This window comes from Lacerta agilis, chromosome 4, assembly GCF_009819535.1.
Source record: "Lacerta agilis isolate rLacAgi1 chromosome 4, rLacAgi1.pri, whole genome shotgun sequence".
Taxonomy (NCBI): domain Eukaryota; kingdom Metazoa; phylum Chordata; class Lepidosauria; order Squamata; family Lacertidae; genus Lacerta; species Lacerta agilis.
The window spans coordinates 35,742,565-35,814,653 of NC_046315.1; the positions used below are offsets into that span (position 1 = coordinate 35,742,565).

At 42.5% G+C, this 72,089-nt stretch overlaps 2 protein-coding genes across 2 annotated transcripts in view; both read left to right on the plus strand.

Annotated features, from left to right (window-relative positions):
* The window catches only part of CD96 (CD96 molecule), a 15,067-nt gene extending 1,231 nt beyond the window's left edge, over window positions 1-13,836 (plus strand). The window contains exons 3-8 of the mRNA XM_033146704.1: window positions 631-705; window positions 4,166-4,240; window positions 6,894-6,983; window positions 8,095-8,184; window positions 11,518-11,641; window positions 13,357-13,836. Coding sequence (XP_033002595.1) covers window positions 631-705; window positions 4,166-4,240; window positions 6,894-6,983; window positions 8,095-8,184; window positions 11,518-11,641; window positions 13,357-13,528 — 626 coding nt within the window. The 3' untranslated portion in view covers window positions 13,529-13,836. The remainder of the gene's footprint in view (window positions 1-630; window positions 706-4,165; window positions 4,241-6,893; window positions 6,984-8,094; window positions 8,185-11,517; window positions 11,642-13,356) is intronic.
* A 14,117-nt stretch (window positions 13,837-27,953) lies between these two features.
* On the plus strand, window positions 27,954-50,496 carry PLCXD2 (phosphatidylinositol specific phospholipase C X domain containing 2). Its single transcript, XM_033146705.1, has 4 exons — window positions 27,954-28,071; window positions 43,070-43,530; window positions 45,537-45,778; window positions 49,774-50,496. The coding sequence occupies exons 1-4, from the start codon at window positions 27,981-27,983 to the stop codon at window positions 49,922-49,924; spliced, it is 945 nt and encodes a 314-aa protein (XP_033002596.1). The 5' UTR covers window positions 27,954-27,980; the 3' UTR covers window positions 49,925-50,496.
* Window positions 50,497-72,089: the final 21,593 nt, after the last annotated feature.

Here is a 72,089-nt window from a genome sequence, read left to right on the forward strand (position 1 = left end):
AAACCACCCTTCATTATGACAGAATCCACAATGGTGTACAACAACAGTAAAAATGATAATACACCACATCAACACCACACATCTTTTATAGGGGGAAAAACCCTGATAGGCAGCAATACTATGAAGCAGGCTCAGGCAGTAAAACAAATTTAAAATGCCTGGGCAAATAAAAATGTCTTCTTTTGTTGGGGAAAGGTCTGTAATGTGAGTGCAAACATTGTTTTGCAAAAAATGCATATGGCAGGCAAAATTGCATACAAAAGGTAAGTGTACCAGGAGGAATTCACACTCAGATGCTGTTGGATTTTTGTGGCCTCAAAATTCTATCCACTTTCTCTACAATATTTTCATAATCTAGAAATTATTTAGAATAGACATGATAATTCACTCCTTACTATGTTGCCCAGCACCACAGAGTACTTAGAAATTTGTATTCTCATCTTAAAACATTGGCCTTAAGGGGTTAGCCTGCGTTGTCATTTTAAGGTCACTGCAATATTGATGAAAAGTCATGTTTTGTGTTATTGTGCTGGTACATCAAGAATCCAATCAAACTCTCAGTTGTTGTGATGTTGTCCTTAAACTATTATTGGATTGTTCACTCTTGACTGCAATGGTTATTTTCAACAGGGTTTCACACTACATCTTTGCCACTCTCAGAATCTGTTACTCAAGTTACTCCAGTCTCGGATTCCCCCACACAAAGTAAGTGAAGTCTATATTTTTGTGCTTTTCTTAAAACCTGCACACACAAAATTCACATAAATACTGAGAGTAAATGTGGCAATGGTAGAGCATTTTCTCAGCTGGCATGGTGTTGTTTCCCCCACCTAAACACAGAACCATAAAGTTTCTGGGAGGTTACTAAAGCTCCATGCTGTAGTAACTCTATTGTAGGAAGAATGAATTTAACAAGCAAAGATATTCAGGTGCAAAACTAATGTAATTCTTTTATCCCAATGTATTTTGGACATCTTCACCACCACTGCCAAATCTTCTCAACCACCATCTCCCTTCTCCTTATATTTCCCCATCTGCTCCCCATTACCCTCCTTATAGGAGTGCGACCTTTCAAGGTGGAGAAAGGGAAAGGGGAACATGAAGCAGCATATAATCTATGTGTGTGTTTCTCCAAGTTCTGCCACTTCATGCACACTTATAGGGTGGTTTTGTGTCCTCTCCTTTGTTTTTCCTCTTCATTTTGCTTTTCCTGGCCAAGTCACAGACTTGGCAAAAGACTAACCCGCTTCTTCTGTTCATCTGCAGCATTTTTATTTTTATTTGCCAAATCTCTAATATACATATTTAAGTCCACATCGTAAAATAAGCAGACAAAGCACCGGCAGTGAAGTGACTTCATCATAGCCAAGTGATGCGCCCAAAAGGGAATGCAATCTGAGAGATTCTTAAAATATTCTCTGAATCCACCTCTCCTGGGAGCCATTGTGCACATGTGAAATTACATTAGGAGCTGCCGAGGTCCAGATGGAGCACAAAGTCAGCTGTTTGCTGAACATTTGTCTTGAGCTGGCTCAGATTTCCTTGTAGGACAGGCACAGCATAGCATCATGATGGGATTTCATACATCTGACAAAGGGCAGCAATCGGCTGTTTCTCCTTTTCTTTTTTTAGTTCAGGTTCACCTACTGCTGAGCTTGTTTTCTTGCGGCCGCATTTGTCGCCAAGCTAACCTTTTCTAAAATATTTCTTAAGTTCTTTCATGAATGTCTGTGAGAAAGTGATCATTGGTGCCACAGTTTGGGATGTAGCTCAGTGGTAGAGCATCTGCTTTGCATAGAGAAGGTCCCAGGTTTGATACCTGACATCTCAAGATGTCTGAAACCCAAGAATATATTGCGGCCTTTGAGTGTAGACAATACTGAGCTAGATGGATTGACATGGGCTGGATGGATGTGGAGGAGTGATGGGAGGCACTGGCTAGTGAACCCCCAAGGGCACCCCCAGGGAAGAAGGCTCAGTGGTGGTGGAATGACCATGAGTGGTCAGAGGGAGAAGAAGGAGCAGACTGGGAGGAGGAGGTGTCAGAAGCAGAAGCGGTAACAAGACTTCGTGAGCAGTTCAGACTCTGAGGCAGAAGCAGAAGCTGGAGAGGAGTGAGGCCGGGAGACAGAGAGGCAGGCTGCTGAAGAAGCCAGGTAGTTTCCCTCTCCTGTTGCGACCAGCTCTGTCTCCCCTGCCCTGGTTTCCTAGAACACAGAGAAATGAAGGAGGCAGAATGGAGAAGGGTTGTGTGCAGGCACAGTTTATGACTGCTTGGAAAAGACCCCGGAGAAGAGGAGCCTTAGGAAGTGATGGGAAGGTGGGGACCTTCAGTCCTCGCAACTGCCTTGTTGGAGCAAGACCTACTGGGATCACTAGCCCTGCGCTGTTTTGGTTTCTTGAATAAGGAATTGATTGCACTGACACCTTGTTGTGCTTTGATCGCTTGGCTCCAGCTCCTGAGATGGCCCAATGCACTTATATATTTAAACTCCACCTTTTCTCCTTGGTGGGACTCAGAATGGATTGCAAGAAAAATAAGAAGCACTAAAAATATAGAAAAAGCAATAATTTAAAAACGTGTGTGTGTGTGTGTGTGTGTGTGTGTGTGTGTGTGTGAAAAATGCTAAAAACATACCAATAATTCCAATAAAAACAGCATGGCACCAGCTCTTTCATTAAAAGCAGCCAGTTCCCAAAAGTCTGTTGGAACAAGAAAGTCTTCACCTGCCAGTGGAAGGACAACAAGGAGGGATCCTTATCCAGTATAAAACAGATTCCTACGCTCCTTTGAAATGTCAACATGTACTTGCTTTTTAAAAACATGAACCTGAATACAAACTCAATTGCTTTCAAGTATGCTCTCTCATCTAGTTGATGTGTGGTGCCCTGATACAGCCTCCTCTGTATGCAGCAGTGTTACATGAGAAAACACTTGCGGAAGTCCTTCTTTATTCACTTCATTGATTGGCACTGCTCAACATGACTATCTGTACTGCGTGCGTGGAATATCTCCTCTGCCGAATTGAACAGGGCACTCAGCTTCCTTAGACGCCCCATGTCATGGTTCATAAATGTCATGTTGGTTGCAAAGTGCTTTTGTTGCTCTTGCTGTCTGACAAATCCCCTGCTTGCCTTAATAAAGCTGTAACTTCCCTTTGCCTCCTTCTTTTCACTGTAAAAGTTACCCATTCAACTTTGCTCAGTGAGATAATCCGAATGACAGCTGTTCGGCGCTTAGCTTCCATAGGAACATCCTTTGTGCGCCAGGCACCAAGAGACACTTTGACACGGAGCGTTAATCACTGTACGTCTCTCCTTCTCAAGCTTGCAGCCAGTGTCAAAAGAGCCAGTTTCTTTTCTCCCCAAACCCAGATAGATGTCAAGGATGATTGACCTCTTCCCATAGAAATGTCTGAAATAAGACTTTGAAATGTGTCATCCTTTGAAACATGGACTCTGTAAAATTTGGGCAAGAGGTATTGAGAAAGCTGTAGCCACGGAAAAGGCAGGGAACCTACCCGTGCATTTTTTTTTCAGGGGGTATGCAGGGGTACGCATACCCCTAAACATTTTGTGAATCTAACGGGAGCAGAAACTAAAAAATAATAATTATTTTTTTAAGTTTCTTCTCTAGCACGGTGAATCATAAGTTCCATTGCTACCCCCAATGTCCATTTACTGTATTTATTTTTCCTGATTTCAACTATAAAATGGTGGTTTTCTTGAGTCAAAATGAGAGTCGCCCTAAATATTTTTTAAGGGGGGGGGAACTGGAACCTACAGTAGAAGAGAGGAGGAGGAGGAAGAAATGGGGAAGAAGCCAGAAGAAATGGGAGAGAGGGGCAAAGAGGCTAAAGGGAAGCCCAGGGAAGCTCAGGAAGATTTTAAGTTTGTTCTGCTGTTTATGTGGAAGATTCTAAGTCCATTTTTCAAATGCAGGCACTGGGGGTGGGGTTACTATGCACAGCCATCACCACCCCCTCCCACTCAAGCCACACTTCATGTCCATGCATGTTGTTTAAACGAATGAACAGGACATTTGTATCCCCACAAAATGAAGCTTTCTCACTAGTGTTGCGGCCTGTCCCATGGGGAATCTCTTCAACAAAGCATTGCTGCAACACTTTGAACAAGGACCTTAAAGACAATTTGTTTTCCACAGAACCTGGGCTTTCGACTAAAAACCTGCAAGATAACACCATTACTAAGATCTCCAGTTACTCCGCAGTGCCGCAAAGTAAGTAGCCTGTTGTTGTTCAGTCGTTCAGTCGTGTCCGACTCTTCGTGACCCCATGGACCAGAGCACGCCAGGCACCCCTATTCTCCACTGCCTGCTGCAGTTTGGCCAAACTCATGCCAGTCGCTTCGAGAACACTGTCCAACCATCTCATCCTCTGTCGTCCCCTTCTCCTTGTGCCCTCCATCTTTCCCAACATCAGGGTCTTTTCCAGGGAGTCTAGAGTAGCCTAGAGTAGCTTTTTATGTTAACAGCCAGATGCACTGACCCATTGCCCAACAGAGACCAGTTGTTTTGGTTTGGCGGAGGGGGGGGTTAGCTTCAATGAAAGATCCAGAAGTGAAGAGAAATGCAAAATATCCCTTTGCATGTACAGTCGTACCTTGGTTCTCGAACGGAATCCGTTCCGGAAGTCTGTTCGACTTCTGAAAACATTCAGTAACCAAGGCGTGGCTTCCAATTGCCTGCAGGAGCTTCCTGCACTCAGTCGGAAGCCGTAGAAGCCGCCTCAGACATTCAGCTTCCCAAAAAAGTTCACAAACCAGAACACTCACTTTTTGTGTCATTCGGGAGCCAAAACATTTGAGTCACAAGGCGTTCAAGAGCCAAGGTACAACTGTACTATCAAAGAAAGATGATAGAGCTTGCTCACTATTTGGTCAAAACAAAATAATAATAAAAATCCTTCCAGTAGCACCTTAGAGACCAACTAAGTTTGTTCTTGGTATGAGCTTTCGTGTTCATTCACACATCTTCAGATGACGTTTTGGTTGTGCGTAATACAGGGAATTGGGGATTTTAAAAAATCAAACTAAATGTGGCAATATAGCCCTTAGCCGGGCATGCAAATACAATCAACCCCTTCTTCTGCTTACCTTATCAGGTGGCTTTCTCTTTGAGAAAAGCTCATTTATTTGGCACGCAGAAGGTTATATCCTGCTTCCTGCTGTGGATTAAGTGGCAGGAGTTAATCCATGCCTGTCTCTGTCCCACTACACCTCTGCCTCTGACTCCAGGCTCATCCACACTCTGAGCCCTCTGTTGCCCTTTCCATAGAGACTGAATAGTTCAACCCATGCTAGATTCCCCCACCCCCCAGCTGTACTATATTGCTCCAACTGAAATGTTGCTTGTCTTGCTGCCTGGAAAAAGGCTCCCAGTCATTAATCCGGGAAGACTCTAACCAGTGGCCTAAGGGTTAGTGCTTGCTATTCACAATTACGATTCTCTTAACACAATCATTTCTCATGTCTAACACGCTTAGCAGGCTGCTCCTCTTTCAGGCTGCGGATGCTTGCTTGACTTACAAGCTGCGAAAAGCTATTCCCTGTGGCAAGTCATTCTGCTTAAAAGTTCACATACATAACACGCAATTAGGATCCAACAAACTAATATTGATCGCTCGCTCCCAAACTGTTTCCTCCGCATGTGAGAAGCGCCGGATGAAGTGTGGAGGGCAAGGGCCTGACTAGAATACCCTTTTCCTCCTTCCACCCACCCACCCCAAATACATGGGCTTCAATAGATCACTGGAAAAGAAATTAAATTTCCTCAAATCTCCCTGATGCAGAGGTGCAGATTCTGAGGGAACTCAAAGCCCTCACCACAGGGGGAGAAGCTTTGGATGTTGTAATGGAAATCTGGGGAAAGGATGGACGGTTCTCACAGATTTCCTCCCTCTTCCTGTCCACAATGTCTGAAACTGCCTGGACAATAAAGGTTATTTTCAGATATGGGGCTAAGTGAAGATATGTCCACATATATTTATGACTTGTGCAGAGGAATGCTAGAACATTATTTGCTTTTCTGTTATAACTATATTCAAAAATCTCTGTGTGTATGCAATTTAATTGTAAACATGTACAGTCATACCTTGGGTTACGTACACTCCGGGTTGCATACTTTTCGGGTAATGAACTCCGCTAACCCGGAAGCACAACCCAACGTGTGCACGATTTGCGTATGCGCAGAGCGTTTTTTTGCGGGTTTGGTTTTTTTCAGGTTTTTCGGTCTGCGCATGCGCAGAACAAATTGTTCAGGTTACGTCCTTTTCAGGTTACATACTGTAACCCGGAATGGATTAAGTATGTAACCCAGGATACCACTGTATAATTAAAGCCACCATGTACCATTACTTCTGCTCATAGGGTTGTCATATGTCTGGAATTTCCCAGACTTACTGGAATACTGCAGTAGGAAGTCTGCGTGGTAATTGGCAAAATGTCCGGGGAAATCCGGATGTATGTGAGCTATGTTGTTTTTGCTGATTTTTCCTTTAAAATACCTCAAAATTATTATTATTATTTCCATTTTGCCCAAAAAGCTCAACAACTTTGGCAAAATGAAACAAAAAAACAAAACTCAACAACTTTTGTGCCTGGATTTTCACTCTTCAAAATATGGCAACCCTAAGATACAATACAGTGACTGACATCTTACACACTCACTAGTTCATCATTTAACCAATGTTTTAGCTTTGCTTGATGCTGATGCCAGCAGGAGCCCTTTTTCAAAATCGAAATATCTAGTTGGCTACATTTTTATCATAATAAATAAATAACGGTGCTAAGATTGTTACAATTTCAGAACACGAAAATCAGGCCAGTATAATATATATCATGCTGGGTGTGTTGGTTTGGATTTGTTTTTAAAGGGAATCTATCCACCAGCAGAGAGACAGAAGTACCCACACCGACTACACTTGATCATTCATCCACTGGGAAGGACTGGTTTAATAATATAGGTGAGTTACTGTTTCTCTTTCAGGTGTACCCTGCTGCAAACATTTCTTTTGGATCCCGATCTAGAAATCTTTCCATTGATCTCTTGGGCGGAGGTGTGGGATTAAAGGAAGGTGATTCATGCTTAAATTTTCCCTCCCCAAATCTCCATGATTGTAATGATCGATTATGGCAGTAGGGGTGTTCAAATGACCTTCTCTGCACATACAGCAAATGTGTGTCAAAGGAACCAGTTGTGCCTGGTGTCTCTCCCTCCAGTATCAAAGCAACTGGTCCCTCACTGTCCATATACTCATCACCATGTTTGAAATGGGAGCCCACAAGAGTGCAGATATGTATATATAGGCTCTCCATTGAGAATGGTTCACAAACAGGGCTGTGTATAGGGTTGAGAGCTGATGTGTGTGCAACTTGATATGTGTAGAGTCCCCATCAAATATCACCTGTGGACATTAGAGCCAACAAAATATTAAAATACAATAGTCCTTCAGATAGTAAAAGCTTCCCTAAACAGGGCTGCCTTCAGATGTCTTCTAAAAGTCTGGTAGTTGTTTTTTCCCTGACATCTGATGGGAGGGCATTCCACAGGGCGGGTGCCACTATCGAGAAGGCCCTCTGTCTGGTTCCCTGTAACTTCTCTTCTTGCAGCGAGGGACCTCAGGCTGAACGATGGGAGTTGAGATGCTCCTTCAGGTATACTGGACCGAGGCCGTTTAAGGCTTTAAAGGTCAGCACCAACACTTTGAATTGTGCTCAGAAACATACTGGGAGCCAATGTAGGTCTTTCAAGACCGGTGTTATGTGGTCTCAGCAGCCGCTCCCAGTCACCAGTCTAGCTGTCGCATTCTGGATTAGTTGTAGTTTCTGGGTCACCTTCAAAGGTAGCCCCATGTAGAGTGCATTGCAGTAGTAGTCCAAGCAGGAGATAAGAGCTTTTAAGATTGTTTTATTTATGTTGATGCCAGTTTCAGCCCTTTTCAAAGTGGAAATAATCCAGTTGGCTACAATTTTATCATCAAGATAAATAAGAGGCTAAGATGGTTAACTTTTCATAGTAGGAATTTAAAGTTTGTATAACGTATCATGTGGGGGTCACTGGGTTTGTTTTTAAAGGTGATCTATCCACCAGAAGAGTGACTGAAGAAACCCCACAGACTAGCCATGATAACTCATCCACAATAAAGGACCAGTTTAAAAGCACAGGTGAGTTACTGTTTCTTTTTTAGACCCTTTTCATTGGGGCCCAGATCTAGTAGGTTTTCCAGTGCTGGTTCTGGTAACATGTATCTCTCTCTTAGAGAGAATTATATGAATTATATGTTTAAATCCCACCCTTCAACCCTCCATGATTGTTATCTATCTATCTCTATCTATCTATCTATCTATCACCCATATCTTCCCAGGATCTCTAGGTGGTGTACATGGTTCTTCTCCTCCCCACTGCATCCTCACAACAACCCTGTGAGGTAGGTCAGGCTAGGAGATGGTGACTGGCCTGAGGTCACTCAGTGAACTACATGGCTGAGTGGGGATTTGAACTCTGGTCTCCCAGGTCCCAGTCCAACACTCTAACCATTATTACACCATACTGGCTCTCCACCACAACACCATTAAATCTAACAGTAAGAGCATTCAAATGGCCTTTTCTATGCATACATCCAATGGGTGGAGGGAGGACCAGGTTGAGCCTGGTGTCTCCACCTCCAGTACCATGGGTTCCATATCCCTATCTTCTTTGTCCGGGATGCAGGTGGTGTTGTGGTCTAAACCACAGAGCCTCTTGGGCTTGCCAATCAGGAGGTCGCGGTTCAAATCTCACTGATAGGGTGAGTTCCCTTTGCTCTGTCCCAGCTCCTGCCAACCTAGCAGCTTGAAAGCACACCAGTGCAAGTAGAGGAATAGGTACCACTGTGGCGGGAAGGTAAACAGCATTTCCATGTGCTCTGGTTTCCGTCACGGTGTTCCGTTGCACCAGAAGCAGTTTAGTCATGCTGGCCACATGAGCTGGAAAGCTGTCTGTGGACAAACGCTGGCTCCCTCAGCCTGAAAGAAAGATGAGAGCTGCAACCACATAGTCGCCTTTGACTGGACTTAACCATCCAGGGGTCCTTTACCTTTTTTTCTCTTGTTTGTCCACATGCTCAGCATAGAGTTTGAAATGGGAGCCCACATGAGTATCGCTCATGGGCTCTCCATTCAGTTAGAAACTGTTCACAGGACAGCTGACTGCATGGTGAGCCCATGCTCATACAGTTGTACATATGCTGGCCGGCTTTCCTTCAAATGTCACACATGGACATCAGAGGGTGGTAGTGCCAGCAGAGTGCGCACTATTGAGGGTGCAGCCACATATTAGATGTCTGCATGGAGTGGTCTGTTTGAACACCACCAGTACTAACCATTCATGTGGGACTGTGTACGTGGTACAGGAGCAGTGGGTGATTCTCTTTACTGGGAGACCTAATCTGTGTGTCACAGAGCACATGCAGAAAAATGAATAGCACAGAATCTCATGCAAAAATTGCTCTTTCTAGATATAAATCTGTGCATAAATTTCCCTTTCTTAATCAGGAAACATGTGCTACTCTTGGTCCCTTCTTTTTAATGCATACCGATTATGTATGTGTGTGTACATTGTACAGCTTTTGTGATATTTTTGAATAGTTATACAACAAGGTACTCAGAACAAAAACAAATAAAACAGCCTAACAAAAGTCAGTGAATCCAATCAAACAAGCCCTAAAAGTGGCACAGAGCAACTCTAAGCATATCCGCCAAGAGCAATTTCATAAGGCTGAAACATACATCCGGTGAACCGACAGATAATTTGAGACATGAGCGTGTGCTTGATTTTCTTATTTTGACTCAAATTAAAAATCCTCAGTGACCATTATGCCATGGTACGTGCTCCAGAGAAACATCTTATATTTGCCTCATTTCCTTTTGCTATAAGGAACAGCCACTAGTTTGCATATGTCAGTGTCTCACAATGCCATTTATAACCACCTGAGCAGTCATACGAAACTAAATTAAGCTTCCTGTTCTTTGCTCTTCCCTTTGCACCATTCGCTCCTCTGAGACCAATCTGAGAATTTATGTGTGGGCAGAAAGGGCAGCACCAAAAATATAGGTTGGACCAGAGCAGAGTTAAGCAAAAGCCTCTATTTCCCCCTTGTCAGAACTCAGAGGGCAACAGGCAAAGGAGCACTTGGACAGCTCCTCCCAAATGCTTCTATTGACATAGATGTGACATACATGCAGTTGCCCTGAAAGACTGAAACTGCAGGATGTGGCTACTCACATCCTGAGTGGGAACTAGTTGCTCAGAGCTCAGAGCTACTTTTTATTGCTTGCTAGGCATGCTGCAAGATGCTGGTTTTGACTGTGAAACTGCAAACCATTGGGATGGTTTGCCTGCTTAGAAACAGAACCTTTTGTCTTATCACAAAAGGTGATGGGACGAGAAGGACAAAGCTCAGAGGGAGAGCATCTGTTTTGCACCCATAAGGTTGCAGGTTCAATCCCTTACATCTCCAGGTAGGGCTGGGAGAGACTCATGTCTGAACTCTTGGAAAGCCTGTACCAGTCAGGATGAGGCTTCCTTGATCTTGATAGTACTTCAGACAACCATGCGTCTCCAGCTTCTGTTTCACAGAGCTAACTGGCACTTCTGCCTTTCCAAAGCTGCAAGGATTGAGATGTGTATTAATGTGTCAATTAGTCAAAAACAGATATGGCTGTCGCAGTTTCCAGGGTTGCCTCCAGACTGCCACTGTTTCGTGGGAGGGATTCGTTTGCATACCAAAAATGCAGATTTGTGAAATTAAAAAGGATTAAAGTGCCCTATCACAACAAATCGGCTTTAAAAAAGAAAAAGAAACCCAGACATTTTGCTGTAAGGAAAGTAACAGGGAAATGCACTAGAAATAGATAGTGGTTGGTTGGCGGGAAGTCGTATAGCCTCTGTACAAACACATCAGAAGGAATGCTCATTAAATAGTGGACATTGCATAACCGTCATGCATGCATTGTGCAAGGAAATCAGGATGAATGTTCAATTAACAGCTCCTCTAGAGCAGTGTTTTTCAACCTTTTTTGGGCAAAGGCACACTTGTTTCATGAAAAAAATCACGAGGCACACCACCATTAGAAAATGTTAAGAAATTTAACTCTGTGCCTATATTGACTATATATAAAATAATTCTCTTGAATTTTTCAATTTTCCCCACGGCACACCAGGCAACATCTCGCGGCACACTAGTGTGCCGCGGAACAGTGGTTGAAAAACACTGCTCTAGAGGAACCTCAGAATCATAGCCACTCTGTTACCAGCTGCTGTGAACAAGTGCTGAAGCTTTACTTCCAAACAGAAATTTCACACAATTTGTTTCTCATTGTGACTACCAGGTACAACTTGCATTTTGACAAGAAAAATGTATTGTCTGAATCAGCCCTTGGTTTAGAAATGGGGGAGGAGAAAGCAGCTGTTTGAAGTTGTGTTGTTTTTGCCTATGATAGCTGGGGTTCTTTTTTCAGGTACTGCAACTCATCCAGGAAAGACTTCCTTCCCCTGGCCAGCAGTTGTAGCTGTTCTGCTTCTCTTGTGCACATGCTTATTCATTTTGGGAGTCAGAAAATGGTGTCAGTATCAAAGAGAAATGTAAGTAGTACATGCCCTCCCGGCATTTTGCATGCTAATACAAAATGTGCTGTTGTGAAATAAATCCCCAATGAAAGCACTCAGACAGGGCCATAGCTCAGTGGCTGAACAACTGTTTTGCGTGTAGAAGCTCCCAGGTTCAATCCCCAGCCTCTCCAGGAAGGGCTGAGAAAGACCCCTGTCTCAAAAACCTGGGGTAATGGTGGCAGTCACTGTGGACAATAAGCTAAATGGACCAATGGCCTGACTCAGTATAAAGCAGCTTCATGCCTGCCTGCGATAGGCAATCTGATTAGGATGGTGTGCAATTTAGCATTCTTGAAATTGCAGTTGTTGAGCCCCATTGACCACAGTGGGACTGGAGCATGTTCAGTGCACCTGCACCAGTTTGCATAATGCAGGGTAGGTAGCCAAGATGGTGCCCTTCTTCAGCATTGCTAGACTACAACTCCCATCAACCCCCCAACACTGGCCGTTCAGGCTGAGGCTGATGGGAGTTGGAATCCAGCAACATCTCAAGGCATCACATTGACTTGCCCCAGTTGGGGGCCACATCACAATAAAGAACTGGAATACAGTAAGAGTGGTGCTGTGTAAAACCTTGGCTAATTTCTTCAGACACAGATCAGAATCACAGATACTTATTGAACATGGCAAAAAAGAGACAAAACAACTATTCCTGCTGGCATCCCTATATTTCAGCGTTTTATGTACTCACGTATACATAGAAGTGTGAGGCATCATGCAAGCAATTCCAACTCCTGTCAACTGTAATGAAGGTTAACATTTTGTATAAAAGAGACAGCTGTACTATTTGAAATGGCTGGTTGTGTCTTTTTATATATCCACCCACGACCTCTGTTATTGTTGTACATGACAAGGACAGGTTTGGGGCAAGTCATAATTATAAACCAGACTACTGCAATATGCTCTACACGGGGCTGCTCTAGAAGATGACTTAGAAACCTCAACTGGTCCAAAATGCAGCAGTCAGATTTCAGGTTCCATTTGGAACTAACATAGACCCTGTTTTTAAAGGCAGCTGCATGGGTTATCCAGACCCAGTTCAAGGTACTCACATTAGTGAACCCCAAACAGCTTAATTCACAAATATCTGAAATACCACTTCCTTCCCTACAGACTTTCTCAGATGTTAAGACTGATAGTTCCACTGCCCTCAGAAGGTGTCCAGGAGGGGGTTTCCTCTGTGACGGTCCCTAAGCTGTGTAGTTCCTTCCCCACAAAGGTGTGCCTGGGTAGTTTCTGGGTAGGTGCTGAAGATGCACCTCTTTGCCCTGGCCTGACACTTGAGATTTAACAGATTTTCATATTGCTTGTTCTTGATGGGCTTGCACTCTCTCTGAAGGAGCACACACATAGCTTTGGGGTAGCCTTCAATGCACCTTTTCCATCAGAGACCTAAGTGACCCTTGTGGTTAGGATTATCAGCACTGTCTATGACCATCTCTGGACTGGAGTAGTCTGGCTAATGTGGTGCGTTCATTGGCAACCTCAAAACTGGATTGCTGTAATCTGCTCTATGTGGGGCTGTCCTTGTCTATTGCCCAGAAACTGTAAATGTATGAGGCCGTTTTCTCCTCAGAACGATGACTTCTTAATTTTGTTTACCTTCCCTACCATTTTATTGTGTGTTGCTGTTGTGTTTTGCTGCATATTGTTTTTAAATACGCTGGGTGTTGTTTTTTTCATTTCAGTCTGAACAGACCGCCTTCTTTCAAGCCACCTCCCCCTCCAGTTAAATACACATCTATGCAAGAATTAGAAGGAACGTACTCATCGTGCAATGAACAGGAGAATGGGCCTGAAACCTTCCGAGATAATACGAGCCTTTATCGTATGAACCTTACAGGAATACAGTGGCAGTGAGCCACATGGAAATTTAGACTGCTTAAACCTGCACAGATGCGAAGAGCGCAATATTCCTCAGTACACTTATCCAGCTTATAAAGAAGCTGGACACCCTGCAAGCAAAGCAGAGTGCTGCAAAGACCCCAACCATTACCCATCTTAGTTTCCCAGAGGCAACTGTACATATAAATGAGCATATACACATTGTGTCATGGCTCTGTTGCAGGGAGTAGTGTCAATAAGGGCTAAGCATATCATCCAACCATATCTGCACTCCTTAAATATGTAGCAATGCCCCTGCCCTCTAGCACAGCATTACATACAAAGATGTATCTGTTGCTTTTATCAGGGTTGCTGATCCTGCCCCCCCCTTTGGACTACATTTCCCATCAGCCCCAGCCGGCATGGCTAGGGCAGTGGTTGGCGAAAGCTGCAATATAGCATAACTACGTGGTCAGAAAATAATAGAAATGTCATGCAGCTTGTGGAGGAACCATGTAGCGGTTCCGTTGCATGAAGTAAAGTATAAATCAGAGCTAAGTATATCATCCATATAATATCCATTCTACTTTGTTTGGATTTGGTGCATAGTAATGGCAGCGTCTCTGAAAAGCGCTAACATTAGAATTTGAATGAAATCATTCCCAGGTGATTTCCAGATCTCCTTATCTCTAAGCTTTCCTTGTGATTTTGGGGTGCCATTAAGAAAAGGGGGGGGGGGTTTGAAACAAATGAAGGTTCGGCAGATACATTATTCTTCCTTCTTGTTTGTTCCATGATTTGGAAAATGCCATAATTATGCAATCTGTGAGGCATTTGAGAATCAGATTTTTAGTTTTCGTGCAATTTTAAATTACCCTTGTATTTTAATTGTCCGTACACTGTCTTGTGTATGTTTTTAAAGGCACTCTCGGAAAATAAACGGTTAAAAAAGAATGCTGTAGTAACCAAATAGAACCAGAAGGTGGCTCTGTAGGCTTAAATTTTGCATATAAAATGTTTCCCATAATATGGGGATAACCCAGAATATAAACAGCTGCTAAATCTGCTAATATGCAATATGTTTCAAAATAAGTGATTTGTGGATATAAACAGAGATAAGTAGGCTGAGTAGGTGACTTTTTTCTTTTTTAAAAAATGTATGAATTTAAACCAAAGATGAACAATATCCAGAATTTGCCTCTGTTTCTGTCAACAGTAGCAAGACTTTTATGAACTTCATATCTGAAAAGCTCTTTTACTAGGATGCAAATAAAATATTTGCCAGATGGTTTCCAAATCTCATGATTGCTAAGTTTATTATCATAATTTAAAAATACTATTTAAAATTAAATTAAATGAGTGCTAAATATTAATGGATTTATGGAGTTGGCGATCCTCATCTCACCTACCTGGGAGTAAGGCTCATTGAATTCAATAGGACTTGCTTCTGACACGATTAGGCTTATGCTGTTAGGAAGTCTTGTAGACGGCTAGATTGCCTGATTTCATTTCGGAGGCTTGAGATAAAGTCACCCTGAAATGGTTTAGTGATTTGTCTTTAAGGAAATGTGAAATCAGCTGCCGGTTTAATTTTGATCATATTTTGAGTCTGGATAGCTCAGTCGGTAGAGCATGAAACACTTAATCCCTGGGCTCGAGCCGCACATTGGGTGAAAGATTCTTGCATTACAGGGGCTTGGACAAGATGACCCTTGTGACTCCTTCCAACCATACAATCCCATGACTCTATAAGTGTTTGCATAAAGACATTCAATCAGATCGCTCATATTTTCAAATGACACGTAATACTGAGCCTTCCAGGGTTACTGGTGTTCCAATTCCAGAGGGTCGGAGGGAGGCCGGTCCCTCATATTCTGTGATATCCCATAATTAGTTACTGGTTTTTTTGTTTTTTGTTTAGAAAGTTACAGGAGGTGGGGTCATAATTTGACTAAAACTGGAGTAGGGAGCCAAGAATATATCATTAAGGGCTTAGTCATTTAACCACTAGGAGAACTAATCTGTCTTGTCACAGATGTAACTGTCCTGATAGACTGTGTTCTGTAGTTGCAGGATCTCCTCGCCTCACATATGCCCACTTGACAGCTTTATTCTGTGGAACTGGTACTGTTACAGATGCCGCATAATACGGACTCTGCACTTGCAACATACCCTCCAACATTTCTCTGATGAAAATAGGGACGTCCCATTCCATAATGATAATTTTACTATTTATACCCCCAGACATCTTACTGAGTTGCCCCAGCCACTTGGGGCAGCTTCCAACATATATAAAAACATAATAAAAGATTAAACATTTAAAAACCCTCCCTATACAGGATGGTTTGGGGGTCAGATAACGCCATACCCTCCAACATTTCTTCAATGAAAATAGGGACATCCTAAGGAGAAGTGGGACATTCTAGGATCAAATCAGAAACCGCAATGGCTTCTCTAAATTAGAATTAAATATCAATCTTAACTGTTTTTTAAAAATCAAAATACTTCATATTTCTGTAAGCCACTTGGAGGCTTTCTTGCAATCAAGTGGTATCAAAATTTTGTAAAATAACTGCACGCTGCTCAAGAGCAGCTTTCATCGGTGGAATACTTTTCCGGAGTTCTCCTTTGCAGGCAGCTTGTAGCTCACATCAAGTGTTTTGTTCAGTCATTAAGCCGTCTAATGAACCTCTCAATGGTATGCATAGGTACTTATGGAATGCTAGCATGGGGCACGTGGCAATCTTAGCAGTGCATCAGTAAAGCAGTCTAGCAGAGATCTGTGATGTGATCTTCCCATGCCCAGCAAATGATGATCGTCACATCCTGTAAATGCAACAGAACGTTGGAACAGCATGTGATTTCCAAGGCTCAAGGCAAGCCGTTTTGCCTTCCAGATTCATTAATAAAGCACACTATGTTTTAAAAACAGACAGGTGACATAGATAATAGGTCAGTTTTGAAGGTTTAGGGTGTGGGTAGTTGGCAGAGCTGTGTGAACTGGGTGGGTAATGGAAGATTTCAAAAAGCAGCTGAGGGTTTAGATTTGACATTAATCATATTTTATGTTAATTGCATGAATACAATGGATGTCCAAACAGCTGTTCCACTGGCATCAGTTGAGGCTTACCTTGAAATGAAAATGGCTTCAGAAAGCCCCCCCTTTTTTTTACAGGACCTTGCCTGGGATAGAAAGGATTAAACTCTCCCTTCCCACCTCCAATCCGAAGGCTGCTCAGCTGCTTCCCACAAAGGCTGTTTGCATAACAAACCACACACACACACACACACACACACACACACACAGGGCAGGCGCGTCCATTTAGGAAAACTAGGCAATTGCCTAGGGCGCCAAAATGGAGGGGGCGCTGGCCAGGCTTGGGCGGGACGGGCTAGCAGCAGCTTCTCCGCTTTAGCGGAGAGGTGCTGCTTGCCCCCTATACCACCACCACCCCGCTCCCGCTAAAGCAGGCTTTGGCGGGGGGCAGGGTGGGCAAGCAGCAGCTCTCCACTACAGCGGAGAAACTGCTGCTTGCCTCTCCAACCCCCCCGGCTCCCGCTAAAACAGGCTTTGGCAGGGGCGGGGGGCGGGACGGGCGAGCAGCAGCTCTCCACTACAGCGGAGAAACTGCTGCTTACCTCTCCACCTCCCACCTCCTGCTAAAGCAGGCTTTGGCGGGGGGCGGGGGGTGCCAGAAGGTGGTTCTCCTAGGGCGCAAGAAGCCCTAGCACCGGTCCTACACACACACACACACACACAAACTTGCATTCCTGGATGCAATTAATGCCACTTCTAGTTTGGTTAGCTGGGAGGGGTGCCCCAGGTTAGCTAGGACAAGTGTTGAGAAACTGCTCTTTCAAAAGCATTCGGGGCTGAGGTTTTAAAACTACCCTTTCCTCACTACCCTTTTCTCACTATACCTTTAATTTCTAGGTCTTGTAACTGGAACAAGAGACGGCTAATGGGAAAGACTCATTTACGTCAAAAAGTTGTCTGCTGATTTTGCCCTGTTTGACTCAGTGCTACTTTGTGGTTTCGAAACCAAAGTAAGATTGCCTGACTGCTGAGATTGGGAAATACTAGGCTGTTTTCCCCTACAAGTCTTCTTACGCTTTAGAAAATAATGCTTAATTAGTAAGTGCTCAAATCTATATTTTAGATGGCAGTGAGTTGGTGAAGCCATCGGTCCAAATTTCCCTTCTCTCTTCCTGTCTTTTCTTAGTAGTGTGCTGTTTGTAAAGAGAATCTACCATTTTCAAAAGCTCCTCTGGTGTAAGGAGCCAAGCATGGTGATTGTTCAGAAGAAGAGTTTATGCCCCCTCCAAAAATATTAAAGTCATTTTAAATTTACCATCACTTCCAAATGTACCTGTGAGGTTAAAACATTAAAAAAGAAAACAAACGAGATTTCTAGACTGGTTTGACTAGTTTGGAAATCTCTCCCCCCCCCCACAGTCAAACATGTGCAATCCATCCATAATAGAAACTCCCTGAAGAGGGAGCGTGAAATTAAAATATCACATTGATCTTCATCTGAGATATGATCCCTGGTGAATATGAGCTGATTACTCTTCCCCTTGCATAGTTCCCAAGAGCTTTATTGGCAGGAAGTCAAGAGGTTTGCTAATAAGCTCTACTAATCATGTAAAAATACATTCAAAATAAGGCAGCAACACTGTGTTGCAATTTAGTTCTATAGGAGGTGATCTCAAAAGAAATGGAACAAGACTGTTGCAATAGTTACTAAAATCTTCTTCTCTGTTCTGTTTGCTTTGTTTCCTTGTTTTGTTGTTTACTTTCAAGTTAGAAGAGTACAATCACACTCCAATTCAATGGGAAATAATTGTTTTAATTATCTTTGGGTGACAGCCATACAAAGTTGTAGAGCAGATTCCTTGAAATCAAGACTTAAGTCTATTGATTTCAAGGGGGTCTACTTTGAGTATCACTTCAACGGATAACACCCAATATAATTAGAGGATCCAGAAAACATTGGTGGTTGCAGTTGAAGAATTGCCCTAATCATTATAGGTCACTGAAGTAGTAAAGTTGTGTGTGAACCTAACCACTCCAGTGGCAGTTGTGGACTCATATGAGAATAGCTGTCAACTTTCCCCTTTTTTTAAAGGGAAATTCCCTTATTCCGAATAGGATTCCTCGCAAGAAAAGGGAAAAGTTGACAGCTATGCATATGAGTAGTGCTATTTTTTTCTAGAAAAAGAGGTTTCGGAATTCTCCATGAACACTTTCCTTGTTCTCTTATAATAGCAATGGAGCCCACCTGAGAGGTGCCAACATTGAGTTCTGGTGAGCTCTGGCTGAAAAAAAAGCCCTGCATATGAGGTAAACACCTCCAAATAAACACACAAGCACACACATGCCACCGTGGTTTGTTGGCAGAAGGGTGTCACTGCAAAACTGAGAAAGTGGAAGAGGGACCTCATGAAACTAAGGCTTCCTCAGGCTCAATTACAGCAGGAAACAATAGTTTGACATACATACATACATTCATTCATTCATTCATTCATTCTACCGTTATAACCTGTAATTCCTCCTGAAGGAGCCTCATTGACTACAGCCAGTGTATTAGCTACACCTAGGGTGAAGTCATTATTAAGCTTCATCTGTGTGAAGATTTCAATCCTTCATTCAAGCCTAGCTTCCTGATCATTGCAGTGCATTTTCCCTCCAGCATGCTTGAGAAGAGAGTTAGGGAGGGACAGACTTGGTTAAAAAATAAAACCAATCAGAGAATGAGATATGCTGAGGGATGGTTAGAACAATGTGCAAGATGAGGGAAAAGTGACTGTTTATATATGGTAAAGGGCATGTTTTACCTTCAAAGGGTTCCAGGTACCATCCCTGACATCTTGGGATAGGGCTGGGAGAGACCCTAGAAAACTCCTAGCTGTCAGTACAGACCATACTGAGCTAAATGGATCAACAAACTGAGTCAGTAAACAGCAGGTTCCCATGTTCCTACAAAGTGCAACTTCTCTTCTTGCGGTTTGGCGGCATTGTGTGTGTAGGCGATAGAAGTACCTACCTGAAAAATAAAGGAACACTTGGGAGGTGAAAACAATTTGTTACACTTTTATCACAGATGACACATCTCACCAGATGCTTTCCTGGTCCACATCTCTTGTAAAGCAGCATTTCTGTTCCTGAAAAATTCTGATTTTCAGAGCTGCAGAGTTATGGATTTGCTTTGGGTTAATGGGGCCTTGCACTCGTTCCTGCTCCAGGCACCTGAGCTGTCCTCTGATTGACCTCAGTGGCTTTAAAAGCAAAGTGAAACATTGCCTATAAATGGGATTGACGTGAACTCCATAGATTCTTATGACAGAAGCAGTGTGTGAGCATTCATTGGATTTTGTGCTATGGAGTATATAGAGTTCTCTCCCCACCCCCACCCCCTGTGTTTGAAGCATAAAAAGTACATCTGTTACTTGCAAGGGGTATTATAATGCTGGGAGAATTTTTTTACTATTTGTACAAACCAAAGGTTCAACAGGGCAATACCCAACATGCCTAGTCAATACAGAGTTCAATGGGGTGAGTGGGGTCAGGATTGCAGCCTAAAGCCCAAATCACATGCATGCAATGATGATCTACCAGCCTTTCTGAAGCAAGCAAAGCCTGCAGAGGCCATCAAAAGCTCAGGGGTTTTGTAAAATATTCAGCAGTTTATAAATTCTTTTAAATAAATGACTATGTACCAGGCAAAAGAGGCATTTAGTCCTCTCGCTCATGCTTGCCCTCCAGGTGGTGTTTTTTTTTAATGTCCTAAGGCTGCAATAGGGATGGGGGTGGCGCTGTGAGTTAAACCACAGAGCCTAGGGCTTGCCGATCAGAAGGTCGGCGGTTTGAATTCCCGCAATGGGATGAGCTCCCGTTACTCAGTCCCAGCTCCTACCCACCTAGCAGTTCGAAAGCACGTCAAAGTGCAAGTAGATAAATAGGCACGGCTCCAGCGGGGAAGGTAAATGGCATTTCTGTGCGCTGCTCTGGTTCGCCAGAAGCGGCTTTGTCATGCTGGCCACATGACCCGGAAGCTGTACGCTGGCTCCCTTGGCCAATAAAGCAAGATGAGCGCTGCAACCCCAGAGTCGGACATGACTGGACCTAATGGTCAGGAGTCCCTTTATGTTTACCTTTAAGGCTGCAATACTAAGCACACTTACAAGAGGGTCCTACTCCCGATCCCAGCAGCTTTGCTTGCCCTTCCCTGCCACCTATCAGCATAATTTGTCCTACAAACCAAAGTCCAGGCAAAGGGGGAGGACAGGGCTAAGCAGCTCTCATGCAACTGTCTGCTTTGCTTCCACTTCCTTCCTCCTCGGCCTCCAATGCTGATGAGTACCAAATGGCGCTGTCAGTGCGAGGCTGTTGAGGAGCTGCCTTGCCCTGCCCTGACTGTTCCTCTTGTTTGTCTGTGCCACCTGCCACCTGGGCCATTTGTGTGCTCGCTTATTTGCCGCTTCCTCCTCTGTCATCACACTACAGTTGACCTGGATGCCTATTGGCAATGTGACAACATTTTTTCTTACACATTATATACCCAAATACACATTTATATTGTATACAAAACAAAATTAAAAACAAAAACAAATAAAATTCCTTCCAGTAGCACCTTAGAGACCAACTAAGTTTGTTCTTGGTATGAGCTTTCGTGTGCATGGCAGACCAACACGGCTACCTACCTGTAACTTGATATATTGTAGAAGAAGAAGAGTTTGGATTTGATATCCCGCTTTTCACTACCCAAAGGAGTCTCAAAGCGGCTAACATTCTCCTTTCCCTTCCTTCCCCACAACAAACACTCTGTGAGGTGAGTGGGGCTGAGAGACTTCAGAGAAGTGTGACTAGCCCAAGGTCACCCAGCAGCTGCATGTGGAGGAGTGGAGACACGAACCCGGTTCCCCAGATTACAAGTCTACCACTCTTAACCACTATACCACACTGGCTCTCTGTATACCTATATGGTATGTTATTACACATTATGTATAGTCAGACAACTCCCCCCCCATACATCTCCTGCATTTCTTCCAATGTGACCAGCCCCAGACTTGCTTAATTTCAGCAAGATATTGGCCTCATTCACCTTCAGACTATACATTCATACTTCTTTCCTTGTGGTGTCAAGGGAAGCGAGACCCAAACTACACGTTAAATGAAAATATGTATAGTAAATCCCCATGATTGCTGTCCATAGCTTTAGTTACACAGTAATATAGCAGTACAGCATTTTTTGTAGTTATAATTGCTACTTTCTAGACTTTGCCATACAGCAGGCTTCAGTTAGAGGATTTGGAAGATAATAGTTTGTCAACCTATTTAATGACAATTTAATACAGCCTATTGTATAAATGACATGTGCTATCCTACTTAATCCTTACCTCTGACTCTTTCTCGTTTTACATTTTATGACGGTATATAGAAACCGGCATATGCATAGAGATTGAGGATGGATGCATTAAGAATGAAAGGCAATCACTTTATTCCACTGCTGGGTGGACAGCTGGTGCAGGAGGAGGAAGTTGCATGGAATTGTGGAAAACACAAGCAGGCTGAGTCAGGAGAACATAAAGAGCAGGCCACTAGAAGCCAGGGATTCTTTTTTGATGCCTGGAGGAGAGGGTGAGATTTCATCCGGACAACAGCTGATATCCTACTGCATTCTTAGCTTTGTCTCCACGACAGAGAGAGAGAGAGAGAGAGAGCACATTCCAGTTTTTGTATTCTCATAGAAAGTGGATCCAATTTCTTCCAAGATGCCCTATCTAATTGAGTGCATGTTTATTTGGAACTAACTCATTCCACATCAAAGCCCTTCCTCTCCTTTGACTATTGACTTGCATTCACAGCATTGAGAAGAACAGATAAAACAAGCCTTACATGACTCAGTCTATCACAGCTGTGCAGCCAGTGCTGACATGTCATATTGACCATTAAAAAAGAGCCTGAAAACAACATTATTGTACATACAGTATTAGAACATGTCTGTCTCAGGAGTCAATGGAGAAGTGTGCCTTTGGGGATGAAGTCAAACTATTGGAAGGTTGCAGCACCTGCTGTGGCTGTAGAGACCAATGCAGGAGAGACATGTTTTGTTGCAGCCGAGGTAAATGAAGACACCCAGTTTTGCTGCTATTGGTACACCATGGTGCTTCTTCTCTCTGTGCTCCTCCAAGCAGTCATTCCTCCTCTGCTTACAGGTGGGTAGCCGTGTTGGTCTGCCATAGTCAAAACAAAATCGAAAATTCTTTCTAGTAGCACCTTAGAGACCAACTGAGTTTGTTCCTGGTATGAGCTTTCGTGTGCATGCACACTTCTTCAGATACCTCCATTTCATGCGGCTCAATGTGGTGCCTTCCTCCTCTGGTCACTGCTGCAAATACACAACATATCTGTCTCCAGACACTGTTGTCATCTGCAAGGGATTCCTACAGGGTGGGGTTCGCGTAGCCAGCCTTCATGTCACATTTGCAAACATCTTTGTAATGCAGAGTTAGTCTGCCAACAGGCCTGGTACCTGAAGGCAGCACCTGTAGAGCACATCCTTTGAGATCCTGCCATCTTCCATTCTGTAGTTGTGTCCAAGCCAGCGTAGACATCACTGAGGCAGAAGTGTGAACTTGGGCTTGGGCGAGTACATCTTTGAGAATCTGTGCTGCCATGTGATGCCCAAAATCTTCCTGCTTCGCTGTATATGGAAGACATTGAGGTGTCGCTCCTGGCGAGTGTAAGTTGCCCACAGCTGACTTCTAAAAAGCTGTGTGCTCGACATGCAAGCCAGGTAGACCTTCATCTTGGTATTGATTGTTAGCATCACATTCTCCCACACCCTTTTGGAGAGGCAAGCCATTGCTGTAGCTGTCTTATCCAGGTTGCTGGTTATGGTGGAGCCCAGGTAGACAAAACTGTCAACCACATCAAGCATGTGGTTACCAGCCCAGGTTGTTGGTCTTTGTCAGGCTGATGGTGAGGCCAAACTCCATGGTTCTTGCTTGCCTGGGTGGAGGATTGTATGTAACAACAACTCTGATATTTGCTTGCCTGGAATGCAGCCTACTGTATAAGGGTCACAGTCCTCCGTTGCACCAGTAGCAATTTAGTCATGTAGACCACATGACCCAGAAAGCTGTCTGGGTACAAATGCTAGCTCCCTTGGCCTGAAAAGCAGGATGAGTGTTGCACCTCATAGTCTGGACTTAACCTTCCAGGGGTCTTTTGCCTTTTACCTTTACTGTATATAGGTATCATATCCATTGCCCCATTGGCATGTGCCCACAAGAGAATGTGACCCTCAGGTTTCCCATCCCTACCTTAAAATTACACCTCAAATTTATTATCTGTAGGGAAGACTGGCCCCTGTAATGTTGTACCACAGGAGGTGACCATATTTGGCACTTCCAATTGACGTACGGCTGCCAACACGCACGTCCTTTTGGACATGGAAGAAGGCAGAACGTGGGTGGGGAGGAACGGGGCAGGGCACACTCTGCCCAATGCATGCGGGGGCCAGGAATGGAACCCCCGTGCAAAATAGTTACAGCCTGTATATCACTTACATCTTTTGTGTGTTTTAACACATGCTGTGAGAGTGGCAGGTATGTGCTCATGGGCATGTGTTTTTGGCATCAAATCTGTAATGTTGTGAAACAGTCTTAAGAGTTAATTTGGAAGTTCATCTCCCCCCTCCTTCTGTATGTGCTTTTTTGCCATCATAAAGGGTAGGGAGCCAAAAAAAAAACCAGTACTGCATACAAGTGTGGCAAAAAGAAGAGCTCCACTGTAATTCAGTTTTAAGTTGATCCCACAGTCTGGGATGAAATTCATCCTGTGAATTCATTCTCAACCTCGCAATGTGACAGATATCATTGCAGCAGGATCCAGCTCTGAAACCGGCACTATCACTTGTCAGTATAGTGGACATAGCAGTCATGTGTGCCTCGGTGAAAATAAAACCCTGAAATGTTTTGGCAAAGTACACGTGGCGTTCGGTCTGCAGAGACTGGGCTCTTTTCCAAAGTGTCGCGTTTAACACATATTTAAAATGAGCCTCTGGGATCAGGTTACTGAATTAGGAACATGAAGTATTTTCTGGAAGTGACAACGAAACCACGTAATACATTTGATGGTGAAAAACTGTAATCTCTCAAAGGTAAAGCCACTTGAGAATTTCCCAGGCATCTCAGAATGCAATCCAGATTCTGTATAAAGGCTTTGCATTTTCCAGTTGCTTCCATAAGTTTAATAAAGCAATGACTTCATTGCAACAGCCAAGAGGTTTGCTCCAGATCACACCAAAAATTCATGTGCTCAGCTTCAACACTGACACCCCCCCCCCCCCAAATCCAACACTCCTAAATTAAGGTGAACGAGCAACACATTAGTCATTATGTGTCTCAGAGACATAGGGCTTTAGTTAAGATAGGGATCACTGGTGCCTATTATTTTCTAAGCTCAAGAGGTAACAGATGAAAGATAGAGAAAATTCACTTCTGTGCAGTATTTCGGAAACCTGAGCTCTGCTTTATCATTAATAGATTTGGATGGCAGGAATACAAAGATGGGCTCTGGCCCATTGAAATTTAGTTCTTGTAACTGAATTCCACTGAACCGCAGAGAACCAAGTTGAATTGGATGGAGCTGTCTCTGCCCCCCAGGGCTGCTGCCCTCTGCAAAGCAAGAATGCACATGTGGCAGTAGCCCTGTCACACCATAAAGTTGCACAGGGTAGGGTATGGGAGTTAGGATTATTTACAGGGAATAAGCCCCACTGAACTAAACTGTAGAGGCATATCTACTTCCAATTAGACATAAATAGGATTGCACTGTCAATCAGACTTAACTTCAGCTGAATGTTTGTTATACACGGTCTTGTGTATTTTGTCCCGTTGGTAGCAAAGTGCGTATGTTTATCTTTGAAAGTAAGATGGAAGGGCGGAATTACAAGAAAGAGGTCAAACTTTCTGCTATGACATTTGCGAGATATATCCTAAATGCAGCTATATTGGCTGTTATTGTGATAAAGACCGCAGGGGATACCTAACCCTTTCTCTTGCACTATTTTTCTGAACAATATTGGCATGTTGCTATCTCAGAGAGAGAATACAGACACTGGTATTTTGATTTTTAACCACTGAGGAACATAACAGTTTGGACAGATGATTTGAAAATGAAAATAGAGGGGAACATTAAGAACATCAAGCGATCCCTGCAGGATCAGACCAAAGACCAATCCAGTTCATCATTCTGCTCTCAGAGGGGCCAACAGAGCTGTGCGTTCTCTGTGCTAAACAAAACATAATCAAACTGCTGTGCCAAGCTAATCCAAATCCCACACAATTCTGCAACCTGGATAAACAATGCACATTTGCTTGAGTCCTCTTATTTTGCATGTTTTGTGTTTTGTGTTTTTTGCTTTAGCTAATCAGAAGGAATAGTAGCATAGACCTAGCCTCGAAAATCTTTGTGGAAACCATGGGAAATACTGTTGTTTCAGCTGTACTGTTACTGCTACAGTAGGAGGATCTCCTGTTTTCGTGCTGAAGGGGGGGTGGGTAGCCTGTGTCTCTCCAGATGTTGTTGGCTTCTATACTGCATCAGCCCCAGCCAGCACAGCAAAAAGTCAGGGGTGATGGGAGTTATAGTTCAACAACATTTGGAGGAACTCCAGTTCCCCATCCTTGTAACAGAGTATAGCTATTCAGAACAGTTTTGCAGTTTAGCTTTATTACATGCATCAGCTTCGGGAAAAAAGAAGCAACAGAGCGAGCGTGCTTCAGTATTTGTTTCAAAGCAGACTTGCAACCACAGCCACTAAGCACATTTCAACAAACATTAGAACCTGGCTTTATTTATCCTGCTGCTCCAGTTTGAACTACTTTACAGAAAAGAAATGGTAGAAGCGTGTTGTCGAGGCTTTGGAAATAAGTAGGGCAGCTGAAATGAGATTACAGAGGATGGGTTTCTTATTTATTTATTTATTTATTTATTTATTTATTTATTTATTTATTTATTTATTTATTTATTTATTTATTTATTAGATAAAGGATTCCAACCTCATTGTGCTGATCCTGTTTTGTTTTTATAGTTACACACAATGATAAAATTAAAAAAAAATCATCTCAAAAATGATTTTTGTCCAATGCTTTTTCACTCCTTTAAAAAGTAAGGCAACTTCTGGAGAAAGTGGGTAAAATTTGAGTGTTCTCTCACAAATGACAGTCAGATGATGATCCTCATCCCCCCCCCCCTTTAAAAGAAAAATCATAAAGGAAATTCAGAAGATCCTTTTGGCTACTACACTCCTACTACAGAGACACAAACAGTTGCGTGAACACACACAATAAGGGCATGTATCACCAACATGAGCCTGACCAAACTGCGGGAGGCAGTGGAAGACAGGAGTGCCTGGCGTGCTCTGATCCATGGGGTAACAAAGAGTCGGACAGGACTGAACGACTAAACAACAGCAGCAGCAGCAGCAACAACAACAACAATCACCTTGCAGCTAACATGTTTATTGCAGCAGAAGCTTTTGCTGAGCACCAACTTCATCAGATGTTTGTCCATAGGCCCATCCTGGAGTTTCATTTTTAATGTTTCTTTCAAAACAGGGAGAGGAAACCTGTGCCCCCCTCCAAATGATGCTTTCTGAAAGCAGGAGGTTGCGGTCTCTCCTTCCTTTGAGGTTTTTAAGGAGAAGTTGCATGGCCATCTGCCACGAACGCTTCAGTTGCAGCGCAGGGGGTTGGACTGGATGACCCACGGGGTCCCTTCCAATTCTATGATTCTGCCACTTTAGTGCCACGTGCCCTCAAAGAACCCGCAAACTCCCAGAAGCGTGAGCAAGTTGGGCGCGTCGGGGAGAAAATTAGCCCAATTAGCGCTGAGCCGGCCTTCAACCAATGGGCGGCTGGCTGGGAACTGCCCTACTGTACCGACCGGCTGCGCCAGCGGCCCTGACACGCGACCAAGGGAGGGCTGTGCCATCAGCTCGTCGCCAGCCAATCAGCTTGGCCGGAGAGCGATAATTTGTTTTGACCGCTCGCTGGCGCGCGCCCCCCCCCCCGCCTCCCTCCCGTGGGAGATGTCCTCAGGCTTGTTTTTGGCGCAAAGGCGGGACTCCTCTGCCTTCGCCTGCCAGGTGCGCCGCGGGGACCCGCGCGCTGTGACATAACCGGGGAGGGCGTGGCCGCTGCTCGAGCCCCTGGCGGAGGGAGCGTGAGGTCAGGCGTCCTGAGAGGAGCCCCCTTTGGCGCGAAGGCGGGATTAAGCCGCTTGTCTGAGGCAGAGGCGGAGGCGAGGCAGCCGCTCGGAGCATGGCAGAAAGGGAGCCGCGGGCGCTGGCTGACCCAGAGCGCGGCAGGTGGACGAGACCTCCGAAGAGACGCCGCCGCTGCTGCTGACGAAGACTTGGGCGAAGCGGCGAGCCAGAGCAGCCCCGGCGACGGGCGACGGAGCGCTGCGGAGAGGATGGCGCTGGAAAACAGCAGCAGCGCGCACTGGATGGGCTCCCTGCCGCCCGCCCTCAGCGCCCTTCCTCTGGCCAATCTGGCCATCCCAGGTAAGACCCTGCTCTGCTTTGGGCTCCTCCAGGGTTTCCCGGCACCTGCTCCTTCCGGGCTTGCTTCCTGCCGAATTACTCTTAACCGGTGTAGCCTAGTGGTTAAGAGACTTAGGCGAATGAGTTAGGAAATCCCAGGGAAGCCACTCTCTATTTCAGCACCACCACCATCGCTCCCGTGGCATAACGCTGATTTCGCTTGTTGTAACGATTACAGATGTATGCAGTGGGTTTTTTTTTCTTTTTTATTAAAAAAAATATGTTTAGGAGTGCTCTCATTTTGACTCAAGAAAATCCCCATTTTATAGTTCAAATCGGAAAAAATAAATACAATAAATGGACAAAAGTACAAAGCTTTGCGAATGTTTAGGGGTATGCGGTCCCCCCCCCCCGAAAAAGCACTGGATGTATGTGATAATAGATTATAGAGTTGGAAGGGACCACAGGGGTCACCTAGTCCAACCCCCTGCGATGCAGGAATCTTTTGCTCCATGTGGGGCTCGAACCCGCGACCCCCAGATAAAGAGTCTCATGCTCTGCCAACTAAGCTATGTTGGATAATGTATGTGAAACATTTTAACGTGCTGTACAAATGTGAAGTATTAATACAGTTTTGCTATTATTAGGCATTCATGGGGAAAATCATGAATCTTAAACCATACTATCACAATGGGGGGAATCAGATCTTAAATTGTACTGTTTTGGTGGGGTGACCATCACACAAACATATACTTCTTCTGATTGCGGTTTTATTCATGAGGGTGGGTTAAGATGTCTTTCCTTTCCTGTTTATGGGGTTTCGGATTTTACTGTTGATTTATTTTATGCTGTCAGCTAAATCAGGGATATTCATTGAAACAGGTTCGATATTCCATAGGTAACTAAAACATTTTGAAATAGGCTTACTATTGCTTCCCTAATGTATTTTCTCCAATCTTCTGGCAAGGCAGAACAACAAATAATGAAAGGCCTCTTTTGGATTGTACCCAAAAGGAAGGTTTGTGAGCAGAAGCTGCTCTTTCCAATCAATTTTTCTCAAGGAATGTGTGTGTGATTATCTCAGAATACCAATCTGCAGCATAATTTTAGAGTTTTTGCAAACTGGGAAATCACCAAAGTGTTTAAAACCTCAAAAAATAAGGAAACAAGGTGCTTCTAGCCAGGGCTGCAGCATTAGGAAGTGGAGTAAAACACTCTAGATTGGTTGCTTAGTGCTTGATCAAAGAAGTAGATGCCTTTACGACTAGAAAGTGTTGACTCTGAAATATATATCTTGGGAAGAGCTTAGTGCCCTGGATGTGTTTTCCTCCTATGTTTCACCCTCTTTGGTGCAGAGGTATTCCAACCTCCCAATCACATATTCATTCGTTAAATATCTAGTCAAATGTGGCTCAAAACAATCTGGTGTCATTCAAGAAATGATCCTCCTCGCTTTGTGGTTAAATCTGTGGTAACTAGTTGTCAGTGTCTTGCCATTTAAGGGCATCCTCTAATCTTCCACCTGAAATGGACCACCTTACCAGTAACTTTTGTGCCTGGTTACAGTATGGTTGGGACGCTGTTGGCGCCGTGGTCTAAACCACTGAGCCTAGGGCTTGCCGATCAGAAGGTTGGCGGTTTGAATCCCCATGACGGGGTGAGCTCCCGTTGCTCAGTCCCAGTTCCCCATAATTCCCCACTGTCTCTGCTCCCGAAATAGCTTTCATATCACTGCCCCAGTGAAAGTTGGAGTTATTTATGTGAAGGATTTAATGAGAAGATATGCACAAAACTTGACACTTACCGTAATTGCAGAGAATACTCATTCTTGGTGCCACTGCCAAAGTCTTATCAAAAAGGTGATGGGGTCAAGGTGTTCTCTAAAGGGGTTTCCTGTAACCTAATGTTTTGTTATTGAACTGAATTCAAATATCACAGATGCAGGCAACAAATTGACTATATATACCTGGTTTCTTCCTGGGGAATGGGAGAGGAAACACATTTACATGCATACTCATGTGCATATGTATTCTGCATGATAAGCTTCTCTGCCCAGTGCCCATAAAGGTGTGATTAGAATAATATTTCCCCTTTTTTAAGATAAAGAGAATGGTGGTTGAACATTACTGTAAATGAGCCTGGTTAACCGGGATAAAATGTTCAGTACTGTCTCCGGCTTTAGGATGTAATCGGATAACTAGCTGAGGTCAAACAACATTCCCCAACACAGCCTGTGTAGACTGTGTATTATTGCAATTATAGGCTTATTATTGAGGAAGGGTGACCTTTTTAAAGAAATATTCATAGTTGGTTTCTGCTAGAGACAGGATACCAGACTAGATGAATCATTGTTCTGCTGTAGTAATGACCATGTCTGTTCATCTCCCAGAACTGGCAAAGCACAGCTAGGCACGACCTGGCATTTGGCTTGTCATGTTTTGCATTTGCAGGACACTTGTCAAACAAGGAATGTCGCAGTTCAGCAGAACCACAGCTTCAGCCCTGCTCTTCAAGATATTAATAAATCTATGAAAGGCCCTGTTGGGGCATAACAGTACAACTGCTCCATTAAATGTCTGCTCATAATCCTCCATATGTTTCTTGATAAGGGATGGGGAGTGTATCCCTATTAAAACTAATCTCATTTTAATGTCTAGTGAGACTGAGGAGATAGGAAAACATGCTTTGAATTTAGAGGTCGATTGGCTTATTGTTAGCTATGGCTTATTGAAAGAACTTTCTCCAAACCTAGATCCTGCTGCTGCATTTTCCAAAATGGTTCAACATCTAAAATTGACTATAAAACTGATAATTATAATGTTGTAAAAAAAGAGGCTCTCTATGTCAAAATTTGCAGATCTTCTATAGTTCAGGGATAGCCAACATATATTGTTCAACTGCAACCCCCATCATCCCTGTTCATTGGCTAGATTGGTTGGGCTGATGGGAAGTGGAGTCCAATAACGTAGAGGGCACCACATTGGCTATTATACCAATCTAGTTCCTCTAGCTAGTTATGAGAGGCCTTGTGTATGCTGCCGATGGAATAGAATGGGGAGAGATAAGAAGAGCTCCCTGGCTGCAGCATTCCAGAATTTCAGGCAGGATTCTTGCCAAGCCCTACTTGAAGACTCCAGGGATTGAACTAGGGACTGCATGCAATGCAGATGCTCTACCACTGAGCTATGGTGCTTCTCTTATCTGGGTTCAGGAGAAGCCATAGCTAACAGACTAGCCTTGGCTGGGCATAGGCACTTCTAGCCCCAGAGGCTGCCTGAGACTTCAGTCCTTTAGGATTTTGTCTTCAGCCAAAGCATATATAGAATGAAACTTAGCTAGCAATGAGAACTTTTAGGTATGGCTTGCTTTTAGTTACTAATGCTTACATTATAAATAGCCATGCGCCATGATGCTGATAATGAGTAATGCTCAAATGATTTCTACTGTTAATTCTAGTCATTCCATTGATGTGCCTTAACATAAAGATAACATGAGAAATTGTGAGCTGTGTGAATAAGTACTGTCTTTTTCCAGTCCTGAATCTCTCAACATTCAGCTTCATTAGCTCTTCTTGAGTTCTAGTATTATAGGAGAGGGGGGGACTTTTCTCTATCCACTTTCTCCACACCATTCTGTATACCTCTGTTGTATCTCTTCTTATTCAAGTATGATTAACATTGATATCTCTAGTTTTCACAGCTGAAATTTCTTTTACTGGCTTTAGTCTCCCTCCTGGAAATTAATACTATCCAATATTTTGTTGTTGTTTCCTTTCTCCAGTAAGCATAGCGTATCAGTTCACTCTGTGTGATGCTGTACATTGGTAAGTCACATTGAGTACTGAAACAATTTCCTATTACCGGTACATCATGAGCCAGATACTTTGCAGCATTTAAACTAAGCAACTTAAGCCGTCTGTGTATCTATTTAACAGTGCAATCCTATGCATATCTGCTCAGATGTTAGTCCCATTGAGATCAATGGAGCTTACTCTCATTTAAGTGGGAATAGGACTTTAGCTTCAGTTACTTATTGTAATTTTGTCTGTCCTATGGTGTAATATGAATATGTTATAGTACTTGATGTACCTTACATAATTGATCATGCTGAAATTGCATGCTGTCTTCTGCTGAATATTAGTAATGAGTCATGGCACAGTGGAAGGGATGCATCAAACCTAAATTATATTCCTCAGTAGTAGTTATGTATCCTATATGTGACAATTAAAAAACACTTGTTTCTTGGTTAATGTTTGCTCAGTGAAATTGTGACAATATGGAATGTGAGAGCCATGTATTCTGAGCTGGAGCAACCAGCTCAAACCTCTTCACATGTTGAGCTTCTCATGTAGACTAGAGGTTGAATAGTAGGATTGATTATGCATTTTCTCCCATGGTAAGGGGAAGTGACCTTGCTAAGCCTGCCAGGACAACTTACTCTATGGTATTAACCCATTCATACATTAGATTTAAGCATGTTGGTTATATGAAGCTGGTTATAGAAATTGTCACACCAACAGAAGCATGGATGAACCCTGTGCAAGTGTAATCCCTGTGATGAAGAAGGCTTGATAGCAGTGTGCTGAGTACGTAGGTGCTTGTTAAATCATCAAGTTTAATAGATGCTCATCCAAGCATGGCATATGATTAAACAAGACACATGGGATTGGGTGATGGCACATACAAGGTTCCTATTCTTTAGCAGCAAGTTTAGGAAGATGCAGGGAAATGATGACAAGCTATTGGCTTGCCTTTTAAACTTTTTCTTAACCAGTATACGTCAGGAACAAATATTTTACTTCCTTATAGCCACATGACATTTTATGTCACTGGCTCTTAACATTCAAATTCATGGGCACCAGTATGTCTGTTTGCTGAGCCAAATTCCTAGCCAGTTAGATGACAGGCCATTTGGTGTCCTTTAACTTACCACTGTAAACAAGTAAATTCATTTTGGCAAGTTGGCTCGTTTAACTCATTCAGAATTATTACACTAAAATTTATATTGGTCAAATGCAATTTAAATGGTGGATTTCTTGCAGGCGGTCCTGATTGGTTAGAATTGCTTGACGAGGCCCAGGGCCCCAAAGTTCCCCTCAGAAATAAACACACAGACACGAGTATGTTGGTTAATGGGATAAATTAGGCCACAACTTTATTGGTTACAGATGTTAGCGGTTTGGCTTAGGCATTTGGGTGAAGCCAGACTATATCCTGGCTCTCCTACCCATTTGCAGGAAGTCTCTCAAGGGTCAACCACCGATAGGGGGAGCCCTATGATATACATCAATTGAGAGTACCCCCAGGGTCACCAATTGGGTCATGGCATGGCCCTAACCCATGCCCAGGCTTCAGACAGGAACCACACCTTTAATGGGGTACCCTTAACGAGGAGGGGCAGATGGAGGCAACAACCTCCCCTCCCATAAACAAGGTTTACCCAATGCCTAACCGCCACTCAAGCAAAAAAGCTTGCCGCCGACAACCTCACATCTGCAACCAAACACTATCGGCCAGCCAAATATCATTACCCATATCAGAAAGGTGAACACCATTGTTACGAAACAAGGCCACCTGGTTGAACGTAATAGTGGGGTGCTGTATCACCCAGCCAGTTGCACCTTCTGTGCCACCCCACGATTAGCAATTCTCCTGGCACTGTTGATTGCTACCGGATGGGGGCAATCCTGCCAACAACGCCTCTCCAAAAGTTGGGACCAGATTAACGTCAAGTCCGGGTTGTGTGACACTGCCGGGAGCCCTGATGACGTGGGTAGCATCCCTCCGCCCACTCCTGGGTCACCACGAGGTCCTGGATGTCCACCAGCAATGGCGCACCTCCAGAGAAGGGGCGCGATCTCATAACATCTTCTTCACACACCCCCAAAAGCTCCCTTGTGTGTGTCGATAGACCCAGCTCTGCTTTAAACAAGGTAAATTAATTTGGGGAAATGGTGTGTGCTTGTATGAGGGCAATAAATAAGGTATTCTTTACAATTTCCTCAAAATAGTTTTGAACCAGCATGAATTAGTTCAAATAATTATAATAAAAAGTTGCAATGCACTGAATTCCATCTGTACCACTTTTGTCTGAAGTTTAACAAATAACAGCAGGTTCTTTTAAAGTCTGTGATTATGTTACCATTGCTTTTTACAAAATTTTAAAACAACTCATCAAACATTTAAAATGTGTAATGCAGGATAAAACATAAGAAAGAGTGGCTTACTGTCCGAGTTTCAAGAATTATGTTTTCTGCACTGTTTTTTCCAGTATTAGAGCTAACTCCAGGAAAATGATGATCTGCTAGCTGCTGCCTTTAATCTCTGTGGCATCTGTTGAACTGTCCCTTCTCTCTTCCACCCCCACCCCCTCTTCCCTTCCTTTCATCTCTCTGTGTGCATGCTGCATAATAGTTTCACTGGGTTTTGACACAATTCTTTCCATGAGGATAGGCTCAGCTGTTTCTCTTCACAGCCTGCACTACGCCCTTCCGCTCTCGTCCCTCCCTCAGCACTTAGCAAAATCATGATTCCTACAGCCTATGGTGCTGTGTCTTGGGGAAAGCGTATAATTACTGCATGTGTTTATTTCCCTACTTTGAATAATTTGCTTCATAAAAAGCTAAAAGTTTGTCAAATGCTTTTAACCATTTCTGGGGTTTTCTTTTCTTTTAAAAACCAGTTTAATGTTTAATACACACCGGTCTGCTCTTGGTGTAAACGGTTAGTCTTATCAATTACTGTTGCACACATTAATCATAGAATCATAAAATTGTAGATTTGGAAGGGGCCCTGAGGATCATCTAGTCCAACCCCCTGCAATGCAGGAATATGCAGCTGTCACATGTGGGATTGAACCTGCAACCTTGGCATTATCAACGCCAAACTCTAACCAACTGAGCTGTCCACACCTATATTAGTCTTACTCTGGATGTGTTAAGGCTTCACAGTAAACCAGGGGTGGCTATCCCTTTTCAGCTTGAGGGGCCACTTTACTCGGTTGCAACGTCTCTGGGGGCTGCATAGCAGAGTGGTTATAGCCAAAAATGTGGTAAGGTCAACACTCTTATGCACATGTATTCACACACCATAAACACACATACCACTTACACACCGTCACACAACCTAAACATGTTATTGTTTCATGCTGTTATGAAAAGTACTGACATAAAAAGATCTTGTCTGCGGTAGGCTTATTACTATGTGGATCTCCTTCAGTGAGATTATGCATGTGTCACCTGAGATAACAGTTTTCAATAGCTTTTGAAATCGCCCCAAAACTGAAGCTGTTATCCTGAGAGGGCTAAACCCTATGACAGTGGTAAAGAGGAAGTTCCATCACAGACTTGCTTGTCATATATTTCTGTTGTTTGCAATTCCATGATTTCAGTTTGAGAGCGTGTGTGTGGTGAGCATAAATTTGAAGAGGACAGATGTTGATGGGCAAGTGTGCATTGATGAGACAAGGACGAAATATTTGAAGTGGGTGCTCACTGCTAATTTTTCCACTTCCCCAAGTTAACATGTACGGAGTTGAAATTACCTTTGCACCTTGATGATCATCAAATAAAAGACAGAAGGCATTCCATGTTAAGCACTGAAATTAGAACAAAACTTGGTTTAATGGAAACATTGTTTAATGTTGCACAAGAGGTGACCTCTGACTTCTCTGACATATGCTGCAATTCTGCCATCAGCATTTTCTATTCCACATTTTTCCTCCCTTGATTCAACAAAATAAAGATCCTGCAACACAGTGAAGACATTTGAAGATTCTGTGCCACCTTATGTCACTTTTGGGGCAGGGCCTAGAATGCTGTTGCAATTGTCATTTCATTTACTCAAGCTGTGATTCATTTGTAATACATACTCATGGAAAGTAATCACATTGCAATGTACTTGTACAGTGTGGAACTGAACTCACAGAAGATCACAGATAACGACTGTAAAAAATACTTCATGGTTTAACTTTGAATCTTGGACCCTGACCTACAGCAAAATCATTTTCTGTAGTATGAAGTTACACACCGCCCAGGAAAAATGTAGGAAGCATAAAGACAAATGCTTCCCTTTAAAAGCTTGGCTAAGAGGGGAACAGCTTTCTACTCCTATGGCATGGGGACCAATCTGGAATAGGCTGATGAAGAGATTCATTGAAGGGCAAAGCAGCTAAGCTTGACCATCTGTTTTCTTGGAGGTCATGTTAGCATGAAAATGCAGAGATGAAAATTTAGAGAAGGCAACACCAAAAAAACTGCTTTATTTAATCTCCATTTTACAGCAGCATGATTATGACTCCACAAGACAGTTTGAATAGAACAAACATTATACTTAAAAGCTTGATGCTGGTTAATTTGGCTTTAGGGATTGCTAGATTTATCCCTAAAGGAGCAGGTACTGACTTTGCTGTCAGATAAGCCTTCAGCTCTAGTATGCCAAATTCATACGTATGATAACATTTATTGATAGCCTACAACTTCTGCTTGGATTTCTATATGGGAAAGAAGTAAGTTTGCAAAAGTCAAAATCACATCACACCTGCAGAGACAGTATCTAAAAGCAGATACGAGAACCTATCTCTGAGGAAGGAGATGGAGGTGGATGAGCCACTGTAAAAATCACCATCATCTTGAAATAATACCCCCCTGGAAAAGCAACAAATTTCTGTATCCAGAATATTGTTAGTTTCCTTTGTTGTTCAGTCGTGTCCGACTCTTCGTGACCCCATGAGTCGGATGCGACTGAACGACTGAACAACAAAGGAAACTAACAATATTCTGGATACAGAAATTTGTTGCTTTTCCAGGGGGGTATTATTTCAAGATGATGGTGATGATTTCCTAGTATTGTGTATTTGCCACTTTTGTTGTGTATGGCATTTTCACTTTTATCCCAGAAAGATAATTGTGATCTTTTTTTAAAAAAAATGGTTGCATGCATTAGACCTGCTGATTTCAAACAGCAAATGGGCTGAATTTGAATAAGTGTTTTGAAACCACTGAGCATCTATCTCAAAAGAACCAATTCAGTGTAAAAATTGCCTCTTAGAAAGAGAGCACGTGTGAATGCTCTGCAGAATCCCATGTTGCTATCTTGTGTGCATCGTCACATCATGCTGATCTCTGCTGCTGAACCGTGTCTGCAAATGTTTCTTAATGTGGGTTAGTGATGGGGGTGCTGAAAACAGGATTCAGGAAATGGCAGTGAGTGCATGTTACTGACTCAGCATGCCCTGGGTAGGGCTAGGAGTGAAGATGAGTATGTATCCAACGGCTACTATGCCCCTATGTGGCTATGAGAACATGGTCTAAAAATACTCAGCAGAACCCCTAAGCATTCAAATGCTTTGAAGTGTGAGAGAAAAATCTCCCTAGAAGCTGCATTTTTAAAGTGGAAAAAATAGCAAGGAGGGAAATGGTTAAGCAGCCTCTGCTCCATCATTCTCCCAGTCTCAAATGCAGCCACTGAGTCTGCTGTAAACAAGAAACCCAACCCAACTGTGCAGAACATTTAAGTTGGCCCTAAGAACTAAGCTCTTGATGGCCTTCCTTGTCTCTTTGGTACAGCACTGAAGAGAACTCTATGAAATTAGTGTGCTTGTCAAGACAGGTCAGATGTGTTATTCATTTAGCTTAATTTGTCAACACAATGTTTCCTCCAGCCCTTAGCCTTCTAACAACCAAAGCGAAATGAGCAGTTCAGTTAGCTTGTGTTTTAAAGGCTGGTTTAAAGATACTAATCGGCTTGTTAATGAACTGAATCCTCAAGCCTCGTGAGGTTTTACTGAGTGTATTTCCAACTAGGTCAGTTTTGCTTCCATGCTAGCTTAGTGCCAAACTGGCAGTCAGGAAATAATAATTTTAAAAGGCACTTTTCCACAATTGACCTGAGGGGGCATTTTATGAAGACTTATGGTGGTGTACCTACTGTTTGAGAACAAAATGCAACATATTTTCATACACTGTAGTCTTTTTCTCTTTTTTTAGCACATGCTATTCTGAAAATGTATGGTGTTGTTTGGAAATACTACAGAGGGTAGTAACCACAGATTTCTGGAACCAAAATAATATTTATCCTTTTACTGCAGGGTTTCCCAAACTTTGGTCTCTAGCTGTTTTTGGACTACAACTCCCATCATCCCTAGCTAGCAAGACCAGTGGTCAGGGATGATGGGAATTGTAGTCCAAAATCAGTTGGAGACCCAAGATTGAGAACAATTGTTTTCCTGCATAGGACAAGAATGGAGAACTGTGGCCTTCTAGATGTTGATGAATCTCCTGATCACAGAGCATTCTTGCCAGGACTGAAGGTATGTGGAGTCCAACAACATATGGAGGCATACCAGTTTCCCATCCCGAACATTGGGCCCACACAGATAGATTTGTCTGCTCCTTGATGTGTAGTTCCTTTTCCACTTCCTGGACAGATGTGTTTAGAATAACTCATACACTCTACAGCAAGTTCAAATGAGGCTCCTGTAACACCTTTAGAAATAATTTACAAATATTCTGTATATACTTGCTGGTGTTATTCAACAGTGTGACCGCATAGCAAGGGGTGCTAGAATGGGCAGGTGACGGGTTTGCAATTGGCTGGGCTAATTGCAATAAAGCTAGGACTGCTAAAGAGATTATCCAAAGGCATGACATGTTAAATTAAGCAAAGTCAATCACTCTCCCCTGTTCCTCTCTCCCTCTCTCTGACTCAACTGCCCAACTAGCCCAACCTTTTCACTTTCTTCTCAAATATATGGCAGATAAATCAGTTTTCTTTTTAAAGTTGAGAAATATTAGTTTCAATATGTGTGTTTTAACATGCATTTTCCCTTCTAAATGATAGGACTTCTGCCGTGAAGGTACAGAATGTTGTAGTCCTTTAAAAAGGGGGGGGGCCTTATTTTCCAGAAAATTGGGAGAGGGCATTTTGCAATTCTTTCTTAGATTTTTGGATACAACCATTTGACTGACAGTGTGCATGATTTGCTGGAATCAGCTGGCTCTAAAATGCTTTTGTGGATTATGAATATTAGCTTCTTCCAGTGCAACGAATTAGGTAGATTACAGATGGAAAAACCAATATACATATAAGGGATTAGCCTCACTTCACACTGGAGGAACTTATAGTCATGAAGGCCCGCAAATCTTTGTACTTAACTCTGTGCTCCAATTGCTAGCTAATACAGTTTCATTCCATTATCATTCTGAAATTCTTGCAAGGGAGGAATGGCAACATTAATTTTCTTTATTTTTGAGTAATATTTATTGGTTTTCATTGGAATAATATCTTTTTTCATGGAGACCAGTATATATTGAGAAGAATCTGAACACATGTATATTGCTATCACACTCTATTTATGTGTGGGTGGGTGGGGAATATCTGTGTGCATTCATAGCTTTGAAGAGCATGGAGTGCCACAAAGCTAAATTTACATTGAACCCTTTCACAAGGCCTTTTACCATCACACTGTTAGAATGGTTGAGTTATGGTACTAAACAGCAAGATTAAAAAAGCAATTCTGCATCTGCAGTTACCTTCTATGATTAAAAAAATAAGAGGGCTGGAAGGAAGCTTAATATGGGTGTGTGATATGCCCATATGCTAATCTTGTGGCTTGAAACATGCAAATAGGTTGTGGAAGAGTTGTTTGCCCCTGCTGTGTTGCATTCCAAGGGCACATGGGCATTGGTGGCTTTCAAGACTTTTCAGTGCAATCCAGTGCTTGTTTATTCATATCTGAGTATTCGGCTGGATACTAGCCATGATAGCTATGTTCCACTGTCAGAGGCAGTATGTTTCTGAATTGCAGTTACAGGGACTTGAAGATGGGCAAAGTACTGTTGCTCCTGCTTGCAGGCTTCCCAACAGCATCTGATTGGCCACTGTAAGAACAGGGTGCTGGTCGAGATGGGCCATTGGCCCGATATAGCAGGTTCTTCTTATGGTCTTATGTAATGGGACTTGCTCCCAGATAACTGCATGTTGAAAAGCTCTTGTGCACTTCCTTTAATTGTGTGGGAGCTGGATTTGTTCTGCTTGTGAGACGTAGTTTAGTTCCTCCTGGATGATCAGAGTATGAGTAACTCTCATTAGCTGGCATCTTTCCTTTTACATGGTTTTCTGCCAGCTCACTGTCATTTATATTCAGTCACAGAGGAAGAAATTCTTCTTTGTTTATCTGCTCTGGCTTCAGGCAAAAGAAGCTCTTACCTCTTCAACATTTATTTTTCTTCTGTTGTTCGGTCTCTGAAGATCAAATACGTGAAGTGCTTTTAACAAGAATTCAATGTGTAAAGCAAAAGAACCAATTTTTAACAAATTTGTAAAGTAAAAATAAAAAAGTCCTAAACAAAGAGGTAAGGAGCGTAAATCCTTCATGATGCTGATTGTTGCTGGCATCCTCAGAATGCAGCACATTGATGGTTTGATTTGTACACAGTATGGTCATCCAGGTGGATTCAATGCCACTAACAAGGTAATCCATTTAAGACCCTCATCTCATTTGCAGTTCAAACTGGGCATGGCAGAAGACATATTTTTGAAGAGTCTGCTTGCGAGCACACATTAGGTGGATTCCAGCCCCTCCTCCCCCAGCAAATGGCATGTGTCTGATAACTCCTTGCAAATAAGGAACCTTTTTGTAAACTTTACTGTTTGGTGTTTTGTTTCGTTTTTTAAAGGAAACAACTAGTGAAATTAAAAATAAAATATCATGTTAGTTACAATGACTATGTTCCAAGAATGAACTCTGGCTACAGATCATGTTTCCTTTCATCCCTCTGTGAGCCAGGAGGAGTGAAGTGAGTACAGTTTTGCACATGCACAGTAAGCTATGATTTATGCCTTTCCATGACATGCTGAAGCAGCCTCGAAGTGTCATCATACCAGCATGTGCTCTTTAGTGTTTAGCATACGATGTACCTTTAACAAGAAGATATTTATTAAGATAACAAGACAGTGGCAATACATTATGTATCAGTGATCAATGCAGTAGGCTAAGTAATCCAGAATTAGACGCGGGTGGCGCTGTGGTCCAAACCACAGATCCTAGGGCTTGCCGATCAGAAGGTCGGTGGTTCAAATCCCTGCGATGGGGTGAGCTCTCGTTGTTCAGTCCCAGCTCCTGCCAATCTAGCAGTTCGAAAGCATGTCAAAGTGCAAGTACATAAATAGGTACCGCTCCAGCGGGAAGGTAAATGGCGTTTCCGTGCGCTGCTCTGGTTTGCCAGAAGTGGCTTAGTCATGCTGGCCACATGACCTGGAAGCTGTCTGTGAACAAATGCTGGCTCCCTCGGCCTATAGAGTGAGATGAGCACGCAGCCCCAGAGTCGTTCGCGACTGGACCTAACGGTCAGGGGTACCTTTACCTTTAAGTAATCCAGAGGGAAAAGCTAATTGTAAACTGACTGCTTGCCACTCCCTATCTCTGACTTGTTTTCAGGTGCCTGTCACTGGAAGATTGTCCAGTGTAAGACTAGTCCAATATTAGCACATGGAATGTGCAGTTAAAGCCTTTGATCTGAAAACATCTAGGAAGCATATCTCTCACCTAACACAATCACATAGCAGACGTAGGATGTCGCCTTCTTAGGCTAGGGAAGGCTACAGTGTCAGAGGATAAATCATCACAGGAATGAATGGCTTTATCTGGAGCACCTTATTTGGGTGTGTTGTGTTTATACACTGTGGAAGTTCAGTCAAGCAATTAAGCTCACCCCAGAAAACAGCTGTTTAGCAGAGTTGTCTTTACTAAGTCAACACCAACATACACTACTATACATACACACACTAAGACAAAGGTAAAGGACCCCTGGATGGTTAAGTCCAGTCAAAGGCGACTATGGGGTTGCTGATGCATTGTGGGGAATGAGTTGTCTCTGCTGACTCGTGGAGAATTAACCCATTAACTGCATTCCTGAACACACTTTTATATTTACTAAAAATGACATTTGAACAATGGGGTTATTGCTTGTCAGCTTCTAACATTTCTGCATGATCATTTCTCTTTAGACAAGGTCTCAGCTGGGGATATCAGTAACTTTTACCGAAAAGTGTCTTGACAGTGAAGCATGAAGTTCAAGATTTTGTTAAATTCTGAGTTGGTAAATGCTGAATTGGTGGATGGTAAAGGTGTGTGTGAATCCTGACATTGCAAGCTGGAAACATCTGTTTTTCTCCTTTGTGTGCATGGTTCTTCTTCCAAGGAATCTACACAGGAGTCTGGTCACCTGCTTATCTCCTTAGGCAGCCTTCACCAGTCTGGTGCCCTTAGTTGTCCTGGCTGGGGCTGATGAGAGTTGTAGTCCCAAACAACTAGAAGACACCAGATTGACAAAGGCTTTCTTTTGATGACCCATGGATGACATTTTCTCATCACAAAATATTGGGCGGGGAGACAGAGGTGGAAAACATCTAACATTGGAGCTTCTGTTTCTCCAAATCCTGGCTTCCAGAATGCAACTACAAAAACAAACACCACAACTAAGGGCCAATTCAGGCTGTAAAATTCCTCCACTGAGGATACGTGCAGCTGTTCTATAGGATGTTTTTTTAAATAAAATAAAATAAAATTGAATTGTTCGTAACATTTCTATGTTTTTGTAATGCTGCATATTAGTGACTGTTACTGTTTTGATTTTAATTAACTGCCTTGGGCATTTTGGTATAGAAAGGCAGAATATAAATCTTTTGAATTGAATAACATGTGGAGAGAGAGATGCCTTGTCAGTGACTGCAACTGCATTTCCCCCCAAAGGCCCCGATCAGAGGTGAGCCTGGCTGATGGTATTCCATTTCTGTTGAACCAAACTCGTCCTAGTATTAGCTCCATCTGGTCTTATAACCCCATTTATAGCTGTGTGTAGTGATTTAGAAGTGTTAACAAGTGGCCCTGAGTGATTTTCCCATGTTAAAAATGAGCAACACAAGAATGGAGTCCAGTTTTCCAGAATCTGCTTCAGCAAAGAGCACTTGGCAAACCCCAAGTTGTAGGACTAAAATGATGTTGTCTTTCTTCTCTGTAGGGTCACATGATTCCTTCAGCTACTGGGTTGATGAGAAATCTCCTGTGGGACCAGATCAAGCCACAGCGATCAAGCGGTTGGCTAAAATCTCTTTGGTGAGGAAGGTAATGAAGAAATGGTCAGTGACACAAAACCTAACATTCAAGGAGCAGCTTGAAGGTGGAATCCGCTACTTTGACCTCCGTGTATCTTCCAAACCAGGTGAAGCAGGGCAAGAAATCTACTTCATACATGGCTTGTTTGGAATCAAAGTGTGGGATGGGCTGATGGAGATCAACACCTTCCTAGAACACCACCCTAAGGAAGTGGTCTTCCTGGATTTCAACCATTTCTACGCTATGGATAACAACCACCATGCATACCTGATCAGTAGGATCCAAGAGGCTTTTGGATCGAGACTCTGCCCAAAGGAGTGTGTGGAAAACGTGACATTACAAAACCTCTGGGGAAAGCAGCAGCAGGTAGAAAAGCGTTTCTCATTTGGCAACAAATTTCTATAATTCAAAGAACTCTTAGAATTGAAAGTATCTTGCTTGAAGCTGGAATGGGGAGGCAAGCATGGAGTGCTGAGCAAGTCAGTGTACCTTTCTTGCTCTGAGCTGGAGATAGGAGCGGGAGATTTCCCCCTGAGTTCACCCTGCATTTCAGAAGCATAGCATAATACCTTGTCCCTTCACGAACAGAACTCTAGTTGGCCAGTAAGGCAAGCCCCAGTTTCATTCCTGTCTATAACACTCATTAACTGTGTTTGTTCAGTACTGCTAGGGTTACTTTTGGGCTGCGATTTTTCATAGCTTCTGTTCCTTATTGGGCCCTCACCCCCTTAAAAGACTGCTGTGGGGCCTGGATGAAACTAAAACTTATCTCATGGTATGGTGACTGAAATGCTGTTCTTTAAAGTAGGGCTGGGAAGCTGGTAGTTGGACTTCAGCTCACTTCAGCCATAGCCAGCATAGTTAGTATGCAGGAATGTTGGGATTTGGAGTCCACAGTGCCCATCTGGAGGGCCACAGACTCCCCATTCCTGCTCTGAAGCACCTGGTATCTTACCACCTTCCAGATCTCCTGCCCATCATGATCTGCCTACCCCACTGTCCTAGTGTCCAGTTCCCACCCTGCTCTGCTCCTGTTGGCTGTGTGATTCCAGTCTGAAATCCACATCTCATAAAGGCTGGATATGGCTATATTCTACTCTACTATCAGAGGCATTATGCATCTGTATACCAATTGCTAGAAACCACAGGTGGGGAGAAAGCTGTTAGGGCTTCCCATAGGCATCTGGTTGACCATTGTGAGAAGAGGTGGACTAGATGGACATGTGTTCTAGTACAGCAGGGCTCTTGTGCTTTCCTTAATCACTGCCTATCCTATGAACAAGTGTCTGATGCAGTTACCCCATGCTTTCTCTTCTCCTGAGCTACTGTGGCCTTCAGTCTCTTCCGTTTATTAGTTGTGGTGACAGCCCTGCTTCTGCTTGCCCTTCTCAACTTATCATGTTCTGTTGGTCCTGTGGATTGCTGCAGACGTGGTCACCTGTACCACCCCTTCCAGGTCAGCGCACCAACCCCCTGAAACTGTCTTTCTCTCTTCCACCTGATTTTCAGTTCCTTTTTTCTCAGTAACCAATTAGGCTGACAGCACAGTAGTCAGTGCTAAAGGAGCTCCTCCTGGTGGCGTATATGAGTATAGCGGTGTGTGTGTGTGTGTGTGTGTGTGTGTGTGTGTGTAGTGCCACTAAAGGTGAAGTCCTAAAACACACCTGATAAAGTATGTCTCATGGAATTTGTAGGGACTTGTTTCTAAGCAAATGTACTTAGTGTTGTGTCACATATAACTATGGCAACAACAACAACAAGAAGAAATCATTGCAAATCCTCTTCTTTCTCCATGTTATGTTACAGTATACATATTATATACTGTTTGGCCCAAAGCAGTGAACGGAATAGTAATACAAAAGAAGACTACAGTAAATATAGCATACCAATCAAAACACTATGAAAAATCATCAGTCACACTGGATATACATTGGTGAGCTGCATTCATGCACTTACCACAGATGAAGCCAGCATTTTCGCTCTCGCTTAGAAGCCAAGGTACCACACACACACACACACACACCAGTCTCTCACCTAGGAGCAAGACCATCCACAATCACCCAAGGGAAGTATCTTTACCTCCTCACAGCCCAAAGATGAAATCCAAAAAGCAGACTGAGCAATAGTTGCATTCTTATGGTCACCTTGTGAACTACCGGCTGAAGTGAGTCTTGAACTCTCCATCTCCTGCTTTTAACCTCTGTGTAAGCCATATTTGTGCCAAATATTGACACCAATAGTGCTGTTGTCCTGCTTGCCCAGTGTATAGAGAGCAGCATTTTGTGTGAAATTATTTTTTAGCGCTGAATGTAAGTGAAAGAAGAGCTTGTGTGGGAAAAAGGCTTCTGATATGTTATCTCTCAATTTCCCAGGTTCTCATTTTCTACCATCATTGTCTCTATGAACAATATCCCTTTCTGTGGCCCGGGAATAAAATCCCAGCACCATGGGCAAATACGACCAATGTACATAAACTGCTGCAGTTCTTGGACACTACTCGTGGGGAACGAGCAAAACACGGAACTTTTCATGTTTCTCAAGCTATTCTTACACCAAGGGTCAAAACCATTGCACGCAATCTCATCCGTGGCCTGAAAAACACACTTGTTCACAAGTAAGTGCCTGTTTTAGCTTCCTTTGGAAACCTAGTTGACCTGTGCTTGCAGTCCTAAACCCAGGTGCCTAGGACAAAACAAAATAAAAAAATCCAGTAGCACCTTAGAGACCAACTAAGTTAGTTCTTGGTATGAGATTTCGTGTGCATGCACTGAATCCAATAAGACTTACCTCTGAGTAGACATGGTAGCCTTGTCCTTCTTACTTGAAATGCATATAAAAATAATCAAGAGTCCTCTCCCAAACCTCCAGCCAACAGAAGATAGATGATAGGAAGAATAAATTGACTCCACTTACTAATTTACTCATGGTGTAATCCTGTTCACACTTAACTGGAACTAGGTTTGGGTGAATCTGTAAATTACATTTTTTTTCTGTTTTTCATTTTTTTCCAGTTTCAAATTCAGTTTTCTGCATTTCCCCATCAGCTTGATTTTTTTTAAAGTCTTTGTGACAGTTCATCAGCATTTTAGTGGAATTTCTCCTCAGATAGGCACATGTTGCATGCTTTTGCAAAATTCAGAGCAGTGCAAATTTCAAAGGATGGCAAACTTTAATTAAACTGCAGGCATTTTGCTCAGAGTTTGAATCAGATCAAATGTTTTCACTAAGAAGGCAAAAATCCATTACACACACACAAACACACATTTATATATATACACTGATGATGCCGTGAGTTCCAATTCTGTGCTCAAAACTTTATTCCATTTTACTGAAATAAGTAGGCTTACTTATTTCTGTTGATGTGATTAGAAACGGTAGCCGATATACTGTTGCAAGTTGCTGCCACCTACAGACCACAGTAAGTAATTGAGCCCATTTCTCCTCAGTATATTACATATCCATGCATTTAACATATTAATAAGTAGTGATGGCTTTCATTTCATTTCCTGGTTAACCGATCAAATTTAAAATAGCCACGTAATGCTTTAATTACTTTCAGAATGCTCTCTGAATGAAATGAGAAAGCACTGCATTCATTGAAATGAATATTTTTAAATGCAGAGGAAATTTTAATTCAACACAGCTATCAATCTATTAAAGCTACAGTGGCATAGTGCGCTAGTGTAGCAACTAGCAATACTGGCTACAAGTAGAAAATGCATAATTTTAATAAAATAATGGGGTTAGGATGTCACTGATGTATCTTCATCTCTGACACATTTCTTATACATTGCCTTCAGATTGTCACTATTTTGTGAGAGGAATCCAAGCACTTGCAGGAGATTTAGGTTTGTGCAGTTAAAATGCGTTAAATCATTCTATCACCCTAGTATAATCCACTTTAAAGGTGGTGGTGGGGGCTTTGCAGTTGATAGGGTGATGAGGAAAGTGTGAGGAAAGCATTGAAAAGTGTAGGATGAACGATGAACAGGAAGATGTTTGAATACCCCACAAACAAATCAGGATGAATGGTTACCGTAATAAAGACTGAATATAGTCTAACCTCCACATGAGCTACATACAAGCAAATCATAATGAATTCCCAACAAATAGGCTCTGTGGAGGAGCTCATATCTGCAACTTGTCAGTGCCACTTCCCCAAAGTACAGGTAGTTGTCTCTGCAATAATTAGACACTAGATGGTGCCAAAGTGCTTTTTCCCCCTTCTCAGGAACAAATGTATTTGATTAAGAATTTTTCTGCATTTAATCCCCTTACTCAAACGTTTAATAGCAAAATTGTAAAAAGAATGGATTACCACTATCATGCCAATTCAGAAATGATACAAATACCCCAAAATACCCAGTATAAATTGCATGGTATTTGTTCAACCAAATATTATGGGTCATTGAAATCAAGTAGCTTCATTCCATTGACAGGACCTACACATTGTCCTGTCTAACGCAGTGACTAACACTTTTGCTTAGCTTTTCCATCTGTAATTCCTCATTGCCACTCAGCTAAGCAGTGCCAGATTACTGAATAGGCAGGGTAGGCCCCAGCCTATGGGCCCCATGCCTTTTAGGGGTCCTGCGACAATGGACCAAAATAATATTGATTTGATATTGAAGAACAATCAAGCTTTATTAGTTCAATGCTATCCCACTAGAGCACATGTGATGGGGGAGAACCAAGATTTCTACTGCCTAGGGGCCTCCGCAGGGTTTAATCCAGCATTGCAACTAAGCCATTGCTGAAAATTTCTGGTTGTAAAGCTGACTATAAATGCAAGCCAAATGTGTACACAATGGCCCAGGTAGTCTTTTGTTAGCATGGAAGGAGGCTTCTAGGAAAAAGAGCAGGAATGAAATTACTGCAAAACCTGGTAATACATAAAGATTTTATTAACACAGCTTTAATAGAGAATTTCCTTTCAGTACAATACCTTCCACTGTTAAAACCAATACATCATATTTTATAAACAATTCAAACAAAAAAATAAACTTCCACATTACATTTATAAAGACTTACTAACTGTACCAGATAATCTCAACTTTTAAACTTGCAGCTTTCCTGAGAAATTTGTCATGGCATGCTGTCTACTGCCAAAATGTAGTTTTTCGTTTCATTCAATGGAGTTTTGAAAGAATAGCATGCAGCAATATTAATTTTTAAGGGAAGCTTGGGTTAAAAACTGCTCAGCATACACATGGGGGCTCCCTAAGAATGTGTGAACATATGCCTGCCACCTCCATGCACATTCATTGCATATATTTTGAGTGCCAGAACAAGGCCGCTGTGATTTACAGAGGTTTCCTTTAGACCTTGAAAAGGAATCCTGCACTCGGACACTGATACATTCACACTAGTATCTTAGCTAGAATGTAAAAATGTTGCACAATGTTGTTCCTCCTTTTTGCATATATAGATTAGATAAATAGATAACCTTTAAGCAGTTTAGATAAAAACAATAAAAATACCGCAACTTTCAGTAACATTTCCTAAACACAAGGAAACGCAACCTAATTGTATATCACAAACAAAACCAAGCAGGGTACAAAACAACAAAATAAAAATGAAGAGTCAGAGTCTATGACAGGTTGGGTAAACATAAGGTTTTAAGAAGTGCTTAAAGGTCAATACTCGCTTTGCCTCACAAATCACCCAAGGTGTGTGTGGGGGGGGCATTTGAGATGCCAGGTGATTTCATCTGTTTCTGTATTGTCACCAAGTGACATCCTGCTAATCATGGGTGATCCGCAGGGCTATTCAAAAGATCTTAAAGATGGGCTTGGTCTGTACAAGGGTAGATGGTGTGCCAGGTACCTGGTTCCAAGTTGTTTAGAGCCTTAAGTTCAAGGCTTTTAATTGACATTTAGCTTGGTAATAAATAGGCAGCAGTACAGATCTTTCAATGCTGGTATAATACATGTAACAAAGTACGCCTCCGGTTTCATTCTGCACTAGTTGCAGCCTCTAAACCAGATACAAGGATAGCTCCAACAAGCTGCAAAACATTTCCTTGTTTATTTCCTTCTCACACACCTTGTTGCGTTGTTCCTGAGCCAATCAGAATTTTTCTTTTAATGGGTGAGAGATTATCAGATGTGGCTTGCTCCACTGATAACTTCACCTATGAGTTTCTGCTGCATCTCATATTGGGTGAGTTGCTGCCACCCCTGTTTCTCAAAGAGACAGTTCCTTATTGGCATAATTGGTTTGAATCCAAAGCCTTCCACTCATGAAAAGTTCCTCCATTCATGAAACAGGGATTAGATCCAAAGGAGGCTTACATTAATAGAGGTACAGAAAGGACAATTTTTGCCAAAACCCCTTGCAGACCCCTGGTCTGGAGAGCCCCCATCCCCAACTCCATAGCAGATGGGGGCATAGTGAGCTGCAGGAGGAAGCGGGGTGAGACCTGAGTGCACCCCTTTCTGTGAGTTGAGCTCCACTCACAGAACTCTGGATTCAAGACAATGCAGTTTGGGAGAACGCTGTATTTGTAAAATCCAGTATTCAGTGCCAGCATGTTGATTATACAGGATGCAATGTGCATCATACACATGACGAAGGATCGTGTTACATTTTCCTTTCTTTTCCCTTTAGGAATCTCCCTTCGATTCTGGACTGGGTAAAGCTGCAGAAACCAGGCATCATGGGTGTTAACATAATTACATCAGATTTTGTGGAGCTAGTTGACTTTGCAACTACCGTAATTGCATTGAATGACCTTCTCCTAGAAGACAATGAATCCTGACAACAGGAGAAGTTTTAATGTGGGAATGGTGTCCAGTCATATCAAGAACTTTCTTTCAAGCTCTCTCTCCACCTATCAATTTTGCTGTTTCACACAATGACAAGGCACAAGACCACGTGTTGATTGGATTGCACAGTCCTCAACAGCACGGCTTCCTTCGTCCCTGTGCTGTATGTATGGCTGCTCTGCCTACATCTCCTGAAATACAGAATGTGATGCTGGCTGGACACTTCAACATCTGTAAATCATTAGCAGGAGCCTCTCTCTAGACTTGCTGAGTGTGTGCATCCTGCATGTTATGAAACCCAGGAGCCCAACTCTAAAGATAATTATTGAACTCAATAAGTACACATTTACCAGACTAGCCAAAAAAAATTGTTCTTGGCGACAACAGTCAGGCATGTGCCCTGCTTTCTTCCTTTCAACTGTACTGTATATTAAACTACCTCAGTCACTAAAATACAAAGCACAAACAGCGTCTCAACTGCTAAGAGTGACCTTTTTGTAAATATCATACCGTGTATGAGTTTTTAAGAGTTTATTGTGAGGTATAAATTAAGTTTTTAAACCTCTTTCTTTTTTTTACTTGAACTCTTATTTTAATGTATTAAGAATATTTGGTAAGTTAAAACTATTAGAGCAGAAATATGAGTATTTTAAAATACAATGATGTTTATTTTGTAGCAATCGGAATATCTATGGTGGTATGAAGCACACTGGGAATGTTATAAGTTTGTGGATTTTGTACAAAATGTTTCCCAGATTGTGTACCACAATCTGGTGGGTGGTGAAAGAAGTTATTAATTGTGCATCTCTCAGCAAGTCACTGCTCTGACCTTGCCTTCCCCAATTAGCCACCTTCTGAGGGAAATTAATTCTGCTGTGAGTTTTGCACCAGCTGTAACAGAATATTTCAAATACTCCCCTATGCAGAGTTGGAGCAAATTTGCTACCATTAGGGGAGTTTGTTACATCTTTGCATGAATTGTTTCATTGCCCTGGCCTCCTTCCGGTCAGAAGATGAACGCAGATCAGAAGGTGAAGATGGGTAATCTTTGCTCTTACACTCTCTGAAAATAACCCTTTTTTGGGTGTTAGCATTTTTAAAGTGTAGTTTGGTCATCAGAAGTTTTTTTTGGGGGGGGGGGACAAGTGAGTGCTCATGGACATTTCCTACAGAATCCATATGAGTTTTGCATTCCAACATAATGTGTGTGCAGTTTGGTGGCGGAAGACTTAAGATCAAAACTACTTTTACGTTGGCAGAAGTTTGCTTATTTTATTGTTTGTCTCCAAGACAGTATGCAAAAAAACTACCTGTATATAAGAGGAAGGCTGGGGTTTCTATGAGCCTCAGGTGGGTCAATGTCACCCCTCCAATATTTGACCCAAAAGTTTGCTGGTGCTGCTACCTCTGCTGCTTTCGTAACCCAATATCTAACATGTAGCAGCTTAATTTATTTTAAGTTTCACATATACACAGTATGCGATTAGTGTCTCTTTTTGAAGTTTGTACTTGATGGGGAAAAGCATTTATGTTGACTTTGATGACTTCCTGTTTGGAAGTTCTTCCCTTGACATTCATAAGGGTTAGATTTATCCACTGTTATTATATAATTTTAATGGACCTTCGGGGAAAAGCAGATTTGCTGAAAGGAATTTCAGCTTCAGGTCTCAGGCTTGCAATGTTTGCAAATGATGCCCCAAAAAATCCAGGTTTCAAATCTGGTGGTTTGAGTTTTCTTTTATGTCCATTCCTCATGCTAGGAACCATTTCAACCTGTGTGAATTAGTTTGAACAGGAAATGAAGGCATCATTTTCCTGCCTCACTAAAGGGCTTTCACAGGTGTATACAGAACTTGAGTTTTTGTTCATTTTATGAACCTACTTTGAGATGGAATCACTGGGCTTAATAGTTAGTAGTGATTTAAGGTTGATATGTGGTTGTGCTTTCTTCCTTTCTTCATCTCGGCTTATATTTATTTGTACATAATAGTTTGATATAACAAAATGTGGTTGTTGAGCATACAGTGTAGCATTGAAAACTTGCATGAGGGATTTCCTCTGAAACTGAAGCTTTTGCACAGCAGGACTTTGAAGGTATTGGATGGTTTTGTCACCAGTAAAGAGAAAATGATGGTCAGGGACAAGTGCTTAAGATTTTGAGGTCTATTCCTAATGAGATCCCATTATCATATGGAGGGGACATACTTGTTGCAAGTCTCAGGGTGAGAGACAAGTTCACACAGGTTCCCTTTGAATAGACAACTCCACACCTGAACTTGTTTATACCATTCAAGAAGTGAATCAGTGGTTGGAAGAGTCAGACACTGATCTGCTTGGAACATGTGACTATATGATCTCACCTTTCAGTAAAAAATGAAGTGACCTGTGAACAAATCACAGTGGTATGACTGAAACCGCCTGGAATTTCCTATTTGTGTAGACAGAGGTAGTTGCTGAGAAAAGATTTGATAATGACCTCTGATTCTTGATCATGTATATGGATACTTTGATGTGGAGTTGAAACAGACATGTATGCCGTTGGGTTTGATAGCTGCCTGTTACTAAGATGGTGAGTTTTTTCTATTTACTTGGTATTTATTTGAGTTTGTTTTCAGTCCTACCATGCAAGTTTCAGAGCAAAAGTATAATTTGAAGCAAATGAAAATATAAGAAAGGTATATTTTGATACCTTTGATATGGCCAGTTGAACTCTGGCAGAGCACCATATGTTAATGCCAGAAGGCTCTCAGTGTGGGGCCTCATTAAACTTTTTCACATGATAAAGTCACCACATGGTGATTTTTGTGGTGTCTTGTTTTGCATGATCAATATTTCATTTGGTTGCTTCCTCAGTGTTGGTGAGATGTGGTACGCTCTGTCCAGGTTCACATGCAGTGTTGAAACATAGTTTAAGATGGTGATTTTAATGTACATGAGCAATCTGATCCTCCTCCACTTCTGTGTTGCACAGCAGAATCTGGTGTCAGTGTGAACCTGGGAAAACAAGCCAGACTCTCCCAGATAGCAGCAGGGAAGGAACAAAGTACTTGCATACAGTTAAAGCTACTATTTACTTTAAACTATGGTTTGTTGTTGTGGGCAAATGCAGTCCCTGAGCAAGTTGACTTTAATTGGATTAAAGTTAGACCTGGCTTGCTAAATATCATGCCTCAGTACATGTAGATGAGTTGCTACATGGAAATCTGCACTCGGACTGTGCCATTTTTATTGAGAAAGGGGGTTATATAACTCGAACAGTTACTGTGAATTTCATTTGCTGTCCTTTTCATTTGAGCTTGGTGTGTAATAAAACAAGTCCTCTTGGTGGTCAGAAGCATAGCAACTAGACATAAAACAGGAGGCTGTTTTCTGGTTTATGAAGGACCTAATCTATTTGATTTCTCTGGCTTAATAATTGTCCCTTGAGCATAGTCTGTCCTCCGCTCCTTTTCAGAAAGAACATTTAAGGCTGATTTGCACATGCAAAGTTGCTTGTACCACAATGGCACAAGTGCAGATTTCCACAACACAGCTGTGTGAATTGGCTCTCTTGTGGAAGTGGGGAAGGGCATATTGGCATGACTAAAACTCACCTGAATCTTACTGTGGGTCGCCAACAGCTTTTCAGAGGAAGCTGCACTCAGAAGGAACTTCCCTTTTCAGAGGAAGTTTGCAGAACCAGGACCACTCATGTGGTTTGTAGTATCTATCATTTGCCATTAGAGTCATGCAGAATACATTTAAGAGCAAAGGTATCAAAGGCAGAAAAATAAGGCCAAGTATGTCAATATTATTTCAATTCTTACAAACTTTAGGCTGGGATTTTATTGTGCAATTTAGTGGTTGTGCAGATGAGACCTTGTGGTATAAAGGGATTAGAATTTTTATAATGGTTATTTATTCTTCTGTTAATTTATTGTGTAGGCTTCTGTAAATTATTGCATTTGGAATTGTTATGGGCCATACTGTGTTGTGAATTGTTATGGACCGCATAAAATGTTGTTTTAATGAACCATAATAAATATTATACTTTGTCCAGTGCCTAGCACAGTAAGCCCTAGTACTTGGGGCAACTTGATGCATTCCTGCAGCCAGCCATATACAAGGGTCGTGGTGAGAGTTTGGTTGTCTCAATTAGCACGAATACGCTTATCACTATGGTTTTAACAAAGGTGCTCAAATGGTCTTTTATGTCCTGGAACTCCTTTGCAGTCTTGGAAATGTGACAACCATCAAAGTTGCAGGGGTGGAACAGAGAGACAGCTAGAAAAAAATTGATTTTGAAGCAGACAGGCAGATCAGGTAGGAAAGAGCTATGAGTCAGCTAAAGGGAAAGCATATTTGTGTGCAGAATCTCTCTCTTTAAGAACCCAATGCAAGGTTAGCACGTGTGCTGTCTGGTTTTGGAGTCTATTTGCTTCTACTATGCAATGTTGATATGAGAAAGACTCTGTAAGAATTTGTGCTCTATCAGGTTTAAATTTGACAGAAAATACGAGAGATTTTTGTTTTGATTTTCACAGTGTAGCCCATGAAATATACAGTATCCTTATGGTCCATAAGCAATCTGCAGCTAATACTTTTTGCTTCAAATAAAAGTGATAGGAGAATATCTGAAAAGAGGTCTATTAGGATGTCAAGTATTTCTTATGACTATTTATTTTCTATAAGTACCTGATATCTGACTTTATGTGAGCTACACTTTTTTTGTCAGATGTCTTTCTTTAATAGCCTTTGATTCTTTTCCTGAAAATGTATAGATTTCATTTTTTCCCTCTCCAGAATTTTGACTGTTGCAAGTCGATTTGGTTCATTGTACCTTACGTTTTATATTTCAAAACTCCTGGGTATTGTAAAGCCAGTATACCTCACTTTATTTCTGTACGTAAAATTTTGGGCTACATCTGTTCTTCCAATTTACTCGGTGTTTTGTTTCAAATCGTGAAATTTCTAACTTTATATGTGTATGTGCACCATGACTGGATACAATGGAATTATTCTGTTAATTGTTCAATTGTAATAAAATTATTTTGATTATTTCTTTCTGTTGTGCAAAGCAATTACAGGAAATGTACAACTTTTCTTCCAACAACTTATAAATGCAGATAAGAATAAACAGATGAATTCACATTAGAAAGAAGTTTGTTGTATAGATTGCAAAGTTGTGTGCTATCTAATTCAGGAGCAGCTGACCTTTTTGACCTGGTGGGTGCATGTGCAGGCCAGAGGAAACGTCATGGGCACCACATACATTCAATAACACTCTCCATCCCAAGTGTTAACCCCACCCCAACCCCTTGCTATTCATGCGACTATTAGACTTGGTAGGGAATGCCTTCTGTTGTCTAAGGAAGGCTTCTTTCAAGTGTGATTTCGGGAGAGGGAGGGGCAGGGGCAGTGGGACAGGACCCTGTGGGATCCAGGGGTGGCTTCTGTGAGCACAAGCCTGCCTGTGGTCCACAGCAGTGATCCCTGATGTCATAGTTCATTGCCAAGGATTATTACTGTTGCCTTCATCTAAAAGGTGCTACTTCACCTTCTTGTCTTTCAACCTGGGAAATTACATTTGATTCTCTGTAGAACTTCATTTTGGTACTGTAAGGCAATGTTTCAGAAACTTGGCTCTCCAGCTGTTTTTGGACTACAACTCCCACCATCCCTAGGTAGCAGGATCAGTGGTCCGGGATGATGGGAATTGTAGTCCAAAAACAGCTGGAGACCCATGTTTTGGAAACCCTGCTGTAATCCTTTGTAAGATTCCTTAATAAAAGCAGGTGCATCCAAGTTAGAGAGCATATTGGTTAGGCTTTTTGAGCAAGGGACAGAGGTGTTGTTCTTCCATCTCAGACAATTCCCACTATAGAGTACTCCAGTATAGCATAATGCAATAAGGAGCCCAGAACCAGAGTCCTTATGTATTCTATTCTCCCCCAAATTGTGTGGTGGAAACCAAAACTGCCACACTCCCATGATAACTTGCTGTTAGCTGTTGGAAAATGCTGATCTTATCTTTGCCATAATCAAACAAAGCTGCTTCCAGGTTGGTTGGTTTGACGTGCAGAATTGGTAAGGGGCAAAGTACACAAACAGAGAGTGTAACAAGGACCAGCCCTCCATGGACGCATCCTACCTTTGAAGAGAGCCACCAGGTGAAAAGGAAAGCATGACTTTTGCACTGCTTTTGACCTTTCTGGGTATTCTGCATGAACACACTGAGACATAGGGTTCAGCACCTTCAACTGTTCTGTAGAGGAACACCTGCTGAAAATTTACCCTTCTGCAGAGCTGCCGATATTAAATGTGCAGAGCCCTGCCCAATCTCTCTGATCATGTAGAACTCTCAGGTCAAAAGTAGTACAAAAGTCATACTGCTTATGACTTTATACAGGTCACTATGCAAAATTAAGAGTGGCTGCATTTTCAGCTTGGTGGTTCCTTTACCAGTTTCCAGATTTGCTGACCAATATTTCTGGTCATGTGGTCAAAGGAGTCTTGATTTGGATTTTGTCCCAGAAGCGTGTCTTTGTCTAAATAGGCCTACATTTATAGGCAGTTACCTTTGGGAAGCTAAGAAACTGTTACGGGGAAATCTGGTAAAGATTACCCATCCCCCAACAAAAGACTAAACACCCCACCATAAATAAAACAGACAAAAAAAGCAGGCCAACCCCTCCTAGCAACAACAGAAACCCACTCATTTTTAAAATAAAAATTGTGAGGGCATCAGAATGGGGATGGAAAATTGTGAGGGCACCACAGCATTATATCTCTATCATATTATTACTACTACTACTACTGAAAGTTATCCACTTTTTGTCTAGAGAAAGGCATTTAAGAAAAAGAGTTAAGCTGCATTACAGAGCAGCCCAAAGTACTTTGGTTTGTAAAACAGCTCATTAATTTACCTTGTGGAAAGGCTTTTTGGCAATGTGATAAGCCTCATGGTTGCTGCTTCAAGACAGCCACATTCCTCAGTGGCACATGGCAGAGAATTTGCCTCTTATGAAATACGCATCACAGAGCCCTTGGCTGGGGATGGAAAATGCTCTCTTAATGCCTTTTGAAGGAAAGCCAGCTGGGGCCGTGGAGTGTTTGCCAGCAGGTCTTGTTGCACATATTTTACTCTTAAGGTAAGCAGCGCATATGAAACCTGTAGAGTTAAGTAAATGTTGGTTACTAATTTAGCATTCCAGCCACATTCAGTTGGAAACAAGGTCAATCATTCACCTAAGGTGGGAGGTCTCTGTTAACTGGAACATGGGGGGGACGGGGACGACAACAATCTGAAGTGCACTGGCCTTTGTTGGAACTGGAAAAAATGGTGTTCATCCTCTCAAACCAACATTTCAGATTAATCTACTAGATGAAGTCCAAAGTACTGTTCAAAAAAGTAAAGTAAACAAATGGATTAAAATACTTGAACCAGAGTAGCCATATTATTACTACTATTTGCTATTTTAGTTTCATAAGAGAAGGTTTTACCTAATCCTTAGCAATAGCAATATTTGGATGCACTATTTGGAACAGTTTAGGAGAATGCCCAGTATTTCTTAAGCCAGCAATTAGAATGTCTGAATCAGAATTTGCAAACACCTTGACTGGTTAGGAGGTACCTATGCACCCTTGCTTTGCTGCATGCCACATAGGAAGGAGCCACAGATCTCTATGTGAAATAAGCCACATTCATAGAATCGTAGAATTGTAGAGTTGGAAGGGACCACAAGGGTCATCTAGTCAACTGCCTGCAATGCAGGAATCTTTTGTCCAATGCTTGAACCCACAACCATGAGATTAAGAGTCTTATGCTCTACTGACTGCCCAGGTGTGACCTATATGGCCTTTATTGTATGCTGCACTGGTAATATGCTTCGAAGGTAGGGGATATACAAAATATTTCTTTTACCAAAAATAAAATAAAATAGCATGTTCAAATATTAGAATGAGAATTGGGCGTGTATTACCTAAAATTCCAATGTTTAGTATTGCATTTTAGTGTATAAAATTGCACATGTGTGCTTCTTTAAAAGCTCCTTTTGGATACAGTGGCCTTATAAACTTGCTTCCAGGCATGTTGGGGCACTGTCCTCATAGGAACATCTCCTCTGCAAGCCAATTTACAATGCACCACAGATACAGTCTTAACCCAGCTGCCTTTCCTTCCAGTGAACCTTGCCAAGAAGAAGGAGGCTTCGTGCGCAGATCAGATACTTGCTTTTGGTTCATACTGTCTGTTTTGTTTTAGGGGAAAAATATTGTGAAATAGTATTATTCAGTTATAGGTAAGGATGCTACTTAATGGAAATTAGTCATTTAAAAAACAGAGAGCTGGCGAGCAAGCCCTAAGGGTACATTAGTACAACCCTGAATCAGAAGGTAAAATCCCAAGAAAAAACATGTAGATGACAAAGTATCACGTCAGACACTAACCTTGGCCATACACCAATGCTATCTCATTCAGGGCGCACCTTTGCTAGAATGAGACAGGAAGTGGGCAGGGTTGGTATACAAAGAAGTTGTCTGGTGCCAGGCCTGAAATGAGTCATGTGCTATCAGGAGATCTTGAGCATGATTGCTAGGATCCAGGAACAGGAGGGTTAAGGCTCTGATTCTGCATGTCATGTTAAAAATGTGTCTTTACATTTAACTAGTATGGTTTTTATGGTGTTGTTTTAATGCAAATAGCAGCAGCTGGAGAATCTGATAATTATTAAGATCACAGCAGGGGCAATTGAACTCTTCCTTGGGAAAATCCCTCCCATAAAGCTCAGATTTGCATTGCTAGGAAATTCCTGACTGGTTTGGATCCCAGCAGCAATTAGTTCCCACTGAAATCCCTGGGTCCTAAAGTCATGATTCACTTTTCATACCGATTTCATTGGCACCCCTTGGGATAGATTCAATCCATTGGTGCCAGGAAAGAGTTAAATCCCCACTCCACGGCTGCTGTGATCCAAATAATGATGTGCAAATTGTTGTAAGAATTTTAAGGTGTTTTATTTATATATAATAATTGTTATTAATGTACCAAAACAAATAAGGCCACATGTCTGAAAAACAGCACAGGAAGACAGGCCTCACTCCATTTTGACTCCCAACTGACCAAGTATTTCTTTGTCTCAGGAGCAAAGGGGGGGGTTGCCCCTCCAGCTACTCAGCAGCCCTCTGCCTGAGTGATAATCTCTGGCATCCTGATACCTGAGTGCCAGACAAAAGGGTGTGATTAACTTGGCTGGGATATAGGGAAATGTAAATATATTTTGTTTCACTTGATGGGTTTTTGGTGGAGGGCAAGAGGAGGCAGGGGGCAGGGTCCAGTGTGCTCAGATCACTGCTACCAGACCCTCCCAATTTGTGATGTAATTCTGATGTATGGAGGGTTGGTCTTGAGTTGGAGGGGGGCAATTTCAAAAGTCTATATAGGAGCTTGCGCGCCTTTGTTGGAGGTCTTTTGCTTGCAAAACACCCTGCTGCAGCTATCGCCTTGCTTTGGGAGATTCTGTATCGTCTCTATTTGTTCTTAGGTGCTCTTGACAGGAGGGGAGCCCTGCTGAGGCTCTCCCTCGGGTTCGTGGACTCCCTTCTGGTTATTACAACACCCACAGCTTGTGTGATTTGCGGTTTTAAAAAGTTACAAGTTAGAAGCAGATTTAATATCACATCCAGTGAGCCCTCAAGTGTATTCATTTAAATAGAAGTTAACATTCACTGACAGGAACAGGAATTTTAAATACCCCCCCCCCATCTTACAATTTTCAACTAAATAAAGAGTGGCTAGACCTTGGTTTTGTAGTCTGACACTTTCTCAAGGCGTTACTATTGCAGAGTCTGATATCATCACATTCCTTATTTCGAAAAAGGTATCCCATTCTTAATATTTTGAGGTCAGATGGTCCCCACAACATTCTTTTCCTTATTAGCTTGCCTCCTCTGGGAAAACTAGATTCTCGGTTGCAATTTTTTAAATATAAAAAATGTGGTTCAAAATGTGGAAAGCTCCCTTCTTAAAACAATGGTGCCTTTGTCTAAAACATTACAACAAAGCAACATTTTAGCTCTGGCTGGTGCGTTTGCTGATTAAGGCACATGTGATACAGTAAGCTAAAGCGGCTAGGGCCATGTGGGAGATTTTCAAAAAAGAGGATGAACATCCATTTGGAGAATTATGGATTGCTGGACTCTCCACAGATCCAAAGCTAAGATGGAAAAGATTTCTTGTTTGTTTTGTACAGGAAGGAGGGGGGAAATATAAGCTCTAAATTACAAGCCTCGCAGCATCAGCTCAGTTGTTCGTTTTGGTCAATCTTGCTCCCAGCACTTGATTAGTCATGGCTGGTCCAGAGGTCAGGTGTAACAGCACTGTAACTGGGTACTCAAGTCCATCTCAACCACTTCTGCCTTTAGCGGTCTATGGTCTAGTCACTGAACCATAAGCACAATGGGAAACAAATTCTCCCAGTGCTGCTTACATGTCTGCTGCAGATAGTTCAACATGGCCTCTCACGAGCTGCCATGTGCTTGGTGGCTAAACATGAGTTGGCTCATAAGCCAAGAGTTTTAAAATATAGCATGCTATTTTATACAACTCCAAATAATATCTGTATTTTTCCTTCTTTTGTTGTTCTTCACAATTACTGTATTTGCCTTCAGGAGATGTAAGGTGGAAAAGGCCTGTTAAACGACTTACAACAAAGAATATATTGCCATAAAAAAGCTTTCTAAACATACAAAAGGGGCTGCCTTAAGAGTAAACCAGAATATTGGCTGATTTTGCTTAGTGCTGTCTACACTGATTGGCAGCAGTTTTTCTGGGTTTTATGCAGGACTCTGGAAAAGGGATCGAACATGGGAACTTCTGTGTGCTCTACAGCCCTTTCTTGACGGTCCTTAAGAAACTGAATTTGATAAAGCATTGCTGCAGGATAATTCATGAACAGCAGCTCTACAATGCTCTGGGCATGACCACAGTTGATGCCCTTTTCTGTTCTCCTCCTATTGAGTGTGTTTCCACCAGGAAGCACAGCTCTGATATTGTCAATGGGCTGTTACACCAGTCCCTGGTTAAATGAGCCTAATAATAATAATAATAATAATAATAATAATAATAATAATAATAATAATTTATTTATACCCTGCCCATCTGGCTGGGTTTCCCCAGCCACTCTGGGTGGCCCCCAACAGTATATTAAAATCGCAATAAAACATCACACATTAAAAACTTCCCTAAACAGGGCTGCCTTCAGATGTCTTCTAAAAGTCAGATAGTTGTTTATTTCCTTGACATCTGATGGCAGAGCGTTCCACAGGGCGGGTGCCACCACCGAGAAAGCCCTCAGCCTGGTTCCTGTAACCTCACTTCTCGCAGTGAGGGAACCGCCAGAAGGCCCCCGGAGCTGGACCACAGTATCTGGGCAGAGTGATGGGAGTGGAGACACTTTTTCAGGTATACCAGGCCGAGGCCGTTTAGGGTTTTAAAGGTCAACACCAACACTTTGAATTGTGCTCAGAAACCCCACTACAATCCAGGACCTTGTAACACCCCCATGTAATTGAAAGGCAATTGGAAACACAAATCAACTTGAAGTGGATTGTGAAGAGTTGAGCCCTACACGTGCCAGTTTATTTCTAAAGTTGAGAAGGAATTGGAGGTTGCCCAGCAGCAGAAAACTTTTCACCCACTCCTATTTCTTGATGCATTCATAATATATGTTAAACTCTTGATGCAACAGAAAACCATATGGGACACAGACAATATACACAATGGCTCTAAGCTTTTATCTTTTCATCTAAATGTAGGCTTATGTCATCACTAAACAGGTTCTCTGAATTCTGGACTGGATTAACAAGGAAACAGGTTGTTTATTGAATTGTGCTGCCTTATGGGCATGATTTACTGCACTCAAACTGTTCTAAATTAAAAAATAGCATCTAGAATATTGTGCCTCTAGAAGGAAGGACATTAACATTTGGGATGAGCTTTGTATGGTGTTCAGGCTTACATGAATTTCAAACTGCAATAAAAGTTCTGGCCCAAATTTGAGCAAAGTCTTTACTGGATCCTACCTAGGTTCTCTTGTTAGGACTGTTTCACACAAGACATTTTTTTTCTGGTGCTGATATAACCTCACAATTGGAACACCATGTAAACATGGGTTCCATATTGTCTGACGGTTGTACAATGATGCATAAAGTATTTAAAGTTTGGTTCTCTTAAACCCAACAACAATGAAAACAATTAATTTATATGCTGCCTATCTGACTGGGTTTCCCCAGCCACTCTGGGCAGCTTCCAAAAAATATAAAAAACATAATAAAATATCAAACATTTAAAAATTCCCCTAACCAGAGCATGTGCCACTCTGGCAAGAGAATGCACAGGCAGGTAGCATCTCAGCCGATGTACCAGATGGAGTTGGTAGCCCTGGACATAGAATTAACCTGTGCCTTCATGGACAGCTGTGTGTCCAAAAAGACCCCCAGGCTGTGCAGCTGGTCCTTTAGGGCAGTGTTTTTCAACCTTTTTTGGGCAAAGGCACACTTGTTTCATGAAAAAAATCACGAGGCACACCACCATTAGAAAATGTTAAAAAATTTAACTCTGTGCCTATATTGACTATATATAAAGTAATTCTCTTGAATAGGAATCAAATAAACAAATTTTTCCCACGGCACACCAGGCAACATCTCGCGGCACACTAGTGTGCCGCAGAACAGTGGTTGAAAAACACTGCTTTAGGGGCAGTTACCCCATGCAGTCCCCCACACCTGTCCACCACCTGTTCCCAGGAGACAGTACTTCTGCATTGTCGGGATTCAACCTCAAGCCATTGACCATCATCCACCCAAACTACGCATGACTGAAGGCAGCAGACCCATCTCTTTAAATATGAATTTGCCCGTTCTCATGTAAAGGGATGGGTTATATACAATCTAAAGGGCCAGAAGACGTTGAGAGGCCGTACTCTCTCCATTTCCCCCTACCATCCCTGTCCACAACCATTTTCCTTCCAGCTGGACTTCCTTTTGGTAATGAACCCAGCTGGGAGAAAATCTCTGGAGGGGATGGGTGATAAGCAGGATGCATGTGGGATTGATTCGGCCTTATACATTCTTAAAGAAATCAGCCCTGAGTGCTCACTGGAAGGGCAGATCCTGAAGTTGAGGCTCCAGTACTTTGGCCATCTCATGAGAAGAGAAGACTCCCTGGAAAAGACCTTGAAGTTGGGAAAGATGGAGGGCACAAGGAGAAGGGGACAACAGAGGATGAGATGGTTGAACAGTGTTCTTGAAGCGACTGGCATGAGTTTGGCCAAACTGTGGGAGGCAGTGGAGGATCGGGGTGCCTGGCAAGCTCTGGTCCATTGGGTCACGAAGAGTCGGACATGACTGAACAACAACAACATTATTATTATTCATCCTGTATATTCCTGTGCATTGCATATTAGTGGAGCAGGTCCCCATAGATGTGAGGGACAGCACAGCCACTATCATGCATCTTTGTATCTTTTGGCCTCATAGTAGGAGTGCCAACTTGGCCCTGCGAACGTCAGGGCTGTGGGTGCCATGAAGTTTGCATGGCCCTGGCACTGAAATTTATGGGTGCCCGGTTCATTTATGGGGAATTTTGTGGGTGTTCAGGCACCCAGAGCCCCAAGGAGTTGGCACCTATGCCTCATAGAATCATAAAATTGTAGAGTTGGAGGGGACCCTGAGGATCGTCTGGTCCAACCCCCTGTGGTGCTGGAATATGCAGCTGTCCCATACAAAGATCAAACCTGCAACCTTGCCATTATCAGCGCTATGCTCTAACCAACTGATCAGACCAGTTGTGACCCATCTTCTATTGCAATGGTTTACAGAATGCCAGCAGAGCTGTTTCAGATGAGTATTCAAGTCTGCATTGAAACTATTAATTCAGCTACAAACCTTTACCAGACCAAAGTTACCAGAGGATAACTGCCATCTTATACGATCCTTGAACATCTGAACGTTCCTGACATTGTTAGAATGAACAGCATTAGATGGTTCTATGAGGATTTTATTAGCATTATTTATCACCATTCTTCTGCCTACTAGTAACCTCATGTTTGTTTAAAACTGGGAAAGCAGACACAAGGATACAATCAGGCAGCATCCTCAGACATATAACAAAAGCCCTTTCAAAGCTAAAAATAGCTACCCAGAGGCTGGGGGGGGGGTTAACCCAGGTTTACATTTTTTTTATTTTTTTTGTTTTACCTCATTTGGTCATGCAAAATAAGAGTCCAGAGGGCTTTGGGGATTCAGCTGCATGGAGGTGGAGTCTCACTGGGATGAAAGGGGATTCTTCTTATGCTGTAGATACATTGCTAAATATGGCTTGCATTAATAACAAATGAATCAGTTCACTGGCAGAGCTGAGGAAAAATTCTCCAGCATATCCTAAGACATGTGGCAACAACATTAATACTGCGTGCAACTGGGTAAGCAAGATCGCTGTTTTATACCAGCAAGAATTACATAGATTGGAGATGAGATTTGTCAAGCTGCTTTTTCAATCTCCTCTTAAAATGGTTGCAGCTAAAATAAAACAAAAAGCCCAGAAAGTTACACTTCTGATAATAACTTTTGCCAGGTTTTCTTTTTCTTTTTACTTCATTGCATTATTTTATCTCAGAATGCACAAAATAACATGAATTATGCAAATATGAGCTGAAGTAAACAAAACTTCAACCGACAGATAGTTAGATAATTGTGGAAAGCAAGAGGAGGTGTTTTCAGCAATGCCAAAAGGACAATCCATTCAGCAAAATGAGGAATCTGGAGTATCAGCACATGATAAAGAATTGAAGGGAACTCAGAGAGAGGGTTGAGTGATTGTTGGATCCTGTGGATCTCCCTCTAGAGGGGCAGAGAGGGAGAGTTATGTGTGGAATGTCCTGCAACACCACCTGTATTGAAGGCCAGAAACATGTGTCTCTGGCAATGTGTCATGGGAGATTGTGCATTCAGCCGATTCTGTGCCGCCTCATTCGCCCAACATACACACCCAAACTGGCCATAAAACCACACCAGCCCTGGAGCAATGTAGGCGATGGGAAGGAAAGATTTTAAAACCAGACAACGGCAGGGGAAAGTTGCTTCCTCCCACCTTCAACAAGCCAAAAGGGCTTAGGAAGTGGTGGTTTCTTCACTATGGATTTCCCCCACTGCTTTATGATCACTCTGCCCATAAAGTATTGACCCTGTCCAAATGGGGCTTATCCTGGGATAAGAGTATGATGGCAAGCTTCCGCTAAACAGATGTCTTAGGGAATAAGTTCGTATCAGCACCATGGGATTTGCTTCTGAATAAACACACATAGGTTGCACACACTGATAGTCTAGCTGACATCTGAGAATGAAGATGCAAAGAGGATTGTGTATGTCATGTCCAAGTCATCTCTGTCCTGGAGAAATGAAACCATGAGCCTGTGAAGGTGGCTTCCATACGATGGGAAACCAGGTGCCCCATGTTTTTCTTTTGCCTGGCTTTCCTAGCCCCCTGGACTCAATGAGTAAGTTGAACCAGAAGTGAGAAAGAAATGGGACTATTCTGCTTTAGTGACAGAGAAATGGTTTAAGCTGCAAGCCTCAACTCACTCACTAGGAAGGAAAAGCAGGTGAGGCTGAGACATCCAAGACTTCGCCCAAGACTTCACAGAAAATTTCTTAGCTCAACAAGGTTTTGTACATGAATTTCCCAAATCCAGCAGTCTAGTTACTGCACTTCCTGGTTCTAAACATTTAGTTCTTCATTTTTGTGTGTGTACCTGATGCCCACAAGGCCAGTGTACGAATGTATGGATCTGTCTATTTCTGATCGATGTAAGACACACATGTCCTGAATCATGGGTCCATTTCCTCCTTTTTGCAGGTTGCGTACACACACACACACACACACACACACACACACTGCACTGTACTTAAATTGCTCACTTTTTGTACACATTGTTCCCTTAAAATCCACATTTTGTACCTTTTTCAGTGCGTTTCCTTCTAAAAAAACCCACAATTTTTGGTACACATTTTTTAAAAGCTATATAACGGTATACATTTTTTGAACCAAAAGTGCATTACAGAATTTGGAGACAGGCGTAATCTTAATGGCAGCTGCATTCTAATCTGCATATAAGTCAACAAGTGGCAAGTTAGACCAGTTCATTTTAAAATGTGGACTAAACGAATTTCTGAATCCCTAGATGAGTCCCAGCTGTTAGATACATTATTATATCATTTGTTGAAAGCCACTAAGCAAAGTGAACTCTGGAAATATTCACAAGAAGTGCTACAGATGCTTTTGGAATGTACCAAATGCCATTGATGTGGCTTGCAGTACCGAAGAGGTCATTATAAAACTGAAAGCATCTTTCAGTTAACAAAGATTCTTCATTCCAGTTGAAAAAGTCTAGCCAGGAGAAAAAGTAATTTAAGTTGTCTCTTTGAAAAAGGTCTCAGAATTTGTCTCTGTATGTTCTGTTCAGTAAAAATGCTTAAAATAAGTCTCCGGACCAAACTGGCTTCTGTAGCTGAAGTGCCAGAAGTCGAAATGGGCCCTGGGGGATACTAAGAATATACTTACAAGATTTACACTGATGGTTAAAATATTTATTTATTTTGACTGCACGCTACAAGATAAACACATTACATAGTTGGCACAGGGCTGTAGTGCGGTTGTCATGATGCCAGGTTTCCATATATCCCTTTACACCCAGGTAAGAAAATGTTAGGAGTAGTATTTGCATCTGGGCTTGCAAGGTATGTAGAAGTGCGCTATCCATTTGCAGAAATAGATGGAGAACTGCTATAGTTTTAATGGGAAGTTTGCCTGGACAAATTTGTAAAGAGGTCCTGTGTTGACCTTTGGAATCCCACTCTTTGTCACTGCTGATCCTGGGAATGCCTCATTACAAAAATCCCGTCAGAAAGGGCAGCTTGTGGGCAGGTACTTTGACATACAATACAGAAGCCTCAAATGTTATACTTGGAAGCTTCTCATGAAAGAAGGGCTTGCAACCCAAAGATGGGACTGTGTTCTATGTGTTCTATAACAACTACCTAATTTGGTTTCAGCTGACTTTTTTTAAAGTATAGTAAAGGTAAAGGAACCCCTGACCATTAGGTCCAGTCATGTCCGACTCTGGGGTTGTGGTGCTCATCTCACGTTACTGGCCGAGGGCGTACAGCTTCCAAGTCATGTGGCCAGCATGACAAAGCCGCTTCTGGCGAACCAGAGCAGCGCACGGAACCACCGTTTCCCTTCCCACTGTAGTGGTACCTATTTATCTACTTGCACTTTTGATGTGCTTTCGAACTGCTAGGTGAGCAGGAACTGGGACCGAGCAACGGGAGCTCACCCCGTCGCAGGGGATTTAAACCACCGACCTTCTGATCAGCAAGCCCTAGGCTCTGTGGTTTAACCCACAGCGCCACCCGCATCCCTTTTAAGTATAGTACCACCACCTAAAATGAATCTTTGGCTTTACTGATATAGTGTTTCTCTTTCCTGTTGTTCTCTACCCCAAGAAACCCATGTGTCTCACTTTAGACTGGAGACAGGTCTAGATAACTGCTAGATTTTGGATCTTTAGAAGTAGGGGATCAGCCATTGTGTGTTTCTTCATGCTAGGATCCCAAACTGTAACCTGAAACCTACATAGTCCAAAGAGAGCCAATCTAGGAATGGCAAACCTGGGCTCTCCAGGTGTTGAACTCCAACTCCAATCATCCCTGGCTGTAGGCCATGTTGACTGATGGGAGTTGGAGCTCAACTGCAACTGGAAGGCCACAGGTTCCTCATTCCAGGCCTAAAATTATTAAGTCTATGGCTTCTTCCTGCACTCCATCTTAAGACTTATTTCAGTGTAGCTGTTACGGCCTTAACATTATGACACAAATTTTTCTCTTCCTTCTCCCACACCTTGTGTAATATCCAGCCAAATGAAGAGTCCTGGAGAACTCAAAATCTTGCTCACTATTTTGTGACTTTTCAGTTGAGCTACTAATGGTATTGCCCTATTGTGGATTTTGGCACTTTTCTTATGAGCCAATGCAGTTACCTTTGCTTTCAGAAAAAAATAAACTACAGAGAGTTCTATTCTGTGTGTGTGTGTGTGTGTGTGTGTGTGTGTGTGTTGGACTGTTTGCTTATGACTTTTTCAGTGAGGAGGAAGACTCTCCATTCAGATTCATGTTGTGGGAGTCTCAAAACCTGGTAACCATTTCACTATTGGCTAGAGCTGTGAACATAATTCATGAGGGCTTCCATTCAGTCTTCTGAGTGGCACCACTGGCATTCCTAGCTGTCTGGAGATACACTTAAGCAGTCTTCCTCTCTGAAGCTCAGCCATGCCCACGCATTGAGATACTATGAGACAATGCCTGATTTCATATCTGGAATGTTTTAAGCATGCCATCCCACCCACTCCCACTCCAGACTTGTTTGGAGAAAGCACTTGTAGACCAAAGGGCCATTCCCCGCCTCTGATAAGCATGCAAGCTAATTGTTTCTGGCTAAAATATTCATGAGGTGGAATGCACCTTCCTTTCAACGGCTGATGATAATAATAATAAAAAAGAGTTGTGCTGGGAGCATTGTTGTATGAAGGAATAGTGTTGCAAGGCTGTGCATAGCCTAGAACGCTTAGGAGGGAGCGGTTTCCATGCTCTTTTATAACAACACTGAAGCGCCTTTAAAATATTTATTAATAGAACACTAGATCCGGCTTGCAAAAAACCTCCCAGAGTTGAATGCCTTATTCATCCACAATGTCCCGCAGGGCTGAAGCTCAGCACTTTTAAACCACAGTTCCTATTTTGAAGGAGTCCACTGGAAAGAGTCTTATTTTTTCCCTTTCTTTTTGGCCTTTTCCTCCCTGTTGAGAGAAGTGATAAAGTCAGCAATATTCCCTGGGGGCTGTCAGGGACATTTGGCATGAGTCCAGAGACAAGAGCAGCAGGCAAGGATCTGGTCTTCTCGGACGAGTTGGCCGCCAAGACAGCGGGTGCTGAAAGTAATACGGTAGTGGCAGGAACAATGCAGTAAGGAAGGGGCAAGGATGGCCAGGGCAACTCTCTCTCTCTCTCTCTCTCTCTCTCTCTCTCTCTCTCTCTCTCTCTCTCTCGTTTAGCAGCAGCACGTGAGATTGCCCATAGTCATGAGATCACAGGCCCATTTATCAATAGCAGAGTACAAAGAGAAGGACTGTCACTTAGTGATAGAGCAATATGCCTTACAGCCCGAAGGTCGTAGGTTCAGTCCAAGTAGAGTCACAGCTAGTCAGCTGATAATACTGAGCTTCATCGACCAATGAGCCAACCTGGTGTTTATTATTTACTTATTTATTACAATTCGATCCACCTTTCTTTCAAAGGTGCTGAAGGGTGGTGTACATAGTTTTCCTTCTCCCAATTTTATCCTCACAACAACTGTGACATAGGTTTGGCTGAGGGATTGTGATTCATCCCAAGGTCACCCTGTAAGCTTCATGGCTGCGTGGGGATTCTAACCCGGGTCTCCTAGGTCCTAATTCAACACTTTAACCATTACAACTACACTGGTATATAAGGCAGCTTCCTAGGTTTCAGCGCATGCTTTTGCATGCAGGACATCCCAGGTTTAATTCCTGGGACCTTCCATTAGAAGGATCATCTAGGAAGTGTTGGGAAAAGCTTCTGAACAAGCTTTGCCAACCAGAGTAGACCAAACCAAGGCAGATGGAATGATAATCAGACCTAGCATAAAACAGTTTCTTATGTATTGGAACCAGCTCTTTCCCTGGGCTCCTCTCTATGTCATTTGTCTACAGGTTAGATTAGAACTAGTGTAGATGGACCTTTCTTCAAATCAGTAATTCCTTCTGAGCTGGAGCACACAATTGTGCTGTGTGATCATTTGTTTGTGTGTTCCAAGAAATCAATATATGAAATAACCAGGAAAGTCCTCTGTGCCCAAAACACCCACTGCTAGAGCTGTTTGCCAATCACATCTCCTAACAATTCACTGCTCAGCCACACTTTCTTTCTGAGTTATCACTACCTGAGGTGGGACTGCATAATTAGATCCCTACTGATTCAGAGAAGCAGCCGCATTGGAGCCTCAGCTTCAGGATCTGTCCTTCCAGTGAGCACTCAGGGCTGATTTCCTTGAGAATTGATAGGTTTGATCTTCTTGCAGTCCATGGGACTCTCAAGAGTCTCCTCCAGCACCATAATTCAAAAGCATCAATTCTTCCCTTCTCTGAGTAGACTCACAGAAATTAATGGACATGGTGAACTTTAGCCTATTAATTTCAATAGGTTGACTCGGAATAAAACTTAGTTGAATACCAGTGTGTGTGTGTGTGTCCCATAACAAAACATTGCAGGCTGAAGTGCTTCTGTTTATGCTTCCAGCTACCCCAGCCCATTTCCCTTCTGCAGTCGCAGTGCACCTTCCCTTCTGCAACAGTTAGCACTGCATACCCAATAAGCATGTTCAGTTTTCAAGAGCTGTTTCACAGGATGAAAGTGATGACCAGACACGTTGAAACTTTGGATTTCCCCATGGGTTTCTATGGGCTGCTCTCTCTCCCACCCCTGGGGACAAATCCTCATTTGCTCCATTCACTCCTCCAAATCATTTTCCATAGCCACCCTCTTAGTCAACATTCCATGGGCACTGAGCATGCTCAGTCCACACTGGGCTGTTGGGGGGTAGGATTCCCCCAACAAGGCTTCAAATCTTAGGGGTACCCCAAGTCTTCTGGTACCTCCTGTGTGCATGTGATGCCATTTTGGCTGTCATATTTTCTTATCTCAATCCCCTCTTTGCAGAACCGGGCAGACAACAGTTGATTCCTCAGAAAGGCCAGGGTCAGCAGCAGACCTCTGCATGCTGCTGAGACAACTGCATGCTTTGGGTGACTTTCAGACAGCATCTGCCATAGTGATCTGACACACCCTGCCTTGCCTGTTGTGATCTTGACTCTACTGGACATGACCTTGCCCTGCCAGTTAGTTCCAGTGCTGGAAATCAGACCCGGGGTTCTCCAGCTGATTTAGGGAAGGACGTAAACATGCAAAGTCTTGAACCTTTATTAGTATACAAAATAAAGAATGCAAAACACATTCATGTTATTAATTACACTGTAGACATTACAATCCAGACATCTACTGTTTGAAAGGGCTTTCAAAAGAATTATAAGCATACCATATGTTTATCTCCAAACACTGATAAAAGTTAGTGAAACTTTTCTGGGTTTTTTCCCCATTTAACATTTGGCAAAGGACAGGATAAATGGGCTAATTCTTTTTGAAAATTAAGGTAGTTGGAGCCAGCAAATCAGATATATCAATGAATAATGCACAGCTGTTTATGAAGCTTTGGGGATTGTTAATAAATTACTATTTTTACAAAATAAAAAAATAAAAAATCCTTCCAGTAGCACCTTAGAGACCAACTAAGTTTGTTCTTGGTATGAGCTTTCGCGTGCATGCACACTATTTAGTATAGTGATCTATTCCTCACACACAAACTGAAAAGAAGATTGAAACTGGCCTTGGTGTTAATTTCAATAAAGCTTCAGATTTCAGAATTTTAGGGAACACTGTCTTTAAAAATCTCCTAGGAAGAGAAATCAGAAATGGTGGTGCTCCACATTTTAGGGACAAAGGAACTTTCCTTATTTTATGCCAGACCATTGGTCCATATAACTCGGTATTGTTTACACTGACTGGCAATGGCTCCAGGGTTTCGGGCAGGAGACTCTGCCAGTCCTATCTGGAGATGCCAGGGACTGAACCTGTGAACTTCTGCAAGGAAAGCAAATTGTCTACCACTGAGCAATGGCCCTTCCCCATGTCCTTAAAATGGCAGAAACTGTCCAAGCTGTGATATTGGGCCTTCCTACACTGATCCAATGGCTTACGCTGTGGTTCCTGTACTTAACAGACCTTCCGGAGCCATAAGAAATGCTTTGGAGTAGATTAGGAGAGTGGATTAAACTTCGAGGGCCTGAGAAAGGGCATGTTATTCAGGGGAGCACACGCATTAGTCTCCTCTGTATAATCTTGTTTTACGTACCAAATGCTTGACTTGGAGCCAAGCTTCAGCCACCTAAATGCCTTCCATGTTTCACATGCAGTAGTTTTCTTTTAGCTGCA

Bases quoted from the DNA above. Each gene is read 5' to 3' on its own strand.
- PLCXD2 (XM_033146705.1), top strand. From the start codon at position 27,981: ATGGCGCTGGAAAACAGCAGCAGCGCGCACTGGATGGGCTCCCTGCCG. The intron at 43,531-45,536 runs GTAGAAAAGCGT...TCAATTTCCCAG, and splicing joins TCTGGGGAAAGCAGCAGCAG to GTTCTCATTTTCTACCATCA. The intron at 45,779-49,773 runs GTAAGTGCCTGT...TTTTCCCTTTAG, and splicing joins AAAAACACACTTGTTCACAA to GAATCTCCCTTCGATTCTGG.